This window comes from Salvelinus alpinus, chromosome 10, assembly GCF_045679555.1.
Source record: "Salvelinus alpinus chromosome 10, SLU_Salpinus.1, whole genome shotgun sequence".
NCBI classification, from domain to species: Eukaryota; Metazoa; Chordata; class Actinopteri; order Salmoniformes; family Salmonidae; genus Salvelinus; species Salvelinus alpinus.
In genome coordinates, this window is record NC_092095.1 from 29,443,673 (window position 1) to 29,515,368 (window position 71,696).

Below are 71,696 nucleotides of genomic sequence, written 5' to 3' on the forward strand. Positions count from 1 at the left end.
GGATACAACAGTGCCCTCTAGTGCCACATTGATAAATAGTTGCCACATAGCCAAGTCAGTTACTACAGCAACCCTGCAGTTACCCAAGGGTGGTGTGCTCACTAGAGCGGATTCAGAGGCTGGCCATGAATCAAAAAGGTCAATGAGGATGTTGTGACCCCGACTGTAGAAGACTGATAAGGATGTTGACTAGTTTGCTAGGTACCACGCAACCCTTTTCTTTATAACGCCACATCAATCACCAATGGGGTAAATACCCATAATGCACCACTTGGTCCTTTTGTTTTGGATTGACGTCGCCATGGTGCTCTGACCCACTTTCAGCAGTGGGCAGGTTATTTTAAGATTTCACAACGGAGAGCTGCCCACAGGGCAAATAAAAGGTGGATTGCCTGGCCAATGACTTACAGACATGCAGAGCAGATGTCCATTTAAGAACAATCCTAATGAATACTAATGCAAAGAATGTACAAATTCGCTTGTGCGCACTCAGTCAAGATGTCTCATAATTTGTGAAACATTCAGCATTTACATATCTCTAAGAATAGCGATGAGTTATGACAAAACATGGACATGAGGACATCTGTTGTACACAATGGCACAAAATGTCAAACTCAAGTCCCCAAATTACCTCAAAGATGTGGTGCTTCATTGTTCTATCAGGTGGCTTTAAATGATAATTTCCAACCCACTGCAAATGACACGTCAGTTCAGCTCAGGGAGATACATCATAGGGGTCAAAGGTTGATCCTATGGGCAATTCATCTACAAAGACATGGAGAGGCGACAGACCACGTCAGACAAAGAACAGATTATCAGCTTTGAAACCCACCCAGAGAAAATAGAAAACCAATGACAGTTACTCCATCAAAGAATGGCTGGGTGAGACTAGAAGCATTTGCATTGCTCTATTTCATCATTGCTTTACCAACTTATCATACCGAGGGCCATTTGATCTGTCAACATACTTGCTATCTTGCAAGAGTGATATTTTACTCTACATGACTGAACAGTTATCACATTTTCACAGTTTACACAAAAATATGGGAAACAAGTACAGTCAGTGACATTCCCTTTCATGTCGCAATTCTTTAAATTGCCTTCACCGTAGGAAATGTATTCATAACTAGAACCAACATCCTGTCCGTGGTTTATCAGCCTATCACTTCTCTTTCATAGGTTATAATAGATCAGTGACGGCTTTAACCTTCAGGAATCAATAACATTATGAGGGCCAACTCCGTTGAAAGTCCTAGGTATCTGTAGCTGATTAGGTATATGTCAAAATACCACAAGCTTGGACTTTACATTTCATTATTTTTCTTAAAGAGCATGAAAAAAATCAATGCTTGGCTTTAAGAACATAACTGAAACTATAAATACTGTATTATATTGCTGCATTGAAGTGTCAATAAGTGCTTCTGATATCTCATTTAAAAGACAGTACTTAAAATTAAAATGTAGTGAACTGGTGTCCCATCACAGTATTGAATACAGACAATTGGAAATCATATGTAATTAGAAGAATCTTGAATTCCAACCCTATTTTGATGGTAAACATCGCAATAACCCCATTAAAGCTAGAATCCTTAGTTGCTACATCCATATTTGGACTTCAGTTAATGATATATACCTATTGATTCTTGAAGAATATCATGAGCTTAGTTCAACTGCTGTACCAGTATCAGAACCCAAAATATAAGCTTTTCTTTCTCCATTGTTTGTAAACAATGTAAATGTAAACAAAATGTATAGCCTCAAAACATGGTTAAAACTATAATTTTGATATCATGGATGGTCAGTCCTTGCATCCATAGCTTTGTCTGTGAATGTGAGAGTGGTGACATTTCTCCAGGCCCATCCCTCAGCTTTTACCAAATGTTTTAAATGTAACCTTTATTTAACTAGGCAAGTCAGTTAAGAACAAATTCTTATTAACAATGACCAAAACAGAGGCGGGGTGTTCCACTTTGTTATCGTTTCAACTAAGGATTCTACCTTTAAATTAAAGGAACATGTATCTATGTTCATTTACACACATCCCAATTATATGTGCTTTTAATGTGCCATGAAATACTGAAAACCCCTGAACATGTTTAAGTATCCAATTACAAGCCATGTATTAACCACTGCAGCACAACATACTGCAATGAAACAGGGTTTTCGTTGTTACTCAAGTTATCTGACAGTAGAAGGCAGCAATGTTATTCAACTCTTTATTTACTAGAAAGCTCCAAATCAATTGCTGAAGTGTAAACAGCTTATTTTCACACATTTGTCTTAGAATCCTTCCATCCTCCATTAGAAGCATACTAACTTATTTACTAACAAGTAACTGGTAAATACCAAGACTATAGGATCTGTCATGTGGCTGGAATTGTAACAAATCCAAACAATTCATCCCACAGATACAGATCTGGTAGAGGGTATTTAGAGGTCATTATCAGCTCCCCTTAGCAAGTGCATGTAAATGCTCTCTATTCAACCATTAGCTTGGATCAGAAAGGGGGTGGGGCGTCTGTCTGTTACAAAACTGGACAAGAGGAGAGATATAATCGTCGCACTCATCAGGCACATGGACCGTGCCATTGCACCTGCCATAAAATTCGAGTACCAAACAAACAACCACACCGCCACAAAGTGAAGTCCCAGCTGCACTCAGACCAACGTGAGTCAGAGAGCCAGAGAGAAGAGAGGGGATGCATCAGGCTCGATTAGGCCGACACCCATCACTGATCTCCTCCATTGCCCCCAGTCATTACTGCCACATACACAGCTGCCACTCTTAAAGACCGGCAGGTGGACATGTTGTTTATTTGCCTTTTTCTGGTCAATTGACCAACACTTGCAAACACATCTACAATATGGTATGAATATGTAGACATCTACAAAATGGTATAAACATGTAGACATCTACAACATGGTATGAATATGTAGACATCTACAACATGGTATGAATATGTAGACATCTACAACATGGTATGAATATGTAGACATCTACAAAATGATATAAACATGTAGACATCTACAACATGGTATGAATATGTAGACATCTACAACATGGTATGAATATGTAGACATCTACAACATGGTATGAATATGTAGACATCTACAAAATGATATAAACATGTAGACATCTACAACATGGTATGAATATGTAGACATCTACAACATGGTATGAATATGTAGACATCTACAACATGGTATGAATATGTAGACATCTACAAAATGATATAAACATGTAGACATCTACAACATGGTATGAATATGTAGACATCTACAACATGGTATGAATATGTAGACATCTACAACATGGTATAAACATGTAGACATCTACAACATGGTATGAATATGTAGACATCTACAACATGGTATAAACATGTAGACATCTACAACATGGTATGAATATGTAGACATCTACAAAATGGTATAAAGATGTAGACATCTACAACATGGTATGAATAGCTTGTCTTAAATGACTTCTTTCTGTTGGTTGTGATTACAATCATATGCCAATACAATTGAGGAAAATATCCATCTAAAATGTAGGATACATCCCATATTTGACTGGAGGAGGAAGCCATTTGTGACATTTCTGTCCATGAGGAAGTGAGGAGAGATGGCCGAGCTGTATGCCTGCCCCTTCCCCAGTGCCTCCCACAATACCAGCATGCACCTGCCACCTCAGGTTATAGTGTGTGGGCTCTCTCTCATGTTTGCTCTCGCCGGCGCTACTGAGACGCCTGGCTGACCACAGCAATACCGCTCCACCTCCTCCAGGCCCCTCATCCACAATCGACTCTATTGTTAGTGAAGGAGGGAGCGATAGAGAAAGAGAGGTGAAAAGGAAGAGTGTTGGTTGAAAGGGCAAGAGAATAAACGGGCAAAATAAAAAGAAGGGGAAAGAAACACAAGGCCTACAGACAAAATGATCTCCAACCAAGAGACGGAAATGAAGGAAATTGGGACTGATACAACCGGGTTGGGAGGAGAGACAGCGAGTGAAACAGAGGGTGGGGTGGGTTAGGGCAGACAGAATGACGGACTGAGGGGGATGTGAGAGTGAGAGATAGGGAGGGCCAGTGTGTGAATCAGAGTGACAGTGAGTCGCATGCAAAGATAAACAGCCCGGGTGCAGCCCTGTAATGGCTTAGCACTGGTCATTTGTCACTCAGATTGAAAAGCAAACAGCGGGGAAGGCAATGGCAACGCTATGCACTGCCACTTACTATTGCCCAAGGATTTCTAATAGAGAACAGCCCCATCTGTCCATGCAAGCACTGCAGATTATTCTGGTCACAGGACAAACAAACAAAATGGACCCCCATTGAAGGAACACTTCAAGACTCAGAATAGCTTGAGCAAGCATGAAGTGCATAACTTATCCACAAGGTGGGAAAACAAATTAGTACACAAAGTGAGCACATTTGATGTTATGGAATGGGCTTGCTATTGCACATAAAAAAATAAATCCCACAGGTCTGAGTACTCTACCGTAGAACTCTAATGATTGGTCATGAGACCATGTTGATGTGATGTCACAAATACAATGAGGTACAGCCAAGAACATTCATAACTGCATGAGAGTATTGACAAATGCTTTATTTCTCAAACCATTCAAAGAAGTAAAATATATTTTGAAGAATCATAGTTTGAGAGATAAGTGAACAAACTTGATACAAAAAGTGAATAGCCCAGTGTCAACAGAAGAATTGTCCATATTAGCAATTATAATTCACAACAGTACATTGGATATCCCTAGGTAGGACTAACAGTAGTTCAACACCTGTTCACACCATCAATTAATAGCAGGTATTCTATTTTATTCTCCTAAATTCTGAAGGTTGTGAGTTAAAACACCTAAAAACCGCAATATTTTACTAAGCTAAATCAATGTATAAATTACAGCATATAAATTACAGCCCTAAAAACGGCAGCATGTTCCAAATGCATCAGTATACACATGCCAACTGTGTGGTTTTCAAAATATCAAACCAAATAAATACTTAGGTGCAAGAAATAAAATAATATCAAAGTGCTCTCTGGAATCAGACATAAAGTGTCCACCATTTTGGAAAAATACTCCTGGAAAATGTACTCAGGATTACAGAAGTAGTAGTGTAAACATCCATTGAAGTGAGTGCAGCGCCATCTGGTGGACGTACTCATCACATATTTCTAGTCTCCGTCTAAGACATTCAGCTACGTGTCATTTCTGACCATCACAATGAGTTTACTGTATATTTGTCCTTGGGTCTGCAAGGGAAAGGGCAGCTATAAGGAATCTTCAGATTAGTTATTATCAACATTAAGTCAAATATAGAGGGATACTTCCAGGGAAAAACACTGTCAAACAAAAGTCACTACTTTTACTGGTGTCATGTATGCTACAGGGAAAACCCATTCTGTGGCTATGGCTAGATGCTACCGTGTTTGTTCAGTACCATGTTTGTTCAGTACCGTGTTTGTTCAGCACAGACCACTATGAATGAATGGCAATTATTGAGTGAGGAAATTCCTAAGCAAAAAGACATGGTCTTCTGTGGAACATGTGTGAAGTGTACCCGCTTAAACCGGTTGAATATTGTATTCATACGATATCAAAAAACGATAGAAAAACATTCATTACTTTTAAAGAAGGCATTCTAGATACACTAATAGTTACATTGCAATAAATAAAGAGAGGCAGAGAAATCCTTCCCATGTGATTATATCAACCCAGGTCCAAGATTTTAAATTAAATATGTCTCCAATCTGTCAACACAAGTGTTCTCCACTTCCAGTATAACTCATCCCTCAAAGCCCCCTAGCTACATCATCAGCCCATTAACAGGCTCTCAGCGGTGCCCCCTAGCTGTTGGTGAGCAGAGTGCATGACCCTGGCCTTTTTCACAGTGATGGGCAGGAGCTCCCCTGTGGCTTTCATCTGCTCAATCTTCCTGGCTAGCGCCACGTCAGTCTCAATGACCAGGGCACACTTCTGGGCGTAGCTCACTAGGGTCTCCTCTCGTGGGCGGAACATCCCCACCAGCGGCAGGGTTTCCTTGGCTGCCAGGTAGAGCTCAGCGATGGACGCCGTGTTGGCAATGGTGTTCCTGTCGATGCCGTAGTGACGGAAAGCGCCACTCATGCTTTTCTTCTTGATGAAGGCCGCGAGGACTTGTTTGTAGCGGTGGATCACGTACTGGACACCAGTGGCTGAGGAGAAGAGAGACGGTGAGGAAGGGGAAGATGGTATGTCATACAGTGCTGAACTGTATGAAAACTGACTTGGAATGTGGGGATTGAAGAGTTGAAAAATGGTTCAATGTTGAAGAAGACAACTTACCCTTTTGTCTTAAAGAAAATAGATATTGCATGTAGTCTCCGTGGATCCAGTCAAATCATTTCCAATTGCTCTTTTTAGTTGCTGCTTTAATTTGCAACTACATTTCACTAAAAGGCTTTGGCTTGATCTCTCAAATCAATATTTGAGTATAAAAACATATTTTGAACATTTAATTATAACATTATTATAACAATTATATGATGAATATAGTTCCTGACGTTTTGATACTTTTCAAACAATAACTATTTTTACAAGGTAAGTTGACTGACATTTACAGGGAAGAGGGGGGAGGATGAATGAGTTAATTGGAAGCTGGGGATGATTAAGTGGCCATGATGGTATGAGGGCCAGATTGGGAATTTAGCCAGGACAACACCCCTACGATAAGTGCCATAGGATCTTGAGTGACCACAGACATTCAGGACCCCCGTTTAACATCCATCCGAAAGATGGCACCCTACACAGGGCAATGTCCCCAATCACTGCCCTGGGATATTGTTATTTAGAACAGAGGAAAGAGTGCCTCCTACTGGCCCTCCAACCCCACTTCCAGCAGCATCTAGTCTCCTATCCAGCGACAGACTAGGACCAACCCTGCTTAGCTTCAGAGGCAAGCCAGCAGTGAGATACAGGGTAGTATGCTGCTGGCTAACTGAGTCAATATTAGAATTATCAGATGGATTTCTTTTATATTTGTGGGCAGAACAATAAAAAAAATGAATGGGAAAAGTACAAACCGATCAGATGCTGAAAGCAAACTTGTACAGTACTCATAGGCATGATAAGAATACTCTTTTTAGCATACCTCTCTTCCTGCTGTAGTCTTTCCCTTTCTTTCCTCTCCTCCTCTCCTTGTGGTGTCTCCGCTTCTTGTGGTCGCTCGAGGCTCCGGACATAACAGTGGAGACAGACATTTCTGAGCCACTTTCATTACTGAAGGAAGAGCTGGATGATGCAACCCTCTCTCTCTTCCGGGGTTTGGGTTCGGAATACAGTGACTTCCCCGCTTTAGGTGCTGTGATGAGACAAGACGGAGTGATCCGATTTTATTCCCACCTTTCACTTATTTCTTACATTATATGGAGATACAGTATAAAATAGAGGTAAATAAGTATTTAACACTGAATTATGTCCTTATGATAACATACAAATCCACATTTAAATAATACATATAGATTCCACTGTCCAGTCCACTGTAACAACAGCACCATTCAGGACTGGGGGCACTGACCTTCAGCGGCTGAAGTGGCGGTGGTAGTGAAGGTTGGGACAGAGCGCTGGCTGGTCAGGTTCTCAATCTGGCTCCTGAGGAACTTCCTGTCCTGCTGCAGGTCCTCCACCTGTCTCTCCAGGGCAGCAATGCGCTCCTGTTTACTTTCTAGCATGCACTGCAGCTTGGTGATGGTCAGCATGACCCGGGGAGGCAGGCTGCCCTCAGGCTGGGAGGCAGCTGGAGGAACACCCAGGAATGAAAATAAGGTGGTACGGTCCGGTACGGCAAAATAAATAGTGGGAGTATGCTGTACCGGTAAAACATGAGCATATCATAATAATTAAAACAAAATGTCAAGAAAACTGTAGGCTATGAGACCACTTTTTATCTTTACAGCATGTCAGTGGCATGAACAATTAGCGAATGGACTTTAAAACGGGTGGTATAGCCTACGCTCCAAAATGCGATGTGGTTCGACGAAAAAATTGACAATTTGCCAAGGCAAAGATGAGTGGCCGACACCAAGATGCGCAACGACAACAGTGGGCGCATAAATTCTGGCCTAATGACGCTTGCCTTTTGGTGTTCTGTGTAACCGATATGTTTACGATTAGGCCCACTATTGATTTAATATGGATTCTATATGTAATTCTATGATTAGGCCCATAAAACATTTTTTATGTCTACTTTCACCCCTGGGAACACGATACATTAGCAGTGAGAAATAGAAGCTAGCTGCACACTGACGCAATACATGTATTATTAATGAACCAAAGTATTATTATACAGTTGTAATACGGTAGTATTATTGGACATATCAGCCACCAGTGTGTGAATACACACAACCCACAGGAAGATCTAGGACAATACATGGATTATGGGTAATAAAGTCATCTTAAGGCATCTTGGTGCATGCATTTTTCTAGACCTCTATGCAGTTCTTACTGGATACAGCACTGCTGGGTGTGTTGTCCTGCTCCACATCGCTAGTTGCCCCAGAGGTCATGCTCTCCCACTTGACAACTTCCAGGTCATGCTCCTGCTTTAGCCAGTGCTGTGAGGAACCCACCCTGGCCTTCCTCCTCACGGTGCTGGAATCGATCTCTACACTGGGGGAGTACACTATCGGCTCCTGTTGCCACACAGAGGACATCTCTAGTCTCTACTTGGGAAGAAGAAGGCATGGCCAGTGTTGCAATGCACTGTTTGGTATAACTTCCTAAAATAACACATAAAATGCCCTCTGAGTAATAACTTTAATCCTCCACTAACCTTGACCCCAGGCATGTGTCTGGTGCACGCACACACACACACACACGCTTGAGGTTTCCATGGAGATGTCTACCCATACACCTGCCTAGAGATTTGTCAAATTTACTCAGATGCTCAAATTCATAAAAGTAGTAAAACCAGTAAAAATATAGGCTTTTACATTACAGTCAGTGAGTCATTATTAATCATTAACTATTCATTAGTTACACTGTTAATTATTACAAATGAAAGTTGCGTACAAAGGACAATGCATTTGATATTTCAGTAATAATTTACTTACTATAGCAGTATATTCATTACGTAGGCGTTTTTAATATAAACAAATCCGTCAAATGACTATGTTTTAGCACAAAAATATGACTTTAAACCGTTGGTTGTATTGTGTCAATGCATTATAATATGCTACCATTTCTTTATCAGCGATAATTAACCTTTCAAGATGGATGCAAATGGCTGCAAACTAGGCAGAAAAATAGAGCCACTAATGAGCCTTTGTGACCTTACCGTCTTGAAAAACCTTTTACTTCCAGCTATTTTCACACTACAAACCGAGGTTTGGCAGTTTGCAAGTTACTTCTTTCCAAAATAGTAGTTTTGTCATGCAGGTGTCCAATGCATACGTCTCAGCACATAAGAGCATCCTTCGTAGTAGCCTAGCCTGAATAGCCGTTGTGGTCGCTATATAACAGTTTTTTTTACGGATACACTATTGGAGGTGACGCGGGCTGCTGTCTCTTTGTAGTTGGTGTCAAAGACAAGAAAAATGGTATAGTGCTATCTAAGATCCTTGGAGCGTCCCTACCCTGACCTTAACCCCTACTCTAACCCTAACCTTAATCATAACCCTTACCTAACCCTTACTTTAACCATTTTAAATGTCAATTTTAATGGGGTGATGTCAGAAAAATGCTATTTGACCTGTGACAACGACAAACATGAGCACCTAGGGAGTTTGAGTGTAAAATTGCCACGTCTACACTAATGATATACACAGTACCAGTCAAAAGTTTGGACACACCTACTCATTCCTGGGTTTTTCTTTATTTTTACTATTTTCTACATTGTAGAATAATAGTGAAGACATAAAAACGATGAAATAACACATACGGTATCATGTAGTAACCAAAAAAGTGTTAATCAAAGCAAAATATATTTTATATTTGAGATTCTTCAAAGTAGCCACCCTTTGCCTTGATGACAATTTTGCATTTCAATTAACAAATGTGCCTTGTTAAAAGTTCATTTGTGGAATTTCTTTCCTTCTTAATGCGTTTGAGCCAATCAGTTGTGTTGTGACAAGGTAGGGGTGGTATACAGAAGATAGACCTATTTGGTAAAAGACCAAGTCCATATTATGGCAACAGCTCAAATAAGCAAAGAGAAACTACAGTCTATCGTTACTTTAAGACATGGTCTTTTATTTATTTTTATTTAATCTTTATTTAACTAGGCAAGTCAGTTAAGAACAAATTCTTATTTAAAAATGACGGCCTGCCCTAAGGTCAGTCAATACGGAAAATGAAAATAACTTTGAAAGTCTCTTCAAGTGCAGTCGCAAAAACCATCAAGCACTATGATGAAACTGGCTCACATAAGGACCGTAGCAGGAAAGGAAGTCCCAGAGTTACCTCTGCTGCAGAGGATAAGTTCATTAGAGTTAACTGCACCTCAGATTTCAGCCCAAATAAATGCTTCACAGAGTTCAAGTAACAGACACATCTCAACATCAACTGTTCAGAAGAGACTGCGTGAATCATGCCTTCATGGTCGAATTGCTGCAAAGAAACCACTACCAGGACACCAATAAGAAGAGACTTGCTTGGGCCAAGAAACACGAGCAATGGACATTAGACCAGAGGAAATCTGTCCTTTGGTCTGATGAGTCCATATTTGAGATTGTTGGTTCCAACCGCCGTGTCTTTGTGAGACGCAGAGTAGGTGAACAGATGAGCTCCGCATGTGTGGTTCCCACCGTGAAGCATGGAGGAGGTGTGATGGTACTTTGCTGGTGACACTGTCTGTGATTTATTTAGAATTCAAAGCACTCTTAACCAGCATGTCTACCACAGCATTCTGCAGCGATACGCCATCCCATCTGGTTTGCACTTAGGACTATCATTTGTCTTTCAGCTGGACAATGACCAAAAAACACACCTCCAGGCTGTTAAGGGCTACTTGACCAAGGAGAGTGATGGAGTGCTGCGTCAGATGACCTGGCCTCCACAAGAGGCCAGGTCATGAGATGGTTTGGGATGAGTTGGACCGCAGAGTGAAGGAAAAGCAGCCGACAGGTGCTCAGCATATGGGAACTCCTTCAAGAGTACATGAAGCTGGTTGAGAGAATGCCAACAAAGTGCAAAGCTGTCATCAAGACAAAGGGTGCCGACTTTGAAGAATCTAAAATATATTTTTATTTGTTTCACTTTTTTGGTTACAAATGATTCCATGTGTTATTTCATAGTTTTGATTTCTTCGCTATTATTCAACAATGTAGAAAATAGTAAAAAAAATAAAAATATGTGTCCAAACTTTTGACTGGTACTGTCTGTGTATATATATATATATATTATTGAAAATGTGATTATATTAGGCTTATGTTCACAAAGACACACACAGAAAAATGTTAATAAACACACATTTTAATTCTGTAATCGTCATGTAGTTATTTCTTACCAAACATATTCTTTGGCTGATACAAAGGCAAATATTGGTCCCCATTCCATATCTTTCCATAAGGGCAGGTGTGCATGGTCTAAACCCTTTTAACATCTCCTCTTGTGAATTTAATTCACATTAGTAGTCAGCATTATAAATTCAGTTATCTCAAGTTATTCAGCTGAGATTACAGGACTTTCTAATATGACCAAATGCCTAATATATGTTAAAAATACAGCTGCCGTTACACAACACACAATTAACTATTCTTAGTGTCATTAGAACACATACCTTCTGACATTGTCTCAATTACCATCCCCAACACCTTTTTGTGGCTATATCTGTAAACACATTTATTGAATATATAATATTGTAGTCTAAATAAAGGTAATATTTTAATACCCTAGCTAACAGTTCTAAACACTCGTTAATACTGAAGATGGAGTTCGGGGTGGAAGATAGTGGCACTGGATCGATCAAATCTATATAGTGTCTCATTAAACATGGACCAATTGTTTTGCTGCTCGTTTAAAATGCAAGGGTAAAAATATGAACCATTACATATTTGTCCACAAGCTACCAGGTGGGTCAAAATATTTGTTATCACTGCTCTAGGCAATGCAGTTTTATCAGCAGTGCATGTCATGTTGAAATATAAATTTTTATAAACTGCCACATATCTGTGCACTACAGATCCTATCAAATGTACATGCTGTATTGGACATAGGTCTTATCTGTATAAGACTGATACGTTCAATACAATGCTCTACTGTAATTTTCCAGCTACACCCTGTTCCAGTTCCTACAAATGCCTTTTTGTGTGCAGACTGACCTTCCTGATCCTACTGAACTTCACTTAGCCAATTTCACTGCAGCAAAGAGAATGTTGGGAACTTTGATATCTAGAGATAACTTCAAGGACTAGAGCCACTATAAGTTCCAATGGTAATATGGATTGTTGGTCTAAAGTACAGTATGTTAAGTCTCTATACTAGTCCTAGCACTCCGCTAGATCAAAATGAATCATGTCACATGAACACAACTGTCTTTAGTATACTCATGCCACTTTTGTAGAGACCCCTAGACTTCAATGCCAAATCAGGAGAACAGAACCAGCTGGATTTGAGCTATCCGAGCATGTCGCATGTTTGAGGACAGTAGAACTGATTGTAAGTAGCGTTAGTTTGTCCGAGTGAGCAGCAGCACCCTCGGTCCCTTTTAGGCACTCTGTGATCTCTCTTCCCTCTATATATATATATCTCTCTCCCTCCCTCCCTCCCTCTCTCTCTCTCTCTCTCTCAATGGCAGACAGCCAGCAGGAGACGTTTGAAGTCCCCACCACACTCAGATTTGATGGCATCCTTCAGGGACATGTCGTACTTCTCCAGGTACATGTCTTTAATGGTCTCCAGATCATACTGTTGAACAGAAAACACATCTCATCAGCTGACCTTTGTCTGCATTTGGATTAATCAACCGAGTCCAGTAGTCTAAAAGGGGCATTTTCTTAATGATTTCCCTGAGCCATGTATAATGCATTTGCAATTGTTGCTGAGGTAGTCTGCAAAATTAGCATAGCCTCTTTGGATGACATAACCCCAACCTATTTTCATGTCATTATTTACATGGTTTACAAATGTTACCATAAAGTAAAGTATTTAATATACATTTTATGCATGTAGTCAGTAGTCACAAACGTATTTGGTGTCTTTGATAGAGCAAAGCACGGTCCTAAGACTCTGTCAGAGAGTGTATGTCCATACATTACCTCAGAGCGGCATATGACGATGCGGATGAGGGTGTCCTCATCAGTGCCTGCTCCTTTCATGGCTTCATTCAGTCGCCGGGCGAAATAAAGCTGAGGGTTCTTAGCAACCCTCACTGAAAAGAAAAAAACGCCTTAAAATACACTGATTTTCAACCAAAATAAAGATAGCTATTTGTAAAGGCACCTGACATATCGCATTCAAGTGAGTAACTTTTTAATCTAGTTGAATGTACTGCTTTTAAGTTGTGTACACACCAAGTGTGATGTAGCAGCCCTTCAGTGTCCCAGAGACCTCATTATCAATGGCATCCAGGATTTCCGTTCCAGATAGCTGGGACAAAGGAAACAGGGTTAGCGTAACACTAAGCATACACAGCAGTACAGAGGACAGATCACATGGAGCCTTCTGTGCGTACAAAATAAATATACTGAGACTGATAACAGACACAGGCTGCCAGCAGTGGACCCACCTGCTCATACACCTTGAAGGTGGCCTGTAGCTGGAGGTAGTTTCGGTTGGCCAGGACGAAGCTGAACGTGGATTCATCCGTTCCAAAACATCCCTCACCAGCCTAAATTGTAAATATGATTGAAATTAAAACAGGTAAATCCACTTCTTGATATTGTCGTTTCTTGAATGTACTTCTCCGTGCCATACCTCAAACAGGGCGGTGGCATCTGCTTCAGCCAGACCCTCATCCACATCGTAACTCTCATCTCTGGTGCCCTAGAACAGAAAGCTTTCACTGACTTCTGTGGTGAGATGAAATGTAGCCTTTCTGTCTGGCTCAGGATATTGTTTCTGGCCTCCATTTTACTAATGAAAGGACATTGAAAAAGCAGGCAGGCAGACAGCCAACGTGTGTGTGTGTGTGAGTGAGTGAGATAGAAAGAGAGAGAGGCATAGGGTTAAGAGATAGGGCAGGCAGAGGGAGCTTGATTTCAGTTCAAAGAAGGGAAGGGAATTGGGTTACATGGCAAGAGTCCAAGAGTGAAACCATGGGGCCACTTACCTGTAAAAGAGCAGTGAGCAGGTTTCTCACATCTCCACTAGTGTCCCCTTCGATATCTGATTCCAGGTCTCGTTCGTGCACTAGAGAAGTCACAGAGAAACAAAGAGAGAATGCAACTGAAGAATTGGGAATATATTATTAAAGGCAGATGTAACATTGAGAGGCACAGAGGAATAGGTGTTCCCTAGTTGATAAAACCACTGATATCATTATTCTATCTAAGCCAATTGGGAAAAGGCATGGTGGAAAGCCCCACCCATAACAACAAGATATGTCTTTTAATCACAAATCAGAACGGAATCAGCAGTGCAGAAAGCAACAGGTTGAGCAGAATAAGGTGAACAGTGTGGTTGGGATGGCAAGCCTATGGACTTTACGGGTCATGCAAACTATGAACTCTTGCCCTAAACCAGCCAAATGAGTTCGGTTCACTTCAGGGCTTCTTCCTGTTAACCCTTGTCAACTTTAGTAAATATTATATAATGAATAATCATGCAAAAAGACACTTGATTAAGTTAATGGGGGAAAAATATATTTTTCATCCTTATATTCAACACAACCTTTAAGGCAGACAGAGAGTTGCCGTAACTGCAGGAAACAGAGATTAGAGTGTGTGGCTGATTATGGACCGTGTTGCCATCTGTTACAGATGTAGGGTCTTAAGTTGGTCACTCTTGCTGCTGAAAATTTTCCTGCTCAGCAGGAAATGCAAACGTGTAGTGTATTCAAGGTTTTAAAAGACTTCTAAAGTTTTTAATTTCACTTTAAAATGTCAGAAGCCTACAAAAAAATTCTATGAATTATAATCCACATAATAATTCACATTTCCTGTTGCTGCAGGATTATTTATCTGCTGTATCATACTGGCTCAAAAGAAGATCCTACATCTGTAGCTATCAGTCAAACTGCGGGAAAAGTGAAACTGAAACTAACCTTGAGGGTTAAGTTTAGGCATTAATTCCAAGTGGGTAATTGTAACCGATGTGAGCTAGCTAGTTAGCGGTGGTGCGCGCTAATAACGTTTCAATCGGTGACGTCACTCGCTCTGAGACCTTGAAGTAGTTGTTCCCCTTGCTCTGCAAGGGCCTCGGCTTTTGTGGAGCGATGGGTAACGATGCTTCGAGGGTGGCTGTTGTCGATGTGTGCAGAGGATCCCTGGTTCGAGCCCAGGTAGGGGCGAGGAGAGGGACGGAAGTTAAACTGTTACATAAGGTTCGGGTTAAGGTGTTGGTCAGGGTTAGAATATAATTACAATTAAAAAACGAGTGCCTAGCACAGGGATTGAACCCGCAATGTTCGGAGCTGTAGCTTACGCTGTAGCCCATCCCCAACAGCCTAGCTTGACGCGAGCCAACTAGATGTTAACAGACACTCGCGTTGCCACTAGTAGACGGTTGGAAATTGACATGGAAATAAAACGACTAGCTATCACGTAACTTCGCCATTCTAATAATGGCTTGACAGCGCGAAACCCACAGGAGCTTGGGCAGCTCTTATTGATCATCTCCAGCACCACCCCAACATCAACACATGTGAAAACAGGGAGTTTCTCTGTTTTGCAGTCAAAAAGATGCACACCAGATGATGTCACCGGAAACACTTTCCATATCATCTGGTGTGCATCATGTAATTTTAGCCACGTATGAGCGAGCGAAGGTTAATAAAGTAACGGGTGAAGTAACCTTTGCCTACTCATAGTTGGTTAAAATCACAACGTACACCAGATGATGTCAACAGTGTGTGCGTATGATGTCATCAGAAACACTTGTCTTTTCACATATGTTGATGTTGGGGTGGTGCTGGAGATTATGAATATGAGGTTGTCCCTTTAAAGATGTCATGCCCGGTAGGGGGAAACAGTACCACTGGCCGCCCAACTACCGTTGTTATTGTTTTTGTTCCCGAGCTGAGGAGCACGACTCTTGGTAGTACATAGTGCTCTTCTATCATACGTGCAATGATGTCCGAGATTAAGGATGCCAGCTTTAAAGTGCAGTGTGAGGGTGAAATTGATACTTACCCTGAAAGTAGCATTCTTTTAACATGTGAATATCCTGTTGGGGGGGGAAAAAAAGAGAATGAGGGAAGAAAATACATATTAAGAAGAAGTTTTTCTTCTAATCTTGAATGTGTTAAAACGTACAGCGTTTGTGGCAGTGCACAGAATCTCCACCAGAGTATCCTCATCAGTGCCTGCTCCCTTCATGGCCCTCCTGAGCTCCTTCACTGTATAGACGACTGGAGGGTCCAGCATGGCCACGACGGCATTCTCAAAGTTCCCCCCCAGCTCACTCTTCAGCACATCCACCAACTCCTTCTCCAGAGAAAGAAAGCGACAGAGAAAAGAGAGCGAGAGAGCGATGGGTGTAGTTGGCTGGTTTCCTCAAATTAGCCACACATTTCGGTTATGCAAAACGACATATTTCCTGGTGCGGTATAAGATGTACATAATTCCTTGCCTATTAAATGAATGAGTTTGATACTCACATTCCCATACTTGTCAAAATAGGCCTGTTTAATTTCCATGCGCTGGACTGCACAGCGGTTAGTAAGTATGTCAATGATGACCTGTTCATCAGTGCCTGTACAACAAAATACAATCATTAAAAAAAAACACAAATACCACCTTCAGGCACTATTTGGACTATGGTACAATGTTGTGCCATTAAATAGCTTGGGCACAGCTACTTGTTCATTGTAAGTAAACTCACTCATTGAGCAGAAACATCCCTGGAATGCTATAAATTAAAAAATAAATAAATCGCAACTTACCCAAGCCTTTGCAGGCTTTGCATAAGGCCTTTATGTCAGCCCCAACATCAAAGTTCTCACATGGCATGATTGTGGGCTAAATTAACATAAAGATAATCATTATGACATGCTCTACATAAGAGTTAATAGCCACATAAAAAAACACCCTAATAGAAAACGTTTTGGGAGCAGTTTGATGCATGACTTCCCTTATATAGTAGCCTGGTCTAGTCTACCCTCCCTTCCAATCCTAGTGAGAAACTATTTAACATCACAATAGTTTAAAAACATTGAAATCAGTAGGCCTTTTCAGGTATGTATCATGTAATAACACTGTAGCATTAGAAACAACGTAACATGACATGGGGGAGGGGAGAATATAATGAACTGAAATGGCAAGAAATACACTGGCTCAGGAATTTGTAGGCGGATGGGTGTTAATCAAACAAAGTAGATGGGCGCAGCGCCCCATAGCCAAAATTGAGACATGATAATGGAAACACCCCATAGAAAAAGACAGAGGACTCTCGATGGACATAACCATTTTAGCACGGACAGTGCCATTGAGGGCTTTCTCTCTTCACCATTTTATAATAGTCAACTGGGTGGGGATTCCTATGGGTTGGGAGTGATCAGCCAATGATCACAGCATTGCATTCTTCTTCAAATTGAGTTGCCTATGGTTAGTAAATGGCTTAAAGCTACCGTTATATCACTGCCATCTAGCGGCCACAATAACTTAACACACACGACTTGGTTCAATCCCCAATATTAGCTTTATGCTTTTTTCAAACACAAAATAATATTGACTACTTTAAAATGGAGATAGTCTCAAGGGCGTTGCCCATGATGTCGCAGACTCCATATTAGCACAGATACAAAGATGAGTCCTCTATCTATCTCTATGAAACACCCTCATGCTCTGCTCCCACCATAGCCTCCCACCCGCACCCTTCCTCTCTGATTCACTCGTTCATTATTTAGGTTAATCTAAACGGGATTGTGATTGATTCCGCATAGGTGTGGCTGCTTCCTCTGCGTTTCCCCAGGCCTGTGACATGCGCTGGTTTGTAATTTGTAGGGCATTTGGATTTAATAAATCACGGTGACAGATTTGACACAATGTGTCAATCTGAATAAAAATTATAGAATCTATTATAATTCTACATTCAGTTGTGGTAGTGTGGAATGTAGGATACAAAATCAAAATAGTTTTCTGATGGCGTTATAACAATCCACCCCTTACAAAAATAATTGACCAAAAAATAAAAAACGTATTGGCCTACACAGTAGCCTAGATAATATTCACAAATGTCTATCATTTCCAATCGACTTGCCCCGGTTACACTTCGTTTTATCACATCTTTGTAAATTTATAAAAGGATGTAAGGTTTCGGTACTTACTTGGCAGTTTCCCATTTTACAGATATTTGTCCCGCTGTGTTGAGATCACTGACGTATATAGTTGAGATATCCTCGTATTTACCAGCTGTGGTAGCGGACATTCATGTAAACTCGCGAGATCAGCCTCGATTTACCGAGGCTAAAACCAAAGTTGGTGGATAAATAAAGACAGTTCACTCAGGCCGTTTACAATTGAAATAAATGTGTCAGTTCCGGTCTACTTAACTGGGTGTGTCTCCCATAGACACCAATGAAATAGCAGCTGGGTCTGGTTTACTTAGTTCAGGGATGTGCAACTTTGATGGGGGTTGCAGTGGCTCACAGGTCTACCTACCCACATCCAGACCCACACATGCAGTCAGAGCTAGCCCTAGCCTTTTGGGGGCCCTAAGTGAAATATGATTTAGTTAATTGACTTTCATTGAACCAGAAAAAAACAGTGTGTGTGCTGTCTCGCTTCCTCTTCCGTCTCTGGCTACAACCAGAGTTTCTAAACTTATCTTTGCTAAAACTCCAAGCCACATGTGTCAAAACTCATTCCACAGAATGACGAATGTCTCCTGGTTTTCGACCCTCCCGTGTACTTGGTTGATGAATTAAGGTCACTAATTAGTAAGGAACTCCCCTCACCTGGTTGTCTAGGTCTTAATTGAAAGGAAAAAAGACAACCCAGTACACACTAGGCCCTCCATGGAATTAGTTTGACACCCCTGCTCTAAGCCCAGACAGAGAGGGAGAGGCGAAGCATGAGGGTTTACTCCGCCAAAAATCTGTCCACGTTAAGCAGATCATTAATTATTAAGCAAGTGAGACGTTTTGTATGGGGGGAAACGAGCGAGTGTCAAATTTAGTCAAGATAAAAATGAATTGCTATTTTGAAACGTGAGGCTTATTTGATCTAATAGAAGTTTCTTGTTTCGAATTTACTGATATAAGTGTGATGCACGTGACCCCGCGACTTTGAGAAAAACACTTTATATTAGAGTTGTCCCTGTTGAAATTCGAGATGGACTATGCATATTCATGAGTATAGCATAGCGTCTCACTCTTCATTGAGTACAGGTGGTTGACAACACTCATCGAATATTCAAAAAAGTATTCAAATAGATGAGTAGGCAGGAGCGTAGTGAATGGAAAAATGGCAATCTTTGTGGTCATTCTTCACATAAATAAACACAAAATTGAAGAAAATCATGGTAACAATAATTACTTCTAATACACAAGATGCATGTCCTTGAACCGATTATATTTTAAATCGCACCCATAAGAATATATACAGTGGGGCAAGAAAGTATTTAGTCAGCCACCAATTGTGCAAGTTCTCCCACTTAAAAAGATGAGAGAGGCCTGTAATTTTCATCATAGGTACACTTCAACTATGACAGACAAAATGAGAAAAAAAATCCAGAAAATCACATTGTAGGATTTTTAATGAATTTATTTGCAAATGATGGTGGAAAATAAGTATTTGGTCAATAACAAAAGTTTATCTCAATACTTTGTTATATACCCTTTGTTGGCAATGACAGAGGTCAAACGTTTTCTGTAAGTCTTCACAAGGTTCACACACTGTTGCTGGTATTTTGGCCCATTCCTCCATGCAGATCTCCTCTAGAGCAGTGATGTTTTGGGGCTGTTGCTGAGCAACACGGACTTTCAACTCCCTCCAAAGATTTTCTATGGGGTTGAGATCTAGAGACTGGCTAGGCCACTCCAGGACCTTGAAATGCTTCTTACGAAGCCACTCCTTCGTTGCCCGGGCAGTGTGTTTGGGATCATTGTCATGCTGAAAGACCCAGCCACGTTTCATCTTCAATGCCCTTGCTGATGGAAGGAGGTTTTCACTCAAAATCTCACGATACATGGCCCCATTCATTCTGTCCTTTACACGGATCAGTCGTCCTGGTCCCTTTGCAGAAAAACAGCCCCAAAGCATGATGTTTCCACCCCCATGCTTCACAGTAGGTATGGTGTTCTTTGGATGCAACTCAGCATTCTTTGTCCTCCAAACACGACGAGTTGAGTTTTTACCAAAAAGTTATATTTTTGTTTCATCTGACCATATGACATTCTCCCAATCTTCTTCTGGATCATCCAAATGCTCTCTAGCAAACTTCAGACGGGCCTGGACATGTACTGGCTTAAGCAGGGGGACACGTCTGGCACTGCAGGATTTGAGTCCCTGGCAGCGTAGTGTGTTACTGATGGTAGGCTTTGTTACTTTGGTCCCAGCTCTCTGCAGGTCATTCACTAGGTCCCCCCGTGTGGTTCTGGGATTTTTGCTCACCGTTCTTGTGATCATTTTGACCCCACGGGGTGAGATCTTGCGTGGAGCCCCAGATCGAGGGAGATTATCAGTGGTCTTGTATGTCTTCCATTTCCTAATAATTGCTCCCACAGTTGATTTCTTCAAACCAAGCTGCTTACCTATTGCAGATTCAGTCTTCCCAGCCTGGTGCAGGTCTACAATTTTGCTTCTGGTGTCCTTTGACAGCTCTTTGGTCTTGGCCATAGTGGAGTTTGGAGTGTGACTGTTTGAGGTTGTGGACAGGTGTCTTTTATACTGATAACAAGTTCAAACAGGTGCCATTAATACAGGTAACGAGTGGAGGACAGAGGAGCCTCTTAAAGAAGAAGTTACAGGTCTGTGAGAGCCAGAAATCTTGCTTGTTTGTAGGTGACCAAATACTTATTTTCCACCATAATTTGCAAATGAATTGATTAAAAATCCTACAATGTGATTTTCTGGATTTTTTTTCTCATTTTGTCTGTCATAGTTGAAGTGTACCTATGATGAAAATTACAGGCCTCTCTCATCTTTTTAAGTGGGAGAACTTGCACAATTGGTGGCTGACTAAATACTTTTTTGCCCCACTGTATATGGATAATCTAGTTACTAATTGCAGTCTGCAGTACCCATTTCAGCCTTCAATTTGAGTTACTCAATGAGGGGGCAGCACTGAGCTTGCCAGCAACGTCACTTCCTAGAATATCTTAAACTGAGCATTGTATGTCTCCATGAGACGCCATCTTAACTGACTTCATTTGGCTTCAATGCGCTTTTCAGTCTTCACATAGGAATGAATGGTTTCACGTGATCAATGGCTTTGTCCATTCATATACAGTCATTTCTCTGAGCAGAGGAACACAACCCACAATATAGCAATCTGTTCTCTGACAGAACAGTCGATGAGGTGGCATGTAACCATTGGTTGATGCATGCAACATCTAAGGAGGGGAACACATCCAAAGACTCATCACAGAGAGCATGAAACAAACTGTATTATAAGGACAGAAGGTTGAACATTAAGGTTGTCTTCCCTGTGCAGTCTATAAATTACATCGACCAATGGGCGAATTCCTACCGTTTAACGCTGGGTTCATTCATAGCTGAAAAGTGTCCCAGCTGTCCATAAAAATTACAGGGCACTAAACTATAGTTCTTAATACTGGTGCCGAGCTAGTGCGTTGCAGCTAAATGCTGTATGACGTGTTCATAGAATGTTTAGTCCCCTATCGACTGAGGTGAATGAAGCTCCAAATAGCATTTTACAGTTTAGCAATTGTGTAGAAATGCAGTAAATGAGCTTCAACTTTGAAACATGAGCACTTTACAGTGAGTAACATTTCCCCTTTTACACTAATGATATTTATGTATGCCTTTATATAGGCCAATAAACGTATTGAATAGGTACAGTAAAATGTGATTCCATAAACAGACCCATGTTCACAAAAATATATATACACTTTTTGAACATCAATTTTATTCTGTAATTTGCATGTGTTTATTTGTTACCAAACTAATTATTTTGCTGATACAGAGGCAAATATTGGTCCCTATTCCATATCTTTCCATAAGGGCAGGTGTGCACGGTCTGAACCCTGCTGACATTATCCTCTCTTGCATGGAATTCATAGTAGCCTAGCCAGCATTATAAATCGTTACAACTATCTCAAGTTATTCAGCTGAGATTACAGGACTTTCTAATATGACCTCATTCCTAATATAGGAATATGTTAAAAAAAACTGGTGCCGTTATGGGACACAGAAGTGACAGTGGTCATAACATTTTAGACCATGTTATTCAAAGAGTTTAGATACTTCAAAAGGTACAAGTCCACATCTTTTTCTCAAATATCTTCCGAGACCTTTTCAAACACCTTGTGTATACAGTAAATCTTTAAACACATTTAAATGATACATAATACTGCAGTCTTAATGCAGTTAATAGTTTTAGTGTTAGTCTTGCAATACAAACATTTTATGAGGTGTTTGAAGATTTGTCACAGCAGTTTCCCTTGCCTGCAACATATTGAAGCATGAAGTCAATGCACAGTTACTTTTTGGGGATTAAATAACTGTTTTTGACTGACACCGTGAAGATTAATCAGACAGTAGAATTACACTGTACTTATCTTTGGAGTGGTAGTGTTGATTATTTAAAAATATATGTGCATTGATTCGTGTCATATAAAATACCATTGCTTCATAAGGACACTTTCATTTCGCCTTCATTTAAGTTATAACTTCAAGGTAGATGGACAGATTGCATATAACTAGCTAGCTAACAGTTTATAAACACTTGTTAATACTGAAGATGGAGTTTGGGGTGGAAGATACTGGCACTGGATAGATCAAATCCAATTGGTGTCTCACTAAGCATGGACAAAATGTTTGTTCATTTTAAATGCAAGCTCAAAAATATGATCACTGCTCCATGGAATAGGTCTCATCTGTGTAAGACAGATACGTCCAATACAATGCTATAACCGTAATCTTCCAGCTACACCCTGTTCCAGTTCCTACAAATGCCCTTTTGTGTGCAGACTGACCTTCCTGCCAAGCACTGAAGCACCTGATCCTACTGAACTTCAATTTAACTGCAGAAAAGAGAATTTAGGAATGTCAGATCTAGTCACAAGTGTACACAGTAAACAGAATATCAAGGACTAGGGCTACTAAGTTTCACTGGTACTGTGGATCGCTGGTCTAAGGTAAGTCTCTAATCCTAGCACTCCTCTCGATCAAAACCAAATCACACCACATGGTATGTTATGAGCATCCAACTGCCTTTGGATAAGTAGATCAAATATAGCAGCCACATATTGACAACACTTTTGTAGGGAACCTAGACATCAATGCCAAATCAGGAGAACAGAACCAGCTGGATTTGAACTATCTCCAGTTCCACCCCCTGCCCTATCCGAGAATGTTGCATGCTTGAGGACAGTAGGACCGATTGTAAGTAGCGTTAGTTTGTCCAGGAGTGAGCAGGAGCACCCTCGGTCCCTTTCAGGCACTCTGCTCTCTCGCCACTCTCTCTCTCGCTCAATGGCAGATAGCCAGCAGGAGACGTTTGAAGTCCCCACCACACTCAGATTTGATGGCATCCTTCAGGGACATGTCATACTTCTCCAGGTACATGTCTTTAACGGTCTCCAGATCATACTGTTGAACAGAATACATATATCTCTTTAGCTGACATTTGTCTGCTTTTAGATTCCAAGTCAAGTAGTCTAGAAGGGGCATTTTCTTAATGATTACACAATTCCCTGAGCCATGTAAAGAAATGTCCCTTTTTCAGGACCCTGTCATCCAAAGATCTTCATTGTAAAGGGTTTAAACACTGTTTCCCATGCTTGTTCAATGAACCATAAACAATTAATGAACATGCACCTGTGGAAAGGTCATTAAGACACTAACAGCTTACAGACGGTAGGCAATTAAGGTCACAGTTATGAAAACTTAGGACACTAGAGGCCTTTCTACTGACTCTGAAAAACACCAAAAGAAAGATGCGCAGGGTCCCTGCTCATCTGCGTGAACGTGCCTCAGGCATGCTGCAATAAGGCATGAGGACTGCAGATGTGGCCAGGGCAATAAATTGCAATGTCCGTACTGTGAGACGCCTAAGACAGCGCTACAGGGAGACAGGACGGACAGCTGATCGTTCTCGCAGTGGCAGACCATGTGTGACACCTGCACAGGATCGGTACATCCAAACATCACACCTGCGGGACAGGTACAGGATGGCAACAACAACTGCCGAGTTACACCAGGAACGCACAATCCCTCCATCAGTGCTCAGACTGTCCACAATAGGCTGAGAGAGGCTGGACTGAGGGCTTGTAGGCCTGTTCTAAGGCAGGTCCTCACCAGACATCACCAGCATCAACTTCGCCTATGGGCACAAACCCACTATCGCTGGACCAGACAGGACTGGCAAAAAGTGCACTTCACTAACGAGTCACGGTTTTGTCTCACCAAGTGTGATGGTCGGATTCGCGTTTATCGTCGAAGGAATGAGCGTTACACCGAGGCCTGTACTCTGGAGCGGGATCGATTTGGAGGTGGAGTGTCCGTCATGGTCTGGGGTGGTGTGTCACAGCATCATCGGACTGAGCTTGTTGTCATTGCAGGCAATCTCAATGCTCAATTGCAGGCAATCCCGCATATGGTACCCTTCCTGCAGGCTCATCCTGACATGATCCTCCAGCATGACAATGCCACCAGCCATACTGCTCGTTCTGTGCGTGATTTCCTGCAAGACAGGAATGTCAGTGTTCTGCCATGGCCAGCAAAGAGCCCGGATCCCATTGAGCACATTTGGGACCTGTTGGATCGGAGGGTAAGGGCTAGGGCCATTCCCCCCAGAAATGTCCGGGAACTTGCAGGTACCTTGGTGGAAGAGCAGGGTAACATCTCACAGCAAGAACTGGCAAATCTGGTGCAGTCCATGAGGAGGAGATGCACTGCAGTACTTAATGCAGCTGGTGGCCACACCAGATACCGACTGTTACTTTTGATTTTGACCCCCCCCCCCTTTGTTCTATTATTCCATTCCATTTCTGTTAGTCACATGTCTGTGGAACTTGTTCAGTTTATGTCTCAGTTGTTGAATCTTGTTACGTTCATACAAATATTTACACATGTTAGTTTGCTGAAAATAAACACAGTTGACAGTGAGAGGACGTTTCTTTTTTTGCTGAGTTTATAATGCCTTCAAGTGTTGCCATGGTAGTCCACAAAGTTAGTATAGCCTTGCTTGATAGCATAGACTCCCCCGGTTTTAAAAATGTGCTATGGAGAAATTATCACGTGTCCATAACAGAAAGTATTCAAAAATCACTTAGATGCATGTAATCACAATGTAGTCAGTTGTCACAAATTATTTGGTGTCTGATAGAACCAAGCTAAGGTTCTGTCAGAGAGTTTGGATCCATATGTTACTGTACCTCAGAGCGGCATACAAGGATGCGGATGATGGTGTCCTCATCAGTGCCTGCTCCTTTCATGGCTTCATTCAGTCGCCGGGCGAAATACAGCTGAGGGTTTTTAGCAACCCTCACTGAAAATATAAAATCAAAAGGCATTCAAATATACTGTCAGTTACTTCTAATTCGTTACTGTTTTTTAGGCCTGTATTGTAAAACACCATTTCACATTTTGAACAAACGCAGGCTAGCTAAAGGAAATTCTGAACAGCCACCCACACAACCAACTAAACACTGAGTAATACCCACTTTACTCAAGTCACATGCATCCCTTCAGTGTCTCTGGCCTCAGATGATCTCTGCACCCACACACAAACAAGCCAACTTGTATACATACCAAGTGTGATGTAGCAGTCCTTCAGTGTCCCAGAGACCTCATTATCAATGGCATCCAGAATCTCTGTTCCAGAGAGCTGGGGAAAGCAGTGAGGGAATGAATATAAGCAGAAACACTGGTACAGAGGGTAGCTACAACACAAGGAGCCTGATGTGCTTCCAATTAAATAGACTTACCACAGGTTCTAAATAAACTACACTGAAGTATAACCATATATTATTATTTATATCTATAAATATTCAAGGCACTCATTTCAGCTTGTGTGAACAGACATAGGCTGCTAATAGTGGACCCACCTGCTCATACACCTTGAAGGTGGCCTGTAGCTGAAGGTAGTTTCGGTTGGCCAGGACGAAGCTGAAAGTGGATTCATCTGTTCCAAAACATCCCTCACCAGCCTAAATTGTAAATATGATTGAAATTAAAACAGGTAAATCCACTTCTTGATATTGTCGTCTTGAATGTACTTCTCCGTGCCATACCTCAAACAAGGCGGTGGCATCTGCTTCAGCCAGACCCTCATCCACATCGTAACTCTCATCTCTGGTGCCCTAGAACAGAAAGCTTTCACTGACTTCTGTGGTGAGATGAAATGTAGCCTTTCTGTCTGGCTCAGGACATTGTATCTGGCCTCCATTTTACTAATGAAAGGAAATCGGAAAAGCAGGCAGACTGCCAACCAGCCAGTGTGTGTGTGTGTGTGTGTGTGTGTGTGTGTGTGTGTGTGTGTGTGTGTGTGTGTGTGACAGAAAGAGAGACCGAAAGAGAGACTTAGGGTTAAGAGAGAGGTCAGGCAGAGGGAGCTTGATTTCAGTTCAAAGAAGGGAATTGTGTTACATGGCAAGAGTCCAAGCGTGAAACCATTACCTGTAAAAGAGCAGTGAGCAGGTTTCTCACATCTCCACTAGTGTCCCCTTCGACATCTGATTCCAGGTCCCGTTCATGCACTAGAGAAGTCACAGACAGAGATAATATGAGATTAAGGGCAGAGGAATGGGAGTTCCCTTGTTATTTATAACTGCTGATGTCATTATTCCATTTGAGCCATTGTGGAAAGCGGGTGTCATTCTGTTAAGATTCTTCCCAACCGGTTGTGGTTTTCTGTACTGCTGATTAACTTCTGACTCAGGATTGTGGTTAAAAAAAAACATCTTGTTATTATGGGTGTCATAAAAACAAGTGTTTTTAAAACATATATATATATATTTTATTTAAATCGCAACCCTAATTCAAAGTGAATCAGCAGCACAGAAAACAACAGGATGGGCAGAATGGAAACAGAACGGCCCCGATTCAGTTAGAACGTATCCAAACCCAAAAACCTGGATAGATGGCAGCGTTCGCAAATGCTGTTCATGGACTACAGCTCTGCCTTCAACAACATAGTGCCCTCAAAACTGATCACTAAGCTAGGTACCCTGTGACTGAAACCCTCCCTGTGCAACTAGGTCCTGGACTTCCTGACGGGCCGACCCCAAGTGGTTAAGGTAAGCAACAACACCTCTGCCACGCTGATCCTCAACACGGGGACCCCACAGGGGTTCGTGCTCAGTCCACTCCTGTACTCCCATGACTGTGTGGCTACGCACGTCTCCAACTCAATCATCAAAATTTGCTGACGACACAACAGTGTTAGGCACTGTTAACCAACAATGAAGAGACAGCCTACAGGGAGGAGGGGAGAGCCCTAACCGGAGTGGTGCCAGGAGAATAACCTCTCCCTCAACGTCAACAAAAACAAAGGAGCTGATCGTGGACTACTGGAGACAAAAGTGATAGCACGCCCCCATCCACGTAGACGTGGCTACAGTAGAGAGGTTCAAAAGCTTCAAGTTCCTCGGTGTGCACGCCACTGGCAACCTAAAAGGGTCCATTCACACAGACAGCTTGGCCTCACAAACGTCTACAAACGCACCATTGAGAGCACCCTGTCAGGCTGAATCACCGCCTAGCACAGCAGGTACCTTTAGAACTTTAGTCACTGTTCTAGATTTTGATAATGTGACCTGTATGCAACAAAGCCTTATAGGCCTCTCAAGTTATGCTAACTATTAACTGGAGACCAATGAGTGTCCTCCTGCATTCACAACCCTGGTAAGTATTCTGTTAGAAATAATTATGTAAAAAGACAACTTGATTGAGTGAGGGGAGCATTGGTACTGGCTGGATGTGGCTGTTTCACCATTAAAGATTCCAGCTTTAAGGTTCAGTGTGAGGGTGAAATTGATACTTACCCTGAAAGTAGCATTCTTTGAACATGTGAATATCCTGTCGGAAAAGAAAGAGAAAAAGAAATCCTCTTAAGCAGACCATTATGTTTTTAAATCTTGAACAGCATTTTCTATTTCACATGACTTAAAAGATTCTATTCAGAATGAAACTGAAACGTACAGCATTTGTGGCAGTGCACAGAATCTCCACCAGAGTATCCTCATCAGTGCCTGCTCCCTTCATGGCCCTCCTGAGCTCCTTCACCGCATAGACAACTGGAGGGTCCAGCATGGCCAGGACGGCATTCTCAAAGTTCCCCCCCAGCTCACTCTTCAGCACATCCACCAACTCCTTCTCCAGAGAAAGAGAGAGAGAGAGAGAGAGAGAGAGAGATTGTAGAACACATTGGGGGGGGGGGGGGAATCTATGACCATTCTTTCATACAGAATCTTAAAATGTCCTAGTACTTCAAAATGTCTTAGACCTTAACATAGGACAAGTGGAAGCAAAATAGCCTCATAACATCAAAGATCCACCACCATATTTTACAGCAGGTATGAGGCTCTTTTCTGCATATGCATCGGTTTTTTGACACCAAACCCACGACTGATATTTGTGACCAAAGACCTCTATTTTCATGTCATCTGACCATAGCACCGCCTGGAGTTTGCTAAACGCCATTGGCACTTGGATTGGAACCGGTGCTATGGTCAGATTCTTCTACTTCTAATAAAATGTGTTTGATACTCACATCGTCATATTTATCAAAATAGGCTTGTTTAATTTCCATCCGCTGGGCTGCACAGCGGTTAGCCAGTATGTCAATGATGGCTTGTTCATCAGTGCCTGCACAACAGGACGCAATCAATAAATAAACTGGTGCCACACTGTACCTTTAAACAGCATTCGCACAGATATGTTAATTATAAGCAAACACACATTGACAGACCGTTCCAAACAATCTCTCACTCACTGAGCAGAAGCATCCCTGGAATGCCAGAATTATATATTAACTAAAAAGATCACAACTTACCCAAGCCTTTACAAGCTTTGCGTATGGCCTTTATATCAGCCATAACATCAAACTCCTCATATGGCACGATAGTGGGCTGAAATTAACATATTTTTTGTTGTTGTTATGACATAAACAGGACAATAAAATGCTAATATCAACACAACCACCACCATTGTATCTCAATGTTATGTTGGGAATTTAAAAAAATACACACTTAGTAGGCCTAATCTATTGTAACACACTACAACAGAAACGGTCATCTCTGCTTTCCCTTAGCCTAGTTCTTCATGTCTGCCACCCCTCAAATCAACAAAATATTGGACATCTGAATAGCTTTATTAAAGTTTTGAATCAATTGTTCACATATGTTATAAAACTGCAGTAAGCCTATTAGAATGTAACATGACATGGGAGGGGGAGAACGCAATGAACTGCAATGGCAAGAAATGTACTGGCTCAGGAATTTGGCCGCTGCCGTGTTTTAACCAAACAAAGTAGAAGGGCGCAGCGCCCCATAGGCGAAATTGAGAGGACAATGGAAACACACTCATCCCCCTACTCCCATCCGTACCCTTCCTCTCGGATTCACTCATTGTTTAGGCCTACATTCATCTAACGGGATTGTGACGAATTCCGCAGAGTGGCCACTTCCTCTGCTTTTCCCCTGCCTCACTGTCACATTTCAAAGGCTATGTGGATTTTCTTTTTTTTTTTATCTCTCAGAAAGTGATCCATAACCCAGCATTCAATTGTAGTAGTGTGTAATCTCCCGTGGCCACATTCTGCACGTAGTTAACCAAATTACGCGAGATTTTACTTGAGATTAGTGTGGAATGTCGTTTGGATAATCGTTTTGATGAAGATGTCCATATCCCTTACAATGAAACATTTACACAGCAATTGTAGAAATGTATTCAACGTATTTTATAGGCCTATACTTTTCAATAGATATGCCTTATTTTACTACGTTTTTTCCACATCTTCGAGATGTTTTTCTTCTGACCATAGGGTAACGTTAGGGGCCTAAATTTTAACATTTAATTCGCATTTCTAGCCGCAATTTCAGCATGAGCATAGGCCTACATTTGGTGCGTAAAAAACAAGCATGGTACTCACTTGACAGTTGCCCATTTTCGAAATGTTTGTCCCGCTGTTGTGAGTCTTAGGCTGCTGGCGAGAGTCGGATTCTTTACGGTAGTTGTGGAAGGACTGGCGAGTGACACGAATGTGCAACGTCATCGCCCAGAAATATAACGGAATTGAAAGCACCTCCTTCAGTTAACCATTTACTTACATCGGAGATAGCGACTCGAAAGGCGCCTCTGTGATTTTCATCCATAAATTTGAAATGTTATGAACACAAAACTACATTTACGATTACTATGGGGATATTATTAAACAGATTAGTATTCTCCAAACTATGTTATACTCAAAGATGATTCCAAGAGACTACATTGATACATATGCTACTCAGAATAATAAAATATATGAACTTTGTGCTCCAATTGTCTATACTAGTAAATATGGATATATCAATAATTACTAAAAATATACAAGTAAATCAAGTAGCCTAAGAGCTAGACCTACTAAAACTTTCCAAAGAAAATGCTGATTGAATCAAATTCAACCTGCTGACAGTATTGATGTCTGTGCGTGCCCACTGTCCACCCACACTAACCAATACAACAGTAAGATCAGGATTTATGTCCAGAGTATCACAGTGACAGCTAGACACCTTTTCACAGCCACCTCTCGTGTTGATTAGGCAGGCTGCTGTTCATTGAAATTACAAACCTGGTAGCCTACAGTTTAATCACAGCTTCTTCCCTGCACTTTAGAATTCTCTCTATGTTAATTAGCCACCCACTGGAGGAAAATAATGCTGTCCCCACTGAAATTAAACCCAGTTGGCCTAAAAAACCATGGGACAGTTAAATATCCCAATGCCACAGCAACAGAACAGTGCAATTAGAGAGAGTGACTCACCCTCTTGGATTTTAATGTGCAAGCCAACCTGACAGCACCAACAGGAACAACCTATTCAATGTTATCAACTTTACCGTAATTAATTACCCTTACAGGAAGTTTGTGGATGACAATAAGGCATTAGAACATACATTTACTATGTATTAGACAATGATCAATCGGCTATATTTTATACAGATAAAAATACCTATAGTCGCATGTTATGTCATCATTGTAGTACATTGTATATACAAATGTTAGTGGCCACCTGAAGAGCAGCTTACTGTATCAGTGCTCGTTTGTGCATCGGTCCTCATGTTGAAAAGCTTTTTGTAAATACTATAGTTACACTTCCCATTGTTTCTTTGTGAATCATTCAACCCAAATATTAGGTCAGCATCAGAGGATAGATTTCCACATCACTTCACCTACAAAGCATTGACATTAAGACTTTCTCAATTCTTTCCACCCACTCTCTTTATCTGACAGGAGAGTTTTATTCCACTACAACTCTGGCTGCAATATATACAAAATTACTCATAGAAAATGGTTAAAAATATGATGAAAAAAAAGAAGAATTCTTTGACTGTAGGCAGACAGTATCTTATCGCTTCCGCGACCAGTTAGGAGATTTTTTGTGTACAATCTTATCTTTAGTGAGCCACTGTTTCTATTCATTATCTCACCATGATCTGTCAATTACCACTGTAGCATTTATGTGTGTGTATATACACTGCTCAAAAAAATAAAGGGGACACTAAAATAACACATCCTAGATCTGAATGAATGAAATATTCTTATTAAATACTTTCTTTACATAGTTGAATGTGCTGACAACAAAATCACACAAAAATTATCAATGGAAATCAAATTTATCAACCCATGGAGGTCTGGATTTGGAGTCACACTCAAAATTAAAGTGGAAAACCACACTACAGGCTGATCCAACTTTGATGTAATGTCCTTAAAACAAGTCAAAATGAGGCTCAGTAGTGTGTGTGGCCTCCACGTGCCTGTATGACCTCCCTACAACGCCTGGGCATGCTCCTGATGAGGTGGCGGATGGTCTCCTGAAGGATCTCCTCCCAGACCTGGACTAAAGCATCCGCCAACTCCTGGACAGTCTGTGGTGCAACGTGGCGTTGGTGGATGGAGCGAGACATGATGTCCCAGATGTGCTCAATTGGATTCAGGTCTGGGGAACGGGCGGGCCAGTCCATAGCATCAATGCCTTCCTCTTGCAGGAACTGCTGACACACTCCAGCCACATGAGGTCTAGCATTGTCTTGCATTAGGAGGAACCCAGGGCCAACCGCACCAGCATATGGTCTCACAAGGGGTCTGAGGATCTCATCTCGGTACCTAATGGCAGTCAGGCTACCTCTGGCGAGCACATGGAGGGCTGTGCGGCCCCCCAAAGAAATGCCACCGCCAAACCGGTCATGCTGGAGGATGTTGCAGGCAGCAGAACGTTCTCCACGGCGTCTCCAGACTCTGTCACGTCTGTCACATGTGCGTGTGAACCTGCTTTCATCTGTGAAGAGCACAGGGCGCCAGTGGCGAATTTGCCAATCTTGGTGTTCTCTGGTAAATGCCAAACGTCCTGCACGGTGTTGGGATGTAAGCACAACCCCCACCTGTGGACGTCGGGCCCTCATACCACCCTCATGGAGTCTGTTTCTGACCGTTTGAGCAGACACATGCACATTTGTGGCCTGCTGGAGGTCATTTTGCAGGGCTCTGGCAGTGCTCCTCCTTGCACAAAGGCGGAGGTAGCGGTCCTGCTGCTGGGTTGTTGCCCTCTTACGGCCTCCTCCACGTCTCCTGATGTACTGGCCTGTCTCCTGGTAGTGCCTCCATGCTCTGGACACTACGCTGACAGACACAGCAAACCTTCTTGCCACAGCTCGCATTGATGTGCCATCCTGGATGAGCTGCACTACCTGAGCCACTTGTGTGGGTTGTAGACTCCGTCTCATGCTACCACTAGAGTGAAAGCACCGCCAGCATTCAAAAGTGACCAAAACATCAGCCAGGAAGCATAGGAACTGAGAAGTGGTCTGTGGTCACCACCTGCAGAACCACTCCTTTATTGGGGGTGTCTTGCTAATTGCCTATAATTTCCACCTTCCACCTGTGAAATTTATTGTCAATCAGTGTTGCTTCCTAAGTGGACAGTTTGATTTCACAGAAGTGTGATTGACTTGGAGTTACATTGTGTTGTTTAAGTGTTCCCTTTATTTTTTTGAGCAGTGTATATATAAAACTGTTTATGTGCATCACTACCATCACAACTGATTTGAACACCATCAGAATGTGTAAAACCTTAGATCCAGAATTGTTTTGAGTGTGGTTATGCACGCATGGGAGTTTGAAACAGTAAATGAATCAATGGATACAAGTGCCAAGGAGTGCTGAAATCCAGCTAATCGATGACTTATCTACCACCTATGGGACAAAAGTCAGCAGAGTGTAGTGTTTTGGTCTACTACTGCGTTAGTTTAATGGGTTTATCAGTTGTCTGAGCTGAGCATCAATCGTCTGTTCTGGGGACCATAAAATGGCCGTCATTTGACATGCAGATGAAAAGGGATCCCGCTGAAGCCTTTACAGCGGAGCTGAGGAGAGAACAAAGACAGCATTCAGAGGTCCATCTATCCACCAAAACAGGGTTTAATTGGCACTATGAATCAGCATCCAGACTATGTTATGACCTCAAACAACGTGCTATTCAAAGTGCTCTGAACAAATTAGGGGAATCGTTCACAAACATTGGCACATTCTAAGATCTGATGACAGTATCTGTAATGTGTTTTCGGACCCTCCCTTGGTTGTATTCTCACGGGGCAGAAATCTCAGAGATCAATTAGTAAACACTGATTTAACACCCAAAAATACCCCCGCACAATGTCTATTTGTGCCTCTACCCGATGGAAACTACAAGTGTAATGGCTCTTACAAATGCAGATCCTTCAAACACCCTCAAACAGGGAAACAGATCCCAGTCAAAGGTGTTATCACGTACTGAACTCCACTAACGAAAATGATGTGGGTAAAACGAAGCGTGAATTATATGTAAGAATCTCAAAAGCACCATTAGGTGCAAAAACTCTACATACCCAGTTGCGGCCCACTTTTTGGAAGCAAACCACTCTATTTTGTCCCTTCATTATATCGGCATCGAACAAGTCCCCTTCCCTAGGAGAGGGGGTGACCTTGAAAATGTATTGTTAAAACGAGAGGCTGCCTGGATCTTTAATTTAAAGACCCTTGCTCCCGTCGGTCTCAACGTAGACTTTGATCTGAAGCCATTCTTGTGATTTTGCTATTCATTGTAAATGTTTGTAGGCCTATGTAGCCAAATTGTATCTATGATCGTATGTTATCCATTCATGCTTTTTAAATGTTCTATTTATATCTGTAAATTAACCAATATAATCAAGCCACACCCAGCCATGATTACAGACACCTGTGTGTCCCTTGAAACTATATAAACTAGTGACCCGCAGTGTTTCTCATTATACCCTGATGACGACAGCTTGTCTGTCGAAACGTTGGTTATTAAATTATTGCATCTGAGCTCCTAGAGTATTGCGGTTCTCCTGTTCTTTTTCAAATGACCTCAAACAAGACTTGCTTTAAGTCTGGGTAACTCCTGGTGCTATATCATCTATAATCAAAGTGTCACGTTTCACTGGCTTCTTTAAACCTCTAAATGTCTAAGGAGGAGGGGGGGATTGTGGAATTGTGTTGAGGTGGTGATTTAAAATGAGTTTGTAGCTCAAATGGTTCGGACACTACAGACAGAAGTTGGCACATCAGCGTTACCAACTTCAGATGAGTCACCATCGTGTTCGTGAGAGTCTCCCTTTTCCATAGAATAGAAAGGTCAAACCGTAGGCCAAACCGTTTCGTCAGGAGACCGACAGTTATACAGTGCATTCGGAAGGTATTCAGTTTTGTATTTGTAATACATTTGCAAAAAAATCCCAAAACCTGTTTTTGCTTTGTCATTATGGGCTGTGTGTCAAACCGTATTGATGAGGGGATTTTAAAAAAATAAAAAAAAATCATTTCAGAATAAGGCTAGAAAATATTTGAAAAAGTCAAGCAGTCTGAATACTTTCCGAATGCACTGTATAGTGGATATAATCTCGGATCCACAAATGGTCTTGAAGTAAGAGTGCTGGTCTAGGATGAGATCCCCCTTGTCCATATAATCTTATTAATTATGTAAAAAGGCTAAACTTATTCTCCCCTAAGAAAAAAATTAAAATAAATAAAACTGATTCTAGATTAGTGCTCCAACTCAGACATCTTGTGAATATGGGCCCTGAAACCTGTTAATAAAGGTTACCTGCTTCTATGTAGTGAATGGTAGTGGGGGAGACCGGGGAACAAAGTAACACGGGCACATAGTAACTAAATAACTCAAATTATAAATAACTTTGACGGCTGTTATTCAATGTGCTAATGTATCTACAGTACCTGCCTAGGAAATTTTGCTTAAATCCATAAATAATTGTTTTATTGACCCCCCCCCCAAAAAATGTGGTTGAATTCTAAATATTCTTGCTGGCTCTCTTTTTTGATTATTGACCTGCAGAACATTTCCCATGTATCTAATCATGTATCATTGTTATCAATAAAAATAGGTATTTTGATTGGTATAGTTGATGACAATAATTATTAAGACTCGGATTAGAGTTGTAATGGGGGTTAATTGTAACATTTGTTACAATTAAATCCTTACCTAAAATTCTAATCCTAACCCTGATCCTAACCCATATTATTTTCATACTAAGCAAAAGCCTAAAACTTTTACTTTGTTCCCTGGTCTCCTCTACTAAACATAAACGTCATGTTGATATGTTACCTGTTCCTGGGGTATCATTCCTGTGCAACTGAACTTGTTCCTTCTCACAGAGTCCAGGTGGTAGTTTGGGGCTCCGCTCCCTGGCATCCCCCAGGTGCAGAACTGCATTGTCTCGTTGTGCTGCCAACGACAAGGCGATTGAAGTGCAATCTGTCAATGTCCGTCCTTCCAATTGAGTCAATCACTATCAGTGACCATTGTTGTGTATAATTATTCCAAACAATCATGAAAAAATGAGGATCATGTGACTAAAAAAGGTGACAAGTTCCTGTCCGATCTCTATATAGAAGGTATGGGTAACATAGAATCATTATGCTTGCGATGACTCACAGTTTGTTCGGCGGTGGTAATCCTTCTCCTCTCCCTCGCTTTTTGTTGTCTCTTCTCCTCCACCTGCTGACACAGGTCTTTGTAGTAGTGCATCTTTCTTTCCTATAAGTTACAGCATATTGGTCATGGAGTATGGTTCAACATGAAAAAGAAAAACAGCAAAATTAGCATGATCTGCTCTTTTAACATGGACAAAAGCTTATTTTGGGGGGCACACCAATTTCTAAAGTGATTACCTCTCTGATGATGGCAGAATGCTTCCTGGTTACTACTGGTGGGATCCTGATGTCAGATCCTGGCTGAGAAGAGGTTGATGGTTTTCCCTAGATTAAAGATGTCAATATATTTTGTTATGGCAGAGCCTATCCTATGTGGTCCACATATGGATAAGCATAGCATGTTGGATGATTGAGTCAAATGTAGAGCAACACTGGCCTCCTGTGTTTAATTGAAGCTAGTACATGTACCACTACTGGCTCATTATCAATGATGTCAGTAAAAAATGCCAACGGCTATATAAATGTTGCTTAGTTTATTCAGGACTGTAAAACTTTAATGACATTCTCACTATATCAATACCAACATAATATCAATAAAGGGTTCTGATACCTTTGTGAGTCTGGATGAATAAGCAAATGAATCCGTTTTGTTGCTTCCATCAATGTTGGTTAGACTTGCATTGCCTTTCAGCATCAGTAAAGGCCTACCGACTAAAGTGGGAACAAGAACACAGAAGTTACAGTTTACAAATTGGGTATGTCCAGTGTGTTTCTTTGTACATTAAAACACAGGGAATTAGTATAGGATCTTACCATGATCTTTTCTGATCACCGTCATCTGATAAATTGATTGTTCCCTTCTCTGAAAAAGAAGGTAAATACAGGTTACCACTGTACCATTGTGTGTGTGTGTGTGTGTGTGTGTGAACATCATCTCAGTTACAGTATATTACTCACCTGGCTGTTCCTAGATGTGGATACATTGAAGCCCTTCTGTACTGGGAAGGGGGCTGGTCTAACACATTGGCTTAGATTGGAACCACACCTTGAAACATCTGAAATGTGGCATCATTTTATTAATTTAATCTATAGTACAAAGCATGTGAAATAAAAAAGATCATACTACTATACTTATATACAAATATATTTTCTGGTATTAATCCTGAACGCCTGTGACCGATTATGACTGAATAGGGCCCCAAGCCTTTCCAATAGATGCTATCCTATCTGTCTCTTTGTTGTAGCGTTCAATACATTTGATTTCCAAATCCCACTATCAGGCTGACTCACCAGGCTTTTTGTCTTTCATGTCCGTGACTGTGTTGTCAAACACATGCTTGGTTTTCCTGTACAGTATGTCCCCCAGGCTTTCCGTAGGGGAGAACAGCGAGAAAGGAGGTCCTGATCTTCTGCAGAGCCTTCGCACTGCAAAACACAGGAAGTGACAGAGGACCATGACACAAACCAGGTGGCTTCACAGAGGAAACCTCCATTAAGACACTCCATCATCATGATAGTACCAAAACACAGACATCATGGGATGACTCAATGGGAGGCAGATATTTCATAAAAATGATCTATGATCAAGGATTATTTGTAATTATACTGATTAAACGACACCAGCCTGGGGACGACCCATCTTCAACCTCCCTTAGTGTCATTTATCATAATCAATGTTTGAGACTCAGATCTCTTGAAACTAAGTTATGTCATCAATGTGATTGATGATAACGCATACCTCCATTTGTAACAGTAATGTTTAAATGACTAATAATAATAATAATGATCTCACTTCTGTCCCTGAGGAATGCAGCCTCATATCCCTCACTGAAAGGCTTTAGTGGTAACTGAAAGCAGATAGCGTAAACACAGTGAACCACAGCGGCCCTAACAGCAAGGGCTTTCAGTAGGTTTTGAGAAATCTCAACTGCAGTACTTGGCTAGAGCCTATCTACATCAAGCAAGAACATGAAACAGAAAGTATGGCATAACCTTAGGTAACGAGCAAGTTTTTTAACGTATTATAACATACAACATTCATGCTGAAATTTCAGAGAAAATACAAGGGAAAAGAGTGTATAATGACGTACGGGTGGTAATTATGGGCACTTGTCCTTGATTCAGACAGTACGTTGCAGAGGAGGCTGGAGGGAGGAGTTATACGAGGACGGCTCATTGAAGTGGCAGCAATGGGAAAAAACGGAACGTATCAAACACATTAAACATATGTAAATCACATGTTTGACTCTGTTCCATTCACTCCATTCCAGTCATTACAATAAGCCAGATCTCCTATAGCTCCTACCACCAGCCTCCTCTGGTACATTGTGACTCACCAGTATCTTGGCCTGATCTTTCATCCTTGTCTGTGTTTCTGGTACACTCATCCCTTATAAAATAAAACGTCATGCTTTTTCAAATGCCAACATTTACAGTATACTGTAGGAGAGCAGTTCAAATTGTAAAAGTTATAGGCCAAGTACTGCAGACTGGCATTCTGAGGACATAAGCTAGTTCTTTCTTTGACTGAAAACAAAACAAGCGTCAGTCTGTTTAGGTAGTTCTTAGTTGGCATGAGAGATTATAGGTAGTTGTTGATGTAACAGAACATCATGATTATGTCTACAGTGTACACTGTACCTTTATCACTTTGGAGCTGAATATATTCTTTTGGTGACTCACATTTCTGAAATTCAAATCAATTATATTTATGTATATGTTTTAATTGTTCAATTAATTCTATATTTCTGTGTCTGCGTCATGGGAGGTCCTTGTTCTTGTTTACCGTTCTTGAGGTCTCCTTTTTATGAACTGGTAACTCTGGGAGTTTTGCCCCCATGACTGACATCCATTCTAAACACAGAAGCAAACAGACTGTAATTGAGAGAAGTGTCAATAACTGATACATTACTTCCACTGCCTATTATCTGTTATGCTAGTTGTATTGTACAGAGTGAAATAATTATTACCTTCTGTGACTTCTGGTTTTGTTGTATGTTCAGCGATTCCCTCTGTATCATCATAGTCATCACCATCATTATAATCCAAGGTCACAGTCCTGAAAGAAGTCTCTTGATTCTTAATGCCGCGTTCAAAACAACTGGAAACTCGGAATTATCCAACTTCCCGAGCGTTCAAGAAAAAAATAGTTTTGAACAATCCAAGTGAACTGGGGTAGTTTTCTCGAGCTCTGACTTCCTGACCTGAAGATCACTGACGTCATGATATGACATCGTTCCTCCCGAGTTCCCAGTTGTCTTGAAAGCACCAGTTCATGGCCTATGTTGGCCAATCACTGTAAGTACTAGCATGAGAAGGGGATAGCTGCAGCCCAATATGGCGGCCAGAGACTGGGTGTATTGGTCTGACTTTCTGTCAGCGAGTGCAGATATTTGTGGAAACATGACTGTGTATGAATGCGCATCGAAATTAATTTGAGGACGTTTGGGAAACTCAGAATGGTGGTGTCGTGAAATAACTCAGGCAGTGGAAAAACATTGCATGTAAATGCACGTATCTTAACATGCTTTCATGTTGTAAACATTTTACATGTATCCCATTCCATTGCAATTGTATAAGCTAGTGTAAGCAATGCCATTATTAAACTTGTCGATGCCCCATTTCTAAACACAAGGGCAGACATGGGTTGCGTGCCTGGCCGTAGTTGATGACCAATTTACGAAGTGAGCTTCCCGGGAAAATTGCCTACACTGATACCCGTCTGATACTACTAGCACGTTACAAAATCAGGAGATTACAATTAGGTTACCCTGAAGGCAGATCTTCATGTTTCGTCACGATTGCTTTAATATAAGTTAGAGGTGTGTAGGTGAAAATTATTGAGACTAAACAATACTGTTCATGGCACTTAGTACAAGGGGAACAATTTGCCATGTTCGCTTTCATAAAAGTTTGAGTTGTATGTGATTAAAAAATGCTTTAGCATCCTCCATGCACTTCCTGGAAAGCGACTGAACAAAATAGGCTACTCTAAACAGTGGCACTGGCAAAAACCCTGTTCAATCAAAATGTATTATTCCCATTTCTTTCGACACGCCTACTACTCCGAGACCAGTCCGGGACGCTGCTACCTATACTTAACTAGCATGCCAATAAACGGGAAGTACTCACCTGCGCAGCACAGATTCACTCCCTTTGCGGTGTCCAGGAGTGTGGCTGCTCCTCATACTGGCTCCGCGTGTTGACACACTCACCCTCCCTTGGTCCGTCTCACCAGTGAGACAGAAGAACTCCTTTGCGACACTTTTCATCTCCACACTTCGCCTGCCCTTCATCCAGTGCACAGACAACATTTTAATGGTCAATCAGCACTAAAAGGCATCACGTGCATTCACAGATGAATCAGTTGCCATAGAGAATCTAACCAAAATTCCCCAAAATGCACTCACATGTAGATTGTAGGATCAGGCCAAGAGTCACAAACGAAATTGCAAAATCAAGTCGGTTTCTAAACAAGGAAGTGGTTACGGGTGTGGCTAGGGAATGACCAGGGTGGACCCCACAGCCTATACACATCTCAACCATGGAACCTTGTGGTTTACGAAATTAACATTATACGTTTATTGTCAACCAAATTCAAGTCATAGATTTGACTATCGAAATAACTCTTCACTTCTTGAAATTAACTCTGTCGGTCTATTCTTTCTTACATAACTTTATTTTGTCTTTATTTTATTTAGGGTGATGATTTAACATGGGCAGTGGAATAAACATCACTCCAAGTGGTTTCCTACAATATGAATGAGGGAAGCATAGAATGACATTGCCTGCCCTACAGTACGCAATCCCCATGCATGTGGAATAAATACACACCACAATTGATGGACACTGCATTTCCTGAGTAGGATTGAACTGGTCACTTTCCGGAGTCTCCATACTTTCCCCTTGATGGTAGATCTGATGTAGGCCAACTTTTGAAACAAACCAAATCATGAGAAGTAATTCAGTAGCCTACAGCATTAATCAAGGTGATATATCATTGATTTATGACAATAAATCAAAATGCAGGCAGACTGCTTAACTATAGTGGTCATAATAAACATATTTGAGAGCTTCTTCATTAGATAAAACAACTCAAATAAAATCATTTAAATTCATACAGTCAATACTTACAAGAACTGATCTTATATAACACTCGCACATAAAATAATAATTTTGGACCGCAGACGACTCAGATGATAGAAACCGATCAGAAATGGGAATTTGGGAGAAAGCGACAAAGATGGTGTCGCGAATGGCGCTAAATTGATATAGAACATTGCGAACATCTACTTTATCATTACGTCATAAATGCCGAATGCCATGACAACGCGCGTCTGATTTCTTCATCAAGTAGGCCTAAACTGCGCACTGCTTTCATTCATGTTTTCCTCGTTTCTGTGACAGTAGCCTACTGGTTGTATCCACGAGGGGTCAGTGCACAACCACTGATTTCCCTCAGGTTGAGAACCCGTTTTAGCAAAGTCGATGTACGAAAATGTAATAGTATACTAAACAACGCTCTTGAAGCGAGGATGCAAGTGTAATAGATTAGAAAATAGCCAACTGTGTCTTAAAGGCTACAGACATTCAAATCCTTTACTGCAGCACGAAACAGATAGCCTATTGGTATTGATTGCATAGGGTCATAAGCTCCACACGATTCAAGTCCAAACTACTAACAATAAAGGCTTACGTCAAATAATCATCACTTTATTACCCTAAGAGAAGCCATTTCAATCTAATAGCAATAAATAGGCAACTGACTGTAAGCCAAATGCCCCCCTCTCTCTCACACACTCTCTCTCACACACGCACGCACGCAGGCATGCACACACACACACACACACACACACACATACTATAGACTTACCCTACACAATCTTATAAAACTGGTGCGGGTGGAGAAGGTGTGGGTGTGCTTCCAACGAGCAGACAGTATTTTCTGGCAGGCGCACACAGATATTTCTCACAGAAATGGTCTTCTCTCCACACAAGACAAGAGACTGCTGAAAGGAACTTTTAATTGGGGGAAGGTGCCACAGGGGCATGCAGTTAATCATAGCAAAGTGAAGGAGAAAGACAAGACAGAAGAAAGATGATTTGGGAAATAGTCACCATTCAATGAGGAGTGTGGAGACTTTTGAGGTTGGCCTGAGGAAATCATGACCCAGCATGTTCTGTTCATGTTCTAATTGGAGTCTATAGACTACTATGTGTTCAGTTCATTGGCTTGTGTATGTCAATCTAACCTCTAAGCTTCCTCAATTCCTTAATCAATGCTATATGTGTTAATTTGCTTATTTGAACACGACAATCCCTCAATGACCTCCCAAACAGTATAGATAAATAACAATAGTCTTACATTTTTATTGGTCAGACACTGACCCCCCCCCCCCCCCTCCATATAAATATAATGCATGTTTAAAACAGATTTTGATAATGACAGTAAGTTAGTCTATAATCATATTTAATCTAGACAATAGCTCACATATTATATGCATTGTTATTGAAACTGCTCAATTAATTTGGTAGATTGCACCTGTTGCCTCTTGAACACAGAGATAGACATGGTACTTTTTGTGGAAATTACATTCAGCAAAAGTCCTTCATTAGCACCAGAGAATGGACATAAATAAAGATGATGTCTGATTGTATATCTCGCTCAGATAATAACTTATTATGATGCACAAAATACAATGTCTCCCAACTTTTAAATGGGGGATTATTGATGACAAGTGAAAGTGGTTGGCTGAAAAGGTGTTACAAACAATGTTTTATAACTAACCATTCAAGCATAATAAGCTGGTCTCAAAATCTCAATGAATATGCATCAGGCTATTAATTTCAATAAGTCTTGATCCTCATTTTGTTGATTTGATGTGCAGTATTGCAAAGGTGTGCTATAGTGTTTACAATATGAGGCCAGGTAGTACTAAGTAGGGTAATAGCCTATGTCCTGTCGTGTTACATGATAGGCCTATATAATTTGCTATGTCATTTCATCACTGCAATCACGATTATTGATTAATTTATGTAAACCACACATCCATATCGTTATTATGGCCTCACAGTTAAGGACATCCAGAAGATTGAGGCATCCAATGCAGATACATGTATTATTTTAATGACGTGTGAAGCCTACAGATGACTATGGCCCATACACACACGTGTTGCTTGATGTGTTTGTTTCCCTTGCAGCGTGACACAGGCTAAACACCTACATGTGCGTAATAGCAGGTCAACATGCCATTACCCAAAGCATCTGATTTCCAGCAGTTCATCTCAATTTAACACAATCAATCGGGCTAAACCTTGACATGGAGAAATAATGGGCAAATAGATTACACATTCATTACTTTAACAACGGCGCTGTCTAGTCGCGGGCGGACGACGGGGGTGCTCAACAATGGAACGTGGTGAGTCATGGAACCCCTACGCAACACGGGGGACCCTCTAGTAGTGATGACAGCGGTGGTAAAAAAGCTGTGTAGGTGTCCGGACCAGAATTGGGATTTGTTGAGGATAAAATGAAGAGCTACAGATCTCTGTGGGTGGCGGTCTACCCACTGGCAGTGCTGGTTACGTTAATACTATACGGATTTGATTATTTGAATTATAGTACTCTGAGATGTTACAATCCTATTTATTGAATAGATAATCCAATGGACTATGAGATTTACCCATAAATGAATTCCAATTGCCAAGAAAATCCCCAAATAAAAAAATATGTTATAAAAACACAAGCAGTTAATCAGAAAAGCATGATCACCTTGAGCACTGTAGGCGTACCGTTTCAAACAATTACGGGCACCGGAAATGTATGGTTTAATCACTTGCAGAATAATTTCCTATTATTTATAATTCTCAAGGTTTGGGTTGAAAAATGTAAGATAGCTGCAGCAGGCTAGCTGTACTAATCTTGAGATTCGCCGAGTGTGGACGGGTTGTAACATACGGCCGCTGTCCACTATTTTGTGGTGCTGAATGCCATCATTTTGTGCTGAATCTTGTGCTGAATCTCATATCGCTGCTATAAGCCATATATCTTGTTTGTTTAATCAACACCAGACCCGGACCTTTTACTTCTGTAACAAACCCACTGGGAAAAAACTGGTTGAATCAGCATTGTTTCCACATTATTTCAACCCAAAACATGATTCATCCGGACACACCATTCATCTATGTGATATCGCTGAATCGACGTGGGAAACTGATTGGATTAGCAAAAAGTCATAAACTCCACGGCATTTCGTATTTTTTCCCACACAACTTTTAACCTAAATGCAATGACATGGTGATATTTTGTTAATTTCATGTTGAATTCATGTTAGTTGAAAACGCAACCAAGTATAAATTAAAACTAAACTGACATCTGTGCTCAGTGGGAAGTCACCTTGAGCACAGTCCAGCTTCAGTGACATAACCGACATTGTTAGACTGTTAGGATTGGAAGTCTACAGTCCACTGACTGTAGCCACTTGCCTCCTGCTGATGTCATGTTTAGCCTCCAGCAGAAAAGTGTTGCATCTGATTAGAGGATGCAAAAGTTGGCCTCTGTTTGCAGAAGGGGAGGGACTTTCTCCAACTATTTGCTTGGCAGACAACTATGATTCAGGACTAAAACCTCCCTCAAGCCAGTGTGTGGGCTACATGCATAGAGTGTAGGGGTGTTATAGTAATGTCACGTGTGTGTGTGCCATCCTGCTGCCCCTGCCATGCATGCACTGAGCCAAGGCGTGTGAGTCATGAGCCAGCCACGAGACATGATGACCTCATTGACCCTGGCTCCCTCCCTCGTTCCCCGCCCCTCACCACCATCGCAAAAAGAAAGATGAGTCAGTGACACAGCCTGGCCTGGGCCTAGCGATCAGATTTCACCCATCTCCTGTCCTGCTCCCTCTCTCCTTCTCTCCCTCTCTTCCCCCACCCACGCACCCCACCACAAAGGGTATATGATTCATCCGGACACACCAATCATCGTCTGAGGTTTAAAAATAAATCCTGCCATTCAGAATGATGTTTCCCCATAAAGACAACACGCAGAGACACAACATCCCATCAGTCTGGCCAATTGAACCGCTGTGTTCACATGCAGCACACACGAGCAACAGGAGAGGAAGAGTGGGAGGCCTGTGATGCAGAGAGGAGGAGTGGGGCTCAGCACAGGCGAATTCCCTCAAGACGTTGCTCTTTAGGTGGGAGAGAAATCATGATGAAGAGAGGCCTGAGGAGAGAGATCCACGTGTAGCGTGTTATAAGATGAGACCAGGGGGCCTCAGAGGCACAAAGACTAATCAGATCACCACTCGCTGTCTCAATCACATGGATGAGCAGGTTGCTCATGGGAATTTGACATACTCAAACATTTTCTCAGAGAAGAAAGGATTATGATTGGTTGTGTCAGGCAACCAATGAAAATGGAGAGGTGACGTGAATACCAAACAGAGTGGCGGGGGGAGGGCTGTTCAATATAGCTAGCAAGTTGTTCATTTTGCACATCAATGTCCTGTTTCCAGCTAGTCTAAATAATTGATTAAATATTAAATGTGATGCAAGCTGGAGTTAGTTAGCTAAAATGTGTTTTTCGAGCTAATGTTGTTAGCTAGCCAACTGTTAGGCTAGCTAGCTAGCTTGGTAACTAAGGCTAAACTGTTATAGTTTATCATTAGTTACCAAGCTAGCAATCTAGTATTAGCCTTAGGTTACCAATTTAAGCATTCAGGCTAGCTAGCCAGATAAATATGTAGCTGTGTTAGTAGAAGCATGAATGAACAGGGAGCACTGCTGCTCTTGGAGCAGAACTGTGTCAACCACAGTAGATATTGCTGCTCTGAGATCAGTTTGAGCCAACAGGGTCTTCTGCTACTCTAAGAGAATAATTGTACTGTGTCATCTTTTATGTTGCTGTTCTGGGAGCAGCATTAGTATACTGGTAGCGCTGTTGGTCTTTGAACAGAACTGTGTCAACTACATTTAACTAAAATATAAATACAACATGTAAAGTGTTGGTCCCATGTTTCATGAACTGAAATAAGAGATCCCAGACATTTTCCACATGCACAAAAAGCTTATTTCTCTCAAAGTTTGTGCATAAATTTGTTTACATCCCTGTTAGTGAGCATTTCTCCTTTGACAAGATAATCCACCCACCTGACAGGTGTGGCATATCAAGAAGCATCATGATCATTACACCTTGTGCTGGGGACAATAAAAGGCCACTTTAAAATGTGCACAACACAATGCCTCAGATGTGTCAAGTTTTGAGGGAGGGTGCAATTGGCATGCTGACTGCAGGAATGTCCACCAGAGATCTTGCCAGATAATTGAATGTTAATTTCTCTACCATAAGCCACCTCCAACGTCTTTTTAGAGAATTTGGCAGGACGTCCAACCGGCCTCACAACCGCAGACCATGTGTATGGCGCTGTGTGGGCGAGTGGTTTGCTCAACGTTGTGAACAGAGTGTCCCATGGTGGCGGTGGGGTTATGGTATGGGCAAGCATAAGCTATGGACAATGAACAAACTTGCATTTTATCAATGGAAATTTGAATGCACAGAGATACCATGCCATTTATTAGCCGCCATGACCTCATGTTTCAGCATGATAATGCACGGCCCCATGTCACAAGGATCTATACACAATCCCTGGAAGCTAAAAATGTCCCAGTTCTTCCATAGCCTGCATACTCACCAGACATGTCACCCATTGAGCATGCTCTGGATCAACGTGTACGACAGCGTGTTCCAGTTCCCACCAATATCCAGCAACTTCGTACAGGAGATGCGTGCATGAGGCAAATGTTGGTCACACCAGATACTAACTGGTTTTCAGATCCATTTTTTTTCAAGGTACAGTGCATTCGGAAAGTATTCAATCCACTTCACTGACCCCATAATGACAAAGCGAAAACAGGTTTTCATGAATTTTTCCAAATGTATTAAACATAAGTTGTGTAGATTGAAAAGGGGAAAAAAATATTGAATCAATTTTAGAATAAGGATGTAACGTAACACAATGTGGAAAAAGTCAAGGGGTCTGAATACATTCCGAATGCACTGTATATGAAGAAGCGAAGAGCCAGCATCCTGGAGTCACCTCTTCACTGCTGACACTGAGACTGGTGTTTTGCGGGTACTATTTAATGAAGCTGCCAGTTGAGGACTTGTGAGGCGTCTATTTCTCAAACTAGACACTCTAATGTACTTGTCCTCTTGCTCATTTGTGCACCCGGGCCTCACACTCCTCTTTCTATTCTAGTTAGAGCCAGTTTGCGCTGTTCTGTGAAGGGAGTAGTACACAGCGTTGTACGAGATCTTCAGTGTCTTGACAATTTCTCGCATGGAATAGCCTTACTTTCTCAGAACAAGAATAGACTGACGAGTTTCAGAAGACAGTCTTTGTTTCTAGCCATTTTGAGCCTGTAATCGATCCCACAAATGCTGAAACTAGTCTAAAGAAGGACAGTTTTGCTTCTTTAATCAGAGCAACAGTTTTCAGCTGTGCTAACATAATTGCAAAAGGGTTTTCTAATGATCAATTAGCCTTTTAAAATGATAAACTTGGATTAGCTAACACAACGTGCCATTGAAACACAGGAGTGATGGTTGCTGATAATGGGCCTCTGTACGCCAATGTTGATATTCAATTTAAAAAATCTGCCGTTTTCAGGTACAATAGTCATTTACAACATTAACAATGTCTACACAGTATTTCTGATCAATTTGATGTTATTTTAATGGACAAAAAATTAGCTTTTCTTTCAAAAACAAGACATTTCTAAGTGACGCCAAACTTTTGAAAATATATATGCGTATGTATATACATAGTTTCATACACTTAGGTTGGAGTCATTAAAACTCGTTTTTCAACCACTCCACAAATTTCTTGTTAAAACCTCTCTGGGATAGGTGGGACATTAGCGTCCCACCTGGCCAAAATCCAGTGAAAATGCAGAACGCCAAATTCAAATAAATTACTATTAAAATGAAACTTTCATGAAATCACACATGCAATACACCAAATTAAAGCTACACTTGTTGTGAATCCAGCCAACGTGTCAGTTTTCAAAAAGGCTTTACGGCGAAAGCAAACGATGCAATTATCTGAGGATAGCACCCCAGCAAACAAACACAGACAATCATATTTCAACCCTCCAGGCGCGACACAAAACGCAGAAATAAAAATATAATTCATGCCTTACCTTTGACGAGCTTCTTCTGTTGGCACTCCAATATGTCCCATTAACATCACAAATGGTCCTTTTGTTCGATTAATTCCATCAATATATATTCAAAATGTCCATTTATTTGGCACGTTTGATCCAGAAAAACACTGGTTCCAACTCGCGCAACATTACTACAAAATTTCTCATAATTTACCTGTAAGCTTTGTCCAAACATTTCAAACGACTTTCCTAATACAACTTTAGGTATTTTTTAACGTAAATGATCGATAAAATTTAAGACGGGACATACTGTCTTCAATACCGGAGGAAAACAAAGTGGAGAGTGCTTTTCAGGTCACGCGCCTCTAACAAAGATTACACTTCCCTCTACCCTCGTTCTGAACAGCGCTACTTCTTCATTTCTCAAAGGAAAAACCTCAACCAATTTCTAAAGACTGTTGACATCCAGTGGAAGCGATAGGAATGGCAAGAAAGTCGCTTAAAAATCTGGATTTCCAATGAAAATCATTGAAAAGAGAGTGACCTCAAAAAAAAAATTCTGAATGGTTTGTCCTTGGGGTTTCGCCTGCCAAATAAGTTATCTTATACTCACAGACATGATTCAAACAGTTTTACTTGGCAGTTTACTTTGGACACGCTTTTCATCCGGACGTCAAATACCGCCCCTCTATCCCAAAGAAGTTAATTGGCATGTCGGTTAGGACATCTACTTTGTGCATGACACAATACATTTTTCTAACAATTGTTTACAAAAAGATTGTTTCACTTATAATTCACCGTATCACAATTCCAGTGGGTCAGAAGTTTACATACACTAAGGTGACTGTGCCTTTAAACAGCTTGGAAACCTCCAGAAAATGATGTCATGGCTTTAGAAGCTTCTGATAGGCTAATTGACATCATTTGAGTCAATTGGAGGTGTACCTGTGGATGTATTTCAAGGCCGACCTTCAAACTCAGTGCCTCTTTGCTTGACATCATGGGAAAATCAAAAGAAATCAATCAGCCAAGACCTCAGAAACAAATGTAGACCTCCACAAGTCTGGTTCATCCTTGGGAGCATTTCCAAACACCTGAAGGTACCACATTCATCTGTACAAACAAAAGTATGCAATTATAAACACCATGGGACCACGCATCTCTCATACCGCTCAGGAAGGAGACACGTTCTGTCTCCTAGAGATTAACGTACTATGGTGCGAAAAGTGCAAATCAATCCCAGAACAACAGCAAAGGACCTTGTGAAGATGCTGGAGGAAACACGTACAAAAGTATCTATATCCACAGTAAAACGAGTCCTATATCGACGTAACCTGAAAGTCCGCTCAGCAAGGGAGAAGCCACTGCTCCAAAACCACCATTAAAAGAGCCAGGCTACGGTTTGCAACTGCACATGGGGACAAAGATCGTACTTTTTGGAGAAAAGTCTTCTGGTCTGATGAAACAAAAATAGAACTGTTTGGCCATAATGACCATCGTTATGTTTGGCGGAAAAAGGGGGAGGCTTGCAAGCCGAAGAACACCATCCCAACCATGAAGCACAGGGGTGGCAGCATCATGTTGTGGGGGTGCTTTGCTGCAGGAGGGACTGGTGCACTTCACAAAATAGATGGCATCATGAGGAAAGAAAATTATGTGGATATAGAACTGAAAAAGCGTGTGCGAGCAAGGAGGCCTACAAACCTGACTCAGTTATACCAGCTCTGTCAGGAGGAATGGGCCAAAATTCACCCAATTTATTGTGGGAAGCTTGTGGAAGGCTACCCAAAATGTTTGACCCAAGTTCAACAATTTAAAGGCAATGCTACCAAATACTAATTGAGTGTATGTAAACTTCTGACCCACTGGGAATGTGATGAAAAAAATTAAAGCTGAAATAAATCATTCTCTCTACTATTATTCTGACATTTCACATTCTTAAAATAAAGTGGTGATCCTAACTGACCTAAAACAGGGATTTTTTTTACTAGGATTAAATGTCAGGATTTGTGAAAACTGTATTTAGCTAACACGGAACCCAAATCGGCTGCGCGCGTGCGCCATCGTGCGCCATCGTGCGCCATCATGCATACATTTATTTTGTCCCCCTACACCAAACGCGATCACGACACGCAGGTTAAAAGATCAAAACAAACTGAACAAATTACATTAATTTGGGAACAGGTGTAACGATCGTCTGTTGAAGAAGGTGTGGACCAAAGCACAGCGTGCTAAGTGTTCATGCTTTTATTTCAACTGAACCCTAATAACAAAAATAACAAAGAGAAATGAACGGAAACCGAATCAGTTCTGTCAGGTGCAGAAACACAAAACAGAAAACAACTACCCACAAATACAGGTGGGAAAAGGCAACCTAAGTATGGTTCTCAATCAGAGACAACGATAGACAGCTGCCTCTGATTGAGAACCACACCCGGCCAAACACACAGAAATACAAATCATAGAAAAAGGAACATAGAATGCCCACCCAAATCACACCCTGACCAAACCAAAATAGAGACATATAAAGCTCTCTACGGTCAGGGCGTGACAACAGGTCGAAAAGCAATAAACATTTATGGCAATTTAGCTAGTTAGCTTGCACTTGCCAGCTAATTTGTCCTATTTAGCTAGCTTGCTGTTGCTAGCTAATTTGTCCTGGGATATAAACATTCAGTTGTTATTTTACCTGAAAGGCACAAGATCCTCTACTCTGACAATTAATCCACACATAAAACAGTCAACCGTATCGTTTCTAGTCATCTCTCCTCCTTCCAGGCTTTTTCATCTTTGAACGGTGATTGGCATCTAAGCTTTCATAGTACTACTACACCGATCGGCAACACAGTTCGTCTTTCAATCACCCACGTGGGTATAACCAATGAGGAGATGGCACGTGGGTACCTGCTTCTATAAACCAATGAGGAGATGGGAGAGGCAGGACTTGCAGCGCCATCTGCGTCAGAAATAGAAAGGAGTTCTATTTTAGCCCTTGGCAACGCAGACGCTCGTTGACGTGCGCGAGTAGTGTGGGTGCAATAATTGAATAACATAGATTTCTACATTTATTTTGCAACACTCGCGCACGCGACACGAGCGGTGTGGTCAGCCTATTAGGTGTATGTAAACTTCCGACTTTTTTATATATATATATATACAGTACCAGTCAAAAGTTTGGACACACCTACTCATTCATGGTGTGTGGATGCTTTGCGGTCTCTCTCTCGTCCTCTTTGTCACTGTCTCTCTCTCTCTCTCTCTCTTTCTCTCTCTCTCTCTCTCTCTCTCTCTCTCTCTCTCTCTCTCTCTCTCTCTCTCTCTCTCTCTCTCTCTCTCTCTCTCTCTCTCCCTCTCTCTCTTTCTCTCTCATCCTCTTTGTCGCTGTTTCTTTATCTCTCTCTCTCGCTCTCTCTCATCCTCTTTGTCGCTGTTTCTTTATCTCTCTCTCTCGCTCTCTCTCATCCTCTCTCTCTCTCTCTCTCTCTCTCTCTCTCTCTCTCTCTCTCTCTCTCTCTCTCTCTCTCTCTCTCTCTCTCTCTCTCTCTCTCTCTCTCCCTCTCTCTCTTTCTCTCTCATCCTCTTTGTCGCTGTTTCTTTATCTCTCTCTCTCGCTCTCTCTCATCCTCTTTGTCGCTGTTTCTTTATCTCTCTCTCTCGCTCTCTCTCATCCTCTTTGTCGCTGTGTTTGTTGCTGTCTCTTTATCTCTGTATCTCTTTATCTCTTTATCTCTTTATCTCTCTCTCTAATTCTCTCTCATCCTCTTTGTCGCTGTATCTCTCTCTCTCTCTCTCTCTCTCTCTCTCTCTCTCTCTCTCTCTCTCTCTACCTCACCCATCATAACCTAGGATGTGTGAGGGGATGTACTGTATATGACCAAGTCCAGTTAATATTGTCGGTGTTGTGTGCTTTGTGGACCACAGAAAAAAGGTTGTAGAGGAAGTGGTGGAGGAGGAGGTGGTTCACGAGGAGAACGACTGGGGTAAGCTAGAGTGATATTGTCTCAATGTACTGTCCATAGTAAGTCATCATGTCTAAGTAACATTACTGACCTATGTTGTTTCTCTGAGTTGGTGTAGGAGGTGACTGATGAGGAGCTCCAGGCAGCCACAGGCGCCATCCCCAGCCTCCCACAGGGCATCACTGTGGCCTACACCATCCCTGAAAAGGTCAGTACCAAACAAACCTTTTAAGAATACTGTAGGATCTGTATGGTGAGAACAGAAAACAATGTCACCATGTATCAGTGGAGGCTGGTCAGGGCCCGGGGAAGACGGCTCATAGTAATGGCTGGAAAGGATACTCAATTACCGAAAATGAAACTCTAGTATGGGTACTCAGACATGATCCAAGACAAAGTTTTCCTCACAATGTTGTTGCTCTGTTCCCAGAAGACAGGGGCAGGGGAGAGGTTGAGACTCTAGAGGAGAGGAGCTGATGGCTCAGATGAGGAAGATGTAGCCGGGAAGTAGGAAGACACCTCTGCTTTCAGGCAACCATTATTGGCTATGTCCCAAATGAAACTCTATTCCCTATATAGTGCACTACTTTATGGTTCTTGTAAAATGTAGTGCACTATGAAGGGAATAGGGTGCCATTTGGGACGCATACATTTCCATCGCCATGCATCGCTTATTTCACCAACATTGTACATCTACCACCTTTTAATAAAGAAGCATTGACACCGCAAGCTTCATTGCAGCGAGCATACTGTATCTTACTGTATTCTCCACATGATAAAATAGAGCGAGCTCTTTCTTTACCACTAACCGTACTACAGTAGCAATAATGCTTGCAGGTACCTCTGCACAAAGGGAAGGCAATGCATGGTTAATGAGCTTAAAGTGCTGCTGTTGATGATCTTCATGTACCCCAAGGGTAGGAATTTACTAAGGGTAAGAATTTACTAGTGTAAGCCTGTTCAGTGTGGAAGCGTATAGCTGTACATTTGAATTTCAGCATCAGACAGCTAAACTGGAAGTTACAATACCCTAACATTAGCCTACTACCTGCCCCTAAATCGTATGTAGTTCTCTTAAATTAACTTAAGCTTGATGTAATGGACCAAGTACATACAGATGTTAGCTGTATATTTAATTATGCTTATGTGTCACATGTTGACAGAGAGGAAAGATTGTTGTAACACTCTGAATTTAATAAGTAATCAATCATTGCAGTTATGGATGCAGCCTCTGACCAATAATTACTACTGTAATGCATTTTCCCTTCCTAAAACATTTTGAATGATGGTGAAAGAGGCCTAACATTTCTCTGCAGGACAAACCTGCCTTTACTTCATCTGGTCCATGTCTAGCTCTGGTCCAGGGTCTTAAGTGTGGTTTTAGCCTTAAAGGTTAAAACCTCTTGAAGCTAGGGGGCAGAATTTTTATGTTTGGAAAAATAACGTTCCCATTGTAAGCTGCCTATTTCTCAGGTCCAGATGATAGAATATGCATATAATTGACAGAGTAGGATAGAAAACACTCTAAAGTTTCCAAAACTGTCAAAATATTGTCTGTGAGTATAACAGAACTGATTTTGCAGGCGAAAACCTGAGGAAATCCAACCCGGAAATGACTTCTATTTTGAAAAATCACTGTTCCATTGCTTGCCTTTCGTCCATTTAAAGGGATATCAACCAGATTCCTTTCCCTGTAGCTTCCTCAGGGTGTGAACAGTCTTTAGACATAGTTTCAAGCTTTTATTTTGAAAAATGAGCGAGATTTATTAAAACGCGTCAGTGGATAGGCGAATGTCCCTCCATTAGTTGTTGCGCCAGACACTCGTTGCTCAACATTTTCTTTCTCTCCAGTATTGAATAGTTTACAGTCCGGTTGAAATATTATCGATTATTGATGTTAAAAACAACCTGAGGATTGATTATTAAAAACATTTGGCATGTTTTTACGACCTTTACGGATACTATATGGAATTTTCGTCAAGCCTAGATGACTTGCCTAAGGCTGTGTAATACTGAACATAACGCGCCAAACAAATGGAGGTATTTTGATATTTAAAAAATCTTTATCGAACAAAAGGAACATTTATTGTGTAACTGGGAGTCTCGTGAGTGCAAACATCCGAAGATCATCAAAGGTAAGAGATTCATTTTATTGCTTTTCTGGCTTTTGTGACCATTCTACATGGCTGCTAGGTGTTCTTACTGTTTTGTCTAGTGATCGATAAACTCACAAACGCTTGGATTGCTTTCGCTGTAAAGCATATTTTCAAAATCTGACATGATAGGTTGATTAACAACAAGCTAAGCTGTGTTTTGGTATATTTCACTTGTGATTTCATGAAAATAAATATTTTTAGTATTATTTTTTAATTTGGCGCTCTGCAATTCAGCGGTTGTTTACGAAAATGATCCCGCTAAAGGGATCCGTGCGTCAAGAAGTTTAAAGGATCTGGACCAGAGCTGCTCCATGTCATACTGTCAGCTGTTTAAAATGATATACCTGTAACTGAAACTTTCTCTTCTGAAACTGTATGGATTGACTCTCTGTGCACACTTTGTTTCAATAAAGTATTTATTAGCCAGAATACAGAATGCATTTGCCCACAGTATGACACTTGGAATATGATCTGTTTGGCACATATAAAATGGCAGGGTTTTGGTACATCTAATGAACTTATCCTCTGCAGCAGAGGTAACTCTTGGTCTTCCTTTCCTGTGGCGGTTCTCATGAGATCCAGTTTCATCATAGCGCTTGATGGTTTTTCGGAATGCACTTAAAGAAACTTTCAAAGTCCTTGACATTTTCTGGATTGACTGACCTTCATGTCATAAAGTAATGATGGACTGTCGTTTCTCTTCACTTATTTAAACCGTTCTTGCCATAATATGGACTTGGTCTTTTACCAAATAGGTCTATCTTCTGTATACCACCCCTACCTTGTCACAACACAACTGATTGGCTCAAATGCATTAAGAAGGAAAGAAATTACACAGATTAACTTTTAACTAAACAATCCTGTTAAGTGAAATACATTCCATGTGAATACCTCATGAAGCTGGTTGAGAGAATGCCAAGAGTGTGCAAAGCTGTCATCAAGGCAAAGGGTAGCTACTTTGAAGAATCTGAAATATATTTTGATTTGTTTAACACTTTATTGGTTACTACATGATTCCATATGTGTTATTTCATAGTTTTGATGTCTTCACTATTATTCTACAATGTAGAAAATAGTCAAATTAAATAAAAACCCTTGAATGAGTATGTGTCTCCAAACTTTTTACTGGGACTGTATATAGTTGAAGTCGGAAGTTTACATGCACCTTAGCCAAATACATTTAAACTCAGTATTTCACAATTCCTGACATTTAATACTAGTAAAAATTTCCTGTCTTAGGTCAGTAAGGGTCATCCACTTTATTTTAAGAATGTGAAATGTTAGAATAATAGTAGAGAGAATGATTTATTTCAGCTTTGATTTCTTTCATCACATTCCCAGTGGGTCAGAAGTTTACATACACTCAATTAGTATTTGGTAGCATTGCCTATCAATTGTTTAACTTGGGTCAAGCCTTCCACAAGCTTCCCACCATATGTTGGGTGAATTTTGGTCCATTCCTCCTGACAGAGCATGTGTAACTGAGTCGGGTTTGTAAGCCTCCGTGCTCGCACACGCTTTTTCAGTTCTGCCCACAAATTTCTATAGGATTGAGGTCAGGGTTTTGTGATGTTCACTCCAATACCTTGCCTTTGTTGTCCTTAAACCATTTTGCCACAACCTTGGAAGTAAGCTTGGGGTCATTGTCCATTTGGAAGACCCATTTGCGACCAAGCTTTAACTTCCTGACTGATGTCTTGAGATGTTGCTTCAATATATCCACATAATTTTCCTTCCTCATGAGGGCATTTCTCCAAAAAGTACGATCTTTGTCACCATGTGCAGTTGCAAACCGTAGCCTGGCTCTTTTATGGTGGTTTTGGAGCAGTGGCTTCTTCCTTGCTAAGCGGCCTTTCAGGTTATGTCGATATAGGACTCGGTTTACTGTGGATATAGATACTTTTGTACCTGTTTCCTCCAGCATCTTCACAAGGTCCTTTGCTGTTGTTCTGGGATTGATTTGCACTTTTTGCACCAAGGTACATTAATCTCTAGGAGACAGAACGCGTCTCCTTCCTGAGCGGTATGACGGATGCGTGATCCCATGGTGTTTATACTTGCGTACTATTGTTTGTACAGATGAATGTGGAACCTTCAGGCGTTTGGAAATTGCTCCCAAGGATGAACCAGACTTGTGGAGGTCTACAATTTTTTCCTGAGATCTTGGCTGATTTCTTTTGATTTTCACATGATGTCAAGCAAAGAGGAAATTTGTGGAGTGGTTGAAAAACGAGTTTTAATGATTCCAATATAATTGTATGTAAACTTCCGACTTATATATATATATATTATTTTCAACTAACCCTACCACCCCTTCCCTAATTGGAGTAAACTATTGAACAACATCACTTACATGCTGACCACACCGCCCGCTTCACTTGCGCGAGAGTTGCAATTTTTTTTACACATACAGTGGCAAGAAAAAGTATGTGAACCCTTTGGAAATACCTGGATTTCTGCATAAATTGGTCATCAAATTTAATCTGATCTTCATCTAGGTCACAACAATAGACAAACCCAGTCTCCTGAAACTAATAACACACAAACAATTATACGTTTTCTTGTTTACAGTATTGTTTACAGTATTCAACTGTAAACATTCACAGTGTAGGGTGGGAAAAGTATGTGAACCTTTGGATTTAATAACTGGTTGACCCTCCTTTGGCAGCAATAACCTCAAGCAAACATGTTCTGTAGTTGCGGATAAGACCTGCACAATGGTCAGGAGGAATTTTTTACCATTTACAAAACTGTTTCAGTCCAGCAATATTCTTGGGATGTATGGTGTGAACTGCTTTTTTGAGGTCATGCCACAGCATCTCAATTGGGTTGAGGTCAGGACTCTGGGCCACTCCAGAAGGCGTATTTTCTTCTATTGAAGCCATTCTGTTATTGATTTACTTCTGTGTTTTGGGTCGTTGTCCTGTTGCATTACCCAACTTCTGTTGAGTTTCAATTGGCGGACAGATAGCCTAACATTCTCCTGCAAAAGGTCTTGATAAACTTGGGAAATAATTTTCCCGTTAATAATAGCAAGCTGTCCAGGCTCTGAGGCAGCAAAGCAGCCCCAAACCATGATGTTCCCTCCACCATACTTTACAGTTGGAATGAGGTTTTGATGTTGGTGTGCTGTGTCTTTTTTTCTCCACACATAGTGTTGTGTTCCTTCCAAACAACTCAACTGTATTTTCATCTGTCCACAGAATATTTTGCCAGTAGCGCTGTGGAACGTCCATGTGTACTTTTGCAAACTTCAGACGTGCAGCATTGTGGTTTTTTGGACAGCAGTAGCTTCTTCTGTGGTGTCCTCCCATCAACACCATTCTTGTTTAGTGTTTTATGTATCGTAGATTGATCAACAGAGATGATAGCATGTTCCAGAGATTTCTTTTTTAGCATTCTGCGCTGTGCTCTTGCAGTCATCTTTTCAGGACGGCTACTCTTAGGGGGAGTAGCAACAGTGCTGAACTTTATCCATTTATAGACAATTTGTCTTACCATGGACTGATGAACATCAGTGCTTTATGCAAGTCAACAAGTCTTAATCTTAGGTCTTCTGAGATCTCTTTTGTTCGAGGCATGGTTCACATCAGGCATTGCTTCTTGTGAATAGCAAACTCAAATTTTGTGTTTTTTATAGGGCAAGGCAGCTCTTACCAACATCTCCAATCTCATCTCATTGATTGGACTCCAGGTTAGCTGACTCCTGACTCCAATTAGCTTTTGGAGAAGTCATTAGCCTAGGGGTTCACAAACTTTTTCCAAACTACTCTGGGAATGTTTAAATGATGTATTCAATATAGACAAGAAACATACAATAATTAGTGTATTATTAGTTTAAGCACACTATGTTTGTCTATTGTGTGACTTAGATGAAGATCAGATCAAATTTGATGACCAATTTATAATTCCAAAGGGTTCCCATACTTTTTCTTGCCACTGTACATGCTATTCAATCATTGCACCCACACTGCTTGCGAGCGGCAACAAGCGTCTGCGTAGCCAGGAGCTAATATAGAACTTGGTTCTATTTGTGTAACTTGATGCGCTGCAAGTCCTGCCTCCTATCTTCTCATTGGTTTTAAGGAGCACATACCCACATGGGTGATTGAAAGATGAACTGAGGTCCACACTCCAGTCTAGTTGGTGGTAGTAATGCACCTTAAAGTTGGTTGTCAACCGCCATATAAAGTCCAAAGAAAAAGAAGAAGCACAAAGGGGGAGAGATTACTAGAAACAAACTCGGTTTACCCTTTTATCTGTGGATTAATTGTTGGAGTAGAGGATCTTGTGCATTTCAGGTAAAATAACAACACAATGTTTATATCCCAGGGCAAAATAGCTAGCAAGAGCAAGCTAGCTAGCTAAATTGCCATACATGTTTAATGCCTTTCGACCTGTCCCCAAATTAATATAGTTGGTTCAGAGTTTGTTTTTGATATTTCAACCTGCGTGTCCTGATCGCGTCTGGCGTGGGTAGACAAATTCAACACGTGCGTGATGTCGGACGCAGACGCACGCACGCGCGCGAGCCTTCTACTTCCAGCTTATACATACCATATACAGTGGGGAGAACAAGTATTTGATACACTGCCGATTTTGCAGGTTTTCCTACTTACAAAGCATGTAGAGGTCTGTAATTTTTATCATAGGTACACTTCAACTGTGAGAGACGGAATCTAAAACAAAAATCCAGAAAATCACATTGTATGATTTTTAAGTAATTAATTTGCATTTTATTGCAAGACATAAGTATTTGATCACCTTCCAACCAGTAAGAATTCCGGCTCTCACAAACCTGTTAGTTTTTCTTTAAGAAGCCCTCCTGTTCTCCACTCATTACCTGTATTAACTGCACCTGTTTGAACTCGTTACCTGTATAAAAGACACCTGTCCACACGCTCAATCAAACAGACTCCAACCTCTCCACAATGGCCAAGACCAGAGAGCTGTGTAAGGACATCAGGGATAAAATTGTAGACCTGCACAAGGCTGGGATGGGCTACAGGACAATAGGCAAGCAGCTTGGTGAGAAGGCAACAACTGTTGGCGCAATTATTAGAAAATGGAAGAAGTTCAAGATGACGGTCAATCATCCTCGGTCTGGGGCTCCATGCAAGATCTCACCTCGTGGGGCATCAATGATCATGAGGAAGGTGAGGGATCAGCCCAGAACTACACGGCAGGACCTGGTCAATGACCTGAAGAGAGCTGGGACCACAGTCTCAAAGAAAACCATTAGTAACACACTATGCCGTCATGGATTAAAATACTGCAGCGCACGCAAGGTCCCCCTGCTCAAGCCAGGGCATGTCCAGGCCCGTCTGAAGTTTGCCAATGACCATCTGGATGATCCAGAGGAAGAATGGGAGAAGGTCATGTGGTCTGATGAGACAAAAATTGAGCTTTTTGGTCTAAACTCCACTCGACGTGTTTGGAGGAAGAAGAAGGATGAGTACAACCCCAAGAACACCATCCCAACCGTGAAGCGTGGAGGTGGAAACATCATTCTTTGGGGATGCTTTTCTGCAAAGGGGACAGGACGACTGCACCGTATTGAGGGGAGGATGGATGGGGCCATGTATCGCGAGATCTTGGCCAACGACCTCCTTCCCTCAGTAAGAGCATTGAAGATGGGTCGTGGCTGGGTCTTCCAGCATGACAACGACCCGAAACACACAGCCAGGGAAACTAAGGAGTGGCTCCGTAAGAAGCATCTGAAGTTCCTGGAGTGGCCTAGCCAGTCTCCAGACCTGAACCCAATAGAAAATCTTTGGAGGGCGCTGAAAGTCCGTATTGCCCAGCGACAGCCCCGAAACCTGAAGGATCTGGAGAAGGTCTGTATGGAGGAGTGGGACAAAATCCCTGCTGCAGTGTGTGCAAACCTGGTCAAGAACTCCAGGAAACGTATGATCTCTGTAATTGCAAACAAAGGTTTCTGTACCAAATATTAAGTTCTGCTTTTCTGATGTATCAAATACTTATGTCATGCAATAAAATGCAAATTAATTACTTAAAAATCATACAATGTGATTTTCTGGATTTTTGTTTTAGATTCCGTGTCTCACAGTTGAAGTGTACCTATGATAAAAATTACAGACCTCTACATGCTTTGTAAGTAGGAAAACCTGCAAAATCGGCAGTGTATCAAATACTTGTTCTCCCCACTGTACATTTTACAGACACAATCTATTTTACAATAGTTATCTTTTGTTTGTTTTTACTCCTATCTTCCAGCTACCTTCAACCCTCCCGTTTCAATTTGCCATATATTTTTAACAGTGCTGTTTCCCAAAAGTTCTGAAACTATATACATTTTACATTAGTTATCTTGTTGTTATTAGTCCCACCCTTCAGCTCCACTCAACTCCTCCCATCTATCGTATAACACCATCCATATTGGATTTCTATTTGCCATATATATTTCAACTGGGCTGTGATGTTTCACAAAAGTTCTGAACCTTTCTATTGTCATAGTTTCTACAGATTGTAAATTAAAGATATATATTTTTTTGCTAAAAGTATTATTATATTATTGATCGATTGACTTTTCAAATCACCCAGTAATGCTATCTGCAGAGTTAGCTCCAGGTAAATGTTGCAATTCTTTGACCTGTGACCAAAAACAAGCTACATATGGACAGTAACAAAACAACCAATCTAATGATTCTGTCTCTTCGCAGCAAAATCATTGACTCTGGGGCCGATGAGAGCTTTTTGGACGCCACACTGACTTACGAGCTGAACATCCCCACTCAGCCCCTCTCCATTCCCATGGATGTTAGAGCGCTGGACGGGCACTCTATAAGTCGGGTCACCCATAACACCAGTCCCATTAACATACGTGTGTTTGGGAATCACAGCGAGACCATTCAATTCCTGCTCATCAAGTCCCCCCAGATTCCTGTGGTTTCCGGATTCTCCTGGCTCCAGCGACACAATCCCCTCATCAACTAGTCTACGGGTGCTATCATGGGCTGGAGTCCGTTCTGCCACGCTTATTGTCTGAAGTCGGCGCAACCTGCCCTGGGATGTATTCCAGGGGGCTCGTTTTGGAAGTTGTTTTGGACCTCTCCGCCATTCCTGCGGAGTACCAGCACCTCCGGGAGGTGTTCAGCAAGTCCCGGGCCACTTCCCTTCCGCCGCACCGCACCTATGACTGCTGGATTGACCTTCTCCCTAGCACCATGCCGCCTCAGGGACGTCTGTACTCTCTGTCAGGACCAGAGACCAAGGCTATGGAGACCTACATTGGAGACTCCCTAGCTACAGGATTTATTCATCCCTCTTCCTCTCCCGCTGGCACAGGTTTCTTCTTTGTGGAGAAAAAGGACAAGACCCTGCGCCTTTGCACTGACTACCGGGGACTCAATGACATTACTGTGAAGAACCGTTATCCGCTACCACTCATTTCCTCGGCCTTCGAGCCACTCCAGGGGGCCACTGTTTTCTCCAAGCTGGATCTACGAAACGCCTACCACCTGGTGCGGATACGAGAGGTGGACGAGTGGAAGACCGCCTTCAACACGGCCAGCGGCCTCCATGAATATCTGGTCATGCCCTTTGGCCTCACCAACGCCCCTGCCGTGTTCCAGGCTCTGGTGAAGGATGTTCTCCGCGACATGCTGAACCGGTTCATCTTCGTCTACATTGATGACATCCTCGTCTTCTCCCACTCCTCTAAGAACATGTGCTCCACATCCGACAGGTTCTACAGCGCCTTCTGGAGAACCAGTTGTTTGTTAAGGTGGAAAAGTGTGAATTCCATCGCTCCACCATTCCCTTTCTGGGCTACATCATCTCTGCTGGGAGTGTCCAGATGGATCCCGAGAAGGTAAGAGTGGTGGTGGATTGGCCTCAGCCTACATCTAGGGTGCAGCTGCAATGCTTCCTGGGGTTTGCCAACTTTTATCTCTGCTTTATCTGGGGTTACAGCACCCTGGCACCCCCTGTCTGCACTCACCTCTACCAAGGTTCCGTTCACGTGGTTCTCAGCTGCTGACCGGGCATTCCGGGACCTTAAACACCGCTTCACCACTGCTCCTATCCTGGTTCATCCTGACCCTTCCCGTCAGTTCGTGGTGGAGGCAGATGCTTCGGATGTCAGAGTGGGGGCTATTCTGCCCCAATGTTCTGCTCTGGACCTTTAAGCTGCATCCCTGCGCCGTCTTCTCCCACCGCCTCAATGCCACGGAGAAGAACGTCTTCCAGCACGTCTTTCGGATCCACGGACTCCCCGTGGACATGGTCTCAGACCGGGGTACGCAATTCTCGTCCTGGTTCTGGAAGGCGTTCTGCACGCTCATTGGATCATCGGCCAACCTGTCCTCCGGATTCCACCCCCAGTCCAACGGCCAATCGGAGCGAGCCAACCAGGACTTAGAGACGACTCTTTGCTGCCTAGTCTCCGCCAACCCTACCACCTGGAGTCAGCAACTGGTATGGGTTGAGTACGCTCGCAACACCCTTTCTTGCTCTAACATGGGTCTCTCGCCCTAACGTGTGTTCCTTGGGATATCAGCCTCCGTTCTTCCCCGAGAAAGAGGAGGAAGTCAGCAATCCCCCTGCCCAGATGTTCATCCGCCGCTGTTGCCGTACCTGGAAGAGAGCCAGAGCCGCTCTGTTGAAGACCACTTCCAGGTATAGGCAACAAGCGGATCACCACCGGACCCCTGCTCCATGCTATTGGCTCAGGCAGAGGGTATGGCTCTCCACCCGGGACCTGCTCCTCCGGGTGGAGTCCCGTAAACTTTCCCCCCATTTCATCGGCCCGTTTCCCATCTCTAGAGTCATTAGCCCCACTGCTGTTTGTCTTTTGTTACCCCGTACCCTTCGTATTCACTCTACTTTCCATGTGTTTAGGATTAAGCCCGTGTCTCACAGCGATTTGTCTTCTATTTCCAGGCCCACCCCTCCTCCCCGTGTCATCGATGGCCATCCGGTGTACACGGTGAGACGCCTCCTGAGTGTCCGACCATGGGGCAGGGGCTTCCAGTACCTGATTGACTGGGAGGGTTATGGCCCGGAGGAGAGGTGCTGTCTCCACTCCCCTCCAGGTGTCGCCCATCTTCGCCATTATCCCCTGTGTATTTATACCTGTGTTCTCTGTTTGTCTGTTGCCAGTTCATCTTGCTTGCCAAGTCAACCAGCATTTTTGTGTCTCAGCTCTTGCTTTTTCCAGTCTCTCTTTTTCTCGTCCTCCTGGTTTTGACCCTTGCCTGTCCTGACTCTAAGCCCACCTGCCTGACCACTCTGCCTGCCCCTTACTCTGAGCCTGCCTGCCAACCGGTACCTTTGCCCCACCTCTGGATTATTGACCTCTGCCTACCCTGACCCTGAGCCTGCCTGCTGTCCGGTACCATTGCCCCACCTCTGGTTTACTGACCCCTGCCTGCCTTGACCTGTCTATTGCCTGCCCCTGTTGGATTATTTAACCATTGTTAATTCGACGATGTCTGCATCTGGGTTTTCCCTTCATACCTGATAATTATATTTGAGTTTAACCACAATATTTGTTGTCTTTTCTGGTGGATTGAACTGAAATTGCAACCAACTTTCTATGACTTGTTTTAAAAATAGCGATATTTTGCAGATGATTTCATTTTCAAATAACCGAAAGTCAGAGGTTGTAATCTGAATAAAGGGAAAAAGGCCATTCTTGAACATGGGGTGAGACATTCTTACTTTTGTGCTAGAAAACAAGATTGGATTTAAGTATAACTTTTGTATGACTGATGCCTTTAATGAGATGTCTAATGCTTTAATATTTAATAATTTTTGCCCTGTGAATTCATATTCATTATATAAATACGCCTGTTTAATTTTGTCTGGCTTGACGTTTTTTGCTTATATCGTTTAAAAATCAGGTCTCTAAGTGTAGGCAAGCCCATAAACAAATAGGTAAACTGGGATATGACTAAAGAGTTAATCAGGGTGATTTTTCCACAAATAGACAGGTATTTTCTTTCCATGGTAGCAAGATCTTATCTATTTTTGCTAACTTTCTATTAAAATGTATTGTAGTGAGAACATTTCTTTCTTTCGGGATACGTATAAGTAGTATGTCCACATCACCGTCAAACCATTTTATTGGTAAACTACACGGTAATGTAAAAGTTGTATTTTTCTATGATCCAATACGTAATATAGTAGTATAGTAATTTGGTTGTAATCCAGAGAGGTTAGAAAAAGTATCTAGATCCTCTATAAGGCTGTGGAGGTATCCAAATTGTGGATTTAAAAGAAAACATGAATCAGCGTACAATGACACCTTTGTTTTTAAGCCCTGGATTTCTAACCCATTGATTTTATTGTTGGATCTGATTTTAATAGTTAACATTTTAATGGCCATAATAAATAGATATGCCAATAGTGGACAACCTTGTTTTACTCCTCTTGACAGTTTAATCATTTCTGAGAAGTAGCCATTATTTACTATTTTACACCTAGTGTTACTATACATAACTTTAACCCATTTTATAAGAGATTCTCCAAAATCGAAATATTCCAGGCATTTATATATAAATTCCAGTCGTACTTTATCAAAAGCCTTTTCAAAGTCAGCTATGAATACCAGGCCTGGTTTCCCAGATTTTTCATATTGTTCTATTTCTTCCTTATCTTATATTATCTCCAATGTATCGTCCATGTAAAAAACATGTCTGATTAGGATGAATAATATCCGACAATACCTATTTAATTCTATGCGCTATGCATTTTGCTAGAATTTTTTGCATCACAACACTGAAGTGTAAAGGGCTTCCAACTTTTTAAATGGACTGGATCTTTCTTTTGACCACTTGGATCCTGTTTCAGTAATAATGAAATCAGACCTTCTTGTTGAGTATCTGATAATCTACCATTTTTATGGGAGTGGTTAAAACATGCTAATAACGGTCCTCTTAGTATGTCAAAAAAGGTTTGGTATACCTCCACTGGTATGCCATCCAGCCCTGGACTTTTCCAGGACTTAAAGGCTTTAATTGCATCAATTTCCTCCTGTGTAAATTGGCCTTCACATGAGTCTTTCTATACAGTCAGCTAGATACTGATCGTCTTTTCTTATTATCTGCTAAGCCATTACAATTATAACTGGCTATAGTTATTTCACCATTTACCATAATGAGATACAAGTTTAAATTCTATTTATCATAATATATATTTGTAAATTTACCATTAAAAAGTATCATAGCGATTGAGTGTCCATATAGCTGTACCATGATATTTGCATTGCTACCAAGTAAACCTCCAAATGTTCTCCACTATTCCACCCACTAAACCCCCGATTCCAAATTTTCATCCCAGTGACTGGCAGACCACCCCCATCCCCCCAGATCCAAGGGCCCCCAGAGATCTCAGTATTCTTTATCAATACAGCTCTGATTCATTGTATTATATTGAACTGCATTGTTGGTTAAGGGCTTATAAGTAAGCATTTCACGGTAAGGTCTACACCTGTTGAATTCTGTGCATGTGACAAATACAATTTTATATGATTTGATATGAGCACACATCCAATAGGTATGGAAGAATATACTGTTGGTGTCAAAATACATTAACATTTTGGTCATTTACCAGACACTCTTATACAGAAAGACTTACAGTCAGTCGGTGGTGATATTGGTGATATATTTATCATTATCCAATTATCATTATCCAATTCAAATAGAATTTTCACAGCTATATGCTTCCATGGATAGTAACAGAGAAACATGTTTATATGGAAACGTTTGTGAATATTGAATAAAAAACCTTTATAATCTGAGTTTGAGGCCCTGAAAAGGGTGGTGTTTATGTCATTTCACATTATTTTATTATAATAATAATACATGATTACATTAATAATATAGATTTAATTTTACTGGCTTAACATATCCCCACTGGACGAGTGTCAAGACAGGGCCTTCCCACACACCAGGGATGGATCTGCCTCTTTGATCTCCATGGCTCACTTTGGGAAAGGTAAATGGGCTACCCAGCCAGTTGCACAACTGAATACATTCAACCGAATTGTGTCTTCCGCATTTAACCCAACCCCTTTGAATCAGAGCTCTGCTGCTTTCTCATAGCTGGGGGAAAGACAGGAAGAAGGGAGGAGAGCAGGGCCCGGCGTTATGGGTGGGCCTTAGGGGGCCTGGCCCGCGCTACCGTTCCTCCATGCCCGTCCAAATAAAATGTTCAAATATTGATAATTTATTTAACCCGAGATGCGTGCTAACAGAAAGACGCATCAATCTCAGATAAAGCATCTGATCGAGCGAAATAGCGCCCCTCTGTCTCAGTATGTGTAGCCCATGTATCTGATGCCGTATCGCATGTCATACTATTTTTTGCCAGACAGCATCAGATAAGTGGGCTACATATAGTAAGACAGAGGGGCGCTGTTTCGCTCGCCCGGATGCTTTCTCCAGGGAAATAGTTTCATCCATGTGAATTGAAGGAAAGTTGGCGGGTCCACGGTGTACTGTTCGGATGATGGAATTATTTTGAACGAACGTGCTAAGGTAACCTTAGCACGTTCGTAGTAGTGAAGTAGTGACGCTCTCCTGCGTCACTACTTCACAGGAGAGCCATTTTAACGTGAACCTCTTTTTTTAATCAAAATGCGTTTTTGGCAGAAAACGCATTCTGGAACAATGTGAACGTTTATGTGCCTTAATAACAAATGTGTATGTCATCTGTAAATACAAATAAAACTGTTCAATTACGAGCTTAGTTGGTTTAGCCACGGAAAAAGTCAGCAACCTTCCCACTAGCCATGATTGGCTGAGATAATGAGTGCGCTGGACATGCCGAGAAATGATTTCGGATTTGGTCTGACATGTAGGACGCTTCTGTCTATAACATGAACTGGTCAGTATGTGTAGGTAATCCTTTCTAACGTGGCTTTTTTTAAAAATATCACGTAGTAGGACTGCATAAGTGTTGCGCTCCACTTTCTGAAGGACCGAGTTTTGAAATCAGTGGTATTAGAGTATGATAGTTAAGGAGATGGAGATAATTCTGGCATTTGATTGCAAATATGCAGACGGAGTCGAAAAGAGAACACACACAAGGCTCTTGTATAAAACACCTGTCTCCAGATTACATCTTCAAACTAAGGGCAACCATGGCAGAGAGGGAGAAGCGTCCATCCATGTATACGGGTAAGATAGTCTAGCTAGCTACATTTTCAGATATTACACTTTTCTAATTTGGTCAGAATGTCGTTTTCAATTCAAGTCAAGTGTACTGTTAGCTAGTTAGCTAACGTTAGCTGGCTGGCTTGTTAGCTAACATTACGTGTATGATCTGTGTAATAATATTATTCGTATCTCAGAGCCATTTGCATTGCTATTTATAGCCTAATGTTAGCTAGCTAACATTCAACCTTGTTGGTTAGCTACCTGCAGATTCATGCAGGGTAGTAACGTTATGAGTTGGGATTATGGTTCATTGTTTAGCTAGCTAGCTACATGTCTAAACAAAAGACTCCACTATGCATGTAACCATTTCAATAGAATGTTCATGATGACACTGCAACAACTGTCGATAGACGTAGCTGGAAAAGTTGCTCTGGCTATCTACTCCGATTTCAGAGCACTTTTGTTGAACACCTGTTGAATATAGCTGGTGTCAGTAAACGTTGGCAAAAAAGTGTAATTAAATTGTTGCCAGCAGCACAGTTATAGTCACCAACACTCTGGATAACATAAAACAGCCTTACCAGCTCTGCTAGTGCAAGTAAAATGGTCAGAGTGAACTGTTCTCTCACTTGTGTCTGGAAGTAGCTACTGTAGCAAGCTAGCCAACATTATCCAGTTAGCTTAGGTGCTTGACTGCTGTTGTTAGGTCAGATCGCCCAGATCAACCATACTTCTCGGCCAGAGCGTCCAGTGTGGGCTCTGAACACTCAGAGAGAGAAACACTCTGAATTTACGAACAGACAATCTGACAATGCTCTGAGTTTACGAACGCCCAGAGCACAGTCTGGCACTCTAGATTAAATTTACGAACACACCTGTAGTATAAACTAGCCTTTAGTCTTGACATTTTTGGTTGTTTAGTACATGGCCTCACATGTGAATCTTTGAAGGTATGGGTGAGGCTAAAGCTTAAGAAGGTGTGAACGATGCTGAATGGGTGTAGACAAAGAAGAGCTCTCCAGTAGGTTTACCAAAACATTCAAGGGCCAGTTTCTCAAAAGTGAGACATTTCTAAGCACAATTACCTCCCATTGTTGCTCAACTGTAGTGTATGATATATCAATTTCTAGCTCTGAGTCTCTACTTTTATCCAATGTAAAAAACACAATTTCAAATGTTGCTACATAAGACCGAGTGGATAAGATATGGGTGCATCTTTCTCCAGATTGCCTCAGCTGTCTCGCGACAATTATTGCATTGTTTCTTTGTGTGAATTGTTTGCCTCTTGATTGTTTATTTTGATCAATTCCACATGACATATGTCACCAGTAGTAAATGTACTGTTAATCCCCATCATTTGTTTACATTAATGCATGTATTAATTACTGTAATACACCGTTCTCATTCTCAGAGTGCAAATGTTGTTTGCAGAGTTCACAGCCTGCTACGCTTGTGAGAAACAAGTTTTGATTTATTTTATAATCATCATTTACGAGTTTTGTGAATTTTTTTATTGTCTTTTCTTTGGAGTGCTCCATGTGAGCCATGAGAATGTGTCTGGTTTCTCTTTCCTGTTAATGTTGAGGGTGCATGTGCTGCACTCAAATGTAAGAAAGTGCCTATTTGGGGATGTCTGATATGTTATTCTCTTAACTCTCCATATCCACCACTAATAAGATGAGTTCTTCAGTAATGTTTTCTTCACCTCACATAGTAAGTCAACGAAGTCTGTTTTATTAACATACATTGCGAATGATAATAGTTCTTCAATTCTCACAGTATTTGAAAATCTTTCCAACACTCTCCCCCTCGATAATCACCAAGTCTCTGTGTAAAAGAGCAAAATATCATGATTTGATGATCCCAGATATCCATTGGAAACGTCATAAAATACTTGAACACTTTTCTCAAAAATAGCTGTATGTCCCGAGCTCACTGGTGCAGGAAACTCTGAGCACCCAGAATAGACTAGTTGAAACAATGTTGCAAGTTCGCTAGCAACAGCTTCAAGCTGATTTGATACAATGTTGCACTTCACTAGAGATAGTTCTAGTCAAGACAGATAGAAAGGGAGGCAGAAAGCCAGAGTAGAGATAAATGCTATTGAAAGAACTTGCATTTTCATCAGGGAATTTTCTACTGTTTTTATTTGTCGGCCCTATGTATTTTTATTTAGTTGACAACGGAAGTTATAAGCCTACTGCTGCATTGGCCTATAGGCTATCTCTGAGTTCCATGCATACACTTATTTCTTTAGCCGCTAATGGATCACGGTGTATCAATGTGTCCATATGGCAGAGGCTGGTGCTCTCGCATTAGTTGAATTTTAACTGATAGATTTATATAATTTATTTCATATTTTTATGATTAACCAAGTCACAATGATTTAGAGAAACGAAAACGTTTTTATTTAAAGGAAAAGGTTCCATGAAAATGCACATATGAAAATTATAACTGTCACGCAGATCGGTAGAAATGATAGGACAAATTATAACTTCCCCAAACTTGAAAATCCTCCTGCGAAGTGATTTGTTTGACAATCAGATAAAACATCATGACTGCTTGTGTTCATGCCACATGAAAAGGTAAACAATTTCTACAGTTAAATTACATTTAAAAAACGGACCCCCCCCTATGAAAATCAAATGCCTAGCCAACTGATTCGTTCTGGCGCCGGCCCTGGACGAGAGGTAGATTTTTTATTTATTTATTTATTATGTTTATTTGGTAGGGACAATGCACACCAAACACATACAGTGGGGAGAACAAGTATTTGATACACTGCCGATTTTGCAGGTTTTCCTACTTACAAAGCATGTAGAGGTCTGTAATTTTTATCATAGGTACACTTCAACTATGAGAGACGGAATCTAAAACAAAAATCCAGAAAATCACATTGTATGATTTTTAAGTAATTAATTTGCATTTTATTGCATGACATAAGTATTTGATACATCAGAAAAGCAGAACTTAATATTTGGTACAGAAACCTTTGTTTGCAATTACAGAGATCATACGTTTCCTGTAGTTCTTGACTAGGTTTGCACACACTGCAGCAGGGATTTTGGCCCACTCCTCCCTACAGATCTTCTCCAGATCCTTCAGGTTTCGGGGCTGTCGCTGGGCAATACGGAGTTTCAGCTCCCTCCAAAGATTTTCTATTGGGTTCAGGTCTGGAGACTGGCTAGGCCACTCCAGGACCTTGAGATGCTTCTTACGGAGCCACTCCTTAGTTGCCATGGCTGTGTGCTTCGTGTCGTTGTCATGCTGGAAGACCCAGCCACGACCCATCTTCAATGCTCTTACTGAGGGAAGGAGGTTGTTGGCCAAGATCTCGCGATACATGGCCCCATCCATCCTCCCCTCAATACGGTGCAGTCGTCCTGTCCCCTTTGCAGAAAAGCATCCCCAAAGAATGATGTTTCCACCTCCATGCTTCACGGTTGGGATGGTGTTCTTGGGGTTGTACTCATACTTCTTCTTCCTCCAAACACGGCGAGTGGAGTTAGACCAAAAAGCTCTATTTTTGTCTCATCAGACCACACGACCTTCTCCCATTCCTCCTCTGGATCATCCAGATGGTCATTGGCAAACTTCAGACAGGCCTGGACATGCACTGGCTTAAGCAGGGGGACCTTGCGTGCGCTGCAGGATTTTAATCCATGACGGCGTAGTGTGTTACTAATGGTTTTCTTTGAGACTGTGGTCCCAGCTCTCTTCAGGTCATTGACCAGGTCCTGCCGTGTAGTTCTGGGCTGATCCCTCACCTTCCTCATGATCATTGATGCCCCACGAGGTGAAATCTTGCATGGAGCCCCAGACCGAGGGTGATTGACCGTCATCTTGAACTTCTTCCATTTTCTAATAATTGCGCCAA

At 41.6% G+C, this 71,696-nt stretch overlaps 4 protein-coding genes across 8 annotated transcripts; all 4 read right to left on the reverse strand.

The window, feature by feature from the left end:
* Positions 1-4,584: 4,584 nt before the first annotated feature.
* LOC139531868 (coiled-coil domain-containing protein 106-like) lies at positions 4,585-9,784 on the reverse strand. Of its 2 annotated transcripts, XM_071328791.1 has the most exons (5): positions 9,318-9,782; positions 8,487-8,703; positions 7,560-7,778; positions 7,134-7,343; positions 4,585-6,198 (listed from the first exon to the last, which is right to left on the reverse strand). In XM_071328791.1, exons 2-5 carry the CDS (start codon positions 8,692-8,694, stop codon positions 5,819-5,821), a joined length of 1,017 nt encoding a protein of 338 aa, XP_071184892.1. In that variant the 5' UTR covers positions 8,695-8,703; positions 9,318-9,782; the 3' UTR covers positions 4,585-5,818. The 2 variants fall into 2 exon arrangements, with proteins under 2 accessions (XP_071184892.1, XP_071184893.1); XM_071328792.1 differs by having other exon boundaries at positions 8,487-9,784.
* Positions 9,785-11,434: 1,650 nt separating this feature from the next.
* On the reverse strand, positions 11,435-18,574 carry LOC139531870 (annexin A13-like). Its single transcript, XM_071328793.1, has 11 exons — positions 18,405-18,574; positions 17,022-17,097; positions 16,737-16,831; positions 16,393-16,563; positions 16,270-16,303; positions 14,250-14,329; positions 13,895-13,963; positions 13,707-13,808; positions 13,492-13,567; positions 13,237-13,349; positions 11,435-12,886 (listed from the first exon to the last, which is right to left on the reverse strand). Exons 1-11 carry the CDS (start codon positions 18,417-18,419, stop codon positions 12,767-12,769), a joined length of 951 nt encoding a protein of 316 aa, XP_071184894.1. The 5' UTR covers positions 18,420-18,574; the 3' UTR covers positions 11,435-12,766.
* Positions 18,575-22,146: 3,572 nt separating this feature from the next.
* Positions 22,147-30,515, reverse strand: LOC139531872 (annexin A13-like). 2 transcript variants are annotated; one of them, XM_071328799.1, is made up of 11 exons: positions 30,359-30,515; positions 29,261-29,336; positions 28,979-29,073; positions 28,408-28,578; positions 28,251-28,284; positions 26,884-26,963; positions 26,499-26,567; positions 26,313-26,414; positions 26,017-26,092; positions 25,641-25,753; positions 22,147-23,853 (listed from the first exon to the last, which is right to left on the reverse strand). In XM_071328799.1, the coding sequence occupies exons 1-11, from the start codon at positions 30,479-30,481 to the stop codon at positions 23,734-23,736; spliced, it is 1,059 nt and encodes a 352-aa protein (XP_071184900.1). In that variant the 5' UTR covers positions 30,482-30,515; the 3' UTR covers positions 22,147-23,733. The 2 variants fall into 2 exon arrangements, with proteins under 2 accessions (XP_071184900.1, XP_071184899.1); XM_071328798.1 differs by having other exon boundaries at positions 28,408-28,581.
* Positions 30,516-31,205: 690 nt separating this feature from the next.
* LOC139531871 (uncharacterized) lies at positions 31,206-40,873 on the reverse strand. 3 transcript variants are annotated; one of them, XM_071328794.1, is made up of 15 exons: positions 40,822-40,873; positions 40,544-40,701; positions 39,382-39,470; positions 39,198-39,265; positions 39,053-39,098; positions 38,749-38,801; positions 38,205-38,259; positions 37,703-37,837; positions 37,370-37,467; positions 37,226-37,274; positions 37,023-37,123; positions 36,650-36,736; positions 36,414-36,515; positions 36,084-36,203; positions 31,206-33,825 (listed from the first exon to the last, which is right to left on the reverse strand). In XM_071328794.1, the coding sequence occupies exons 2-15, from the start codon at positions 40,681-40,683 to the stop codon at positions 33,775-33,777; spliced, it is 1,194 nt and encodes a 397-aa protein (XP_071184895.1). In that variant the 5' UTR covers positions 40,684-40,701; positions 40,822-40,873; the 3' UTR covers positions 31,206-33,774. The 3 variants fall into 3 exon arrangements, with proteins under 3 accessions (XP_071184895.1, XP_071184896.1, XP_071184897.1); XM_071328795.1 differs by lacking the exons at positions 38,205-38,259; positions 39,053-39,098; positions 40,822-40,873; XM_071328796.1 differs by lacking the exons at positions 38,205-38,259; positions 39,053-39,098; positions 40,544-40,701; positions 40,822-40,873 and having other exon boundaries at positions 39,382-40,480.
* Positions 40,874-71,696: the final 30,823 nt, after the last annotated feature.

Coding starts and splice junctions, on each gene's coding strand:
- LOC139531868 (XM_071328792.1), bottom strand. CDS start 8,694: ATGTCCTCTGTGTGGCAACAGGAGCCGATAGTGTACTCCCCCAGTGTA. Junction 7,779..8,486: donor ACCCAGCAGTGCTGTATCCA/GTAAGAACTGCA, acceptor GTGTTCCTCCAG/CTGCCTCCCAGCCTGAGGGC. Junction 6,199..7,133: donor AGACTACAGCAGGAAGAGAG/GTATGCTAAAAA, acceptor TCTTCTCCTCAG/CCACTGGTGTCCAGTACGTG.
- LOC139531870 (XM_071328793.1), bottom strand. Junction 16,832..17,021: donor CAAAGCCTGCAAAGGCTTGG/GTAAGTTGCGAT, acceptor TTTGTTGTACAG/GCACTGATGAACAGGTCATC. Junction 16,564..16,736: donor ATTTTGACAAGTATGGGAAT/GTGAGTATCAAA, acceptor TCTCTGGAGAAG/GAGTTGGTGGATGTGCTGAA.
- LOC139531872 (XM_071328798.1), bottom strand. CDS start 30,481: ATGACGTTGCACATTCGTGTCACTCGCCAGTCCTTCCACAACTACCGT. Junction 29,337..30,358: donor CGAAAATGGGCAACTGTCAA/GTGAGTACCATG, acceptor TGTTAATTTCAG/CCCACTATCGTGCCATATGA. Junction 28,582..28,978: donor ATTTTGATAAATATGACGAT/GTGAGTATCAAA, acceptor CTTTCTCTGGAG/AAGGAGTTGGTGGATGTGCT.
- LOC139531871 (XM_071328794.1), bottom strand. CDS start 40,683: ATGAAAAGTGTCGCAAAGGAGTTCTTCTGTCTCACTGGTGAGACGGAC. Junction 38,802..39,052: donor TCAGCTCCAAAGTGATAAAG/GTACAGTGTACA, acceptor TTATTTTATAAG/GGATGAGTGTACCAGAAACA. Junction 38,260..38,748: donor AAGATCAGGCCAAGATACTG/GTGAGTCACAAT, acceptor ATCTGCTTTCAG/TTACCACTAAAGCCTTTCAG.